This window comes from Delphinapterus leucas, chromosome 11, assembly GCF_059928025.1.
Source record: "Delphinapterus leucas isolate spDelLeu-1000000601 "Yukka" chromosome 11, BTC_Dleu_Yukka2, whole genome shotgun sequence".
Taxonomy (NCBI): domain Eukaryota; kingdom Metazoa; phylum Chordata; class Mammalia; order Artiodactyla; family Monodontidae; genus Delphinapterus; species Delphinapterus leucas.
In genome coordinates this window covers 91,754,411-91,822,911 of record NC_143139.1, presented here as the reverse complement: position 1 = coordinate 91,822,911, position 68,501 = coordinate 91,754,411, and the positions used below count along the sequence as shown (strand labels likewise).

The window sequence follows — 68,501 nt, the reverse complement described above, 5'->3', positions numbered from 1 at the left end:
AGTGCATGACCTCAATTTTGTTCCCTGTATGTACTGTGGGGACAACCCTAGTGCCTCCCTCATAGGACCCTATAGGATGCTGCATGTCACTGCTTAGCCTGGAACCTTAGCTCCGTGACGAAGGCCTGGCAGCACTGTTAGGACCCTATGTGCCCACTGTCCAGACTGCCCCTTGCTTAGTGCCTGGGGTGAGGGCAGGTTGAGGGCTCTCATCAGGCTTGGAGGAGCAGGGAGAAGGTGCTCTGAGCCCGGCCAGCCTGGGGAAGCATCAGGAAGAGCCAGGGCCAAGGGGTTCTTTGCCATTCTTGGCATCACCCCGCCTGGTGCTCAGACCCCTTGGAAGTCCCAGGTATTGGGCAGGGGCACCGGGCACGCTCACCCATCCAGAGGCGTTTGCTCTGAGTTGGGGCGCCTCCCCTTTCCAGGAGCTTCGCATGTGAAATTGGTGTCCGGACAGGGCAGTGGGGACCATAGGTCTCACTGGAGGCATTTCAGGTCCAGTGCTCGGCGGGCAGGAGAACGCTGGAGGAAGGCTCCTCTGAGAGGTTTCCTTCTCCCTTGGGGTTTCTGTAGGGAGAGTCAGGGCAGCCCGCAGCCAAGGGACTGGGGAAGGGGGTGGTCATTTGGAAGGAGGGGAGGAGGTCCCGTCGCAGAGAGGCTCCAGCTTTCAGCCCTGGCCTCTAACTGGGTCTCCGGAGAGCCGGAAAGTCCTGCTGAGGGAGGTTAGCCAGTCCTGGGGCAGGAGGTCTGTCCCAGCAGGGCCTGAATCCCCACTGTCAGCAGTGCGTCCTTCCTCTGCATTAAGATTTGTCCGCCGGGGCTCCTCTGACTCACTCGACGCCGCAAACACTGATGCAGAACTTGCGCTCATGTGAAAGGGACGAGGGAAGCCAGAGCCGAGTACTAGCATCTCCACGCTTGACAGTCAAGTCTAGCAGGGTAGCCAGGAGGAGTCTCAGCTCCTCATAACACACGAGAAGTGTAGTAAGAAGGTGCTCTCAGAGGGAATGGGGACGCTTGTTCCCACTGTGCCACTGGCCAAGCTCTTACTCACGTTTCAAGACCCACTTGAAGTGTCCTCTTCTCGGGGGAGCCCGCCCCACCGGCGCAGGGGGGAGCTGGCTGTTCTCGTCCTTACCCCCAAAGTGTTGTGAATTTCTCCACCATCGGTCAGCCTTTGGGGCAGAAGGGGCCCCAGCCGCCCACCCCCCCAGGTTCACAGCCAATCATCCTTCACAGCCCTGTTCACAGCAGGGCCCTTGTCGCAGTGCAGTGGGATGAGCAGGGCTGAGAGAGTCCTCAAGGGCTTTGATTTCCAGGGGGAAGGGACACCTCTGAGCCTGTGGTTCTTAACTCCATTCAGAATCTGAGGAATCTGATGAAAGCGCTGGGCTCTGCCCAGAAAAAACAAGGATGTATTAACTTTCACCAGAGCTTGGGGGGGTTATGGATCCTCTGAAGTTCATCAAGAGACTTGGGTTCAAGGTTAAGGACCTGTGATATGCAGCAGTGTTTCTCTAGCGTGAGAGCTGAGACCTGTTTGGGGGGTGTCTTAGTCTGTCCAGATTGTTGTAACAGAATACCATAGACTGGGTGGCTTATAAACAACAGAAATTCATTCCTCGCCGTTCTGGAGGCTGGGAAGTCCGAGATCAGTGTGCCGGCAGATTCGGTGTCTGGTGAGGACCTGCTTCCTCGTTCATAGGTGGCTGTTTTCTTGCTGTTTCCTTGCATGGCAGAAGGGACATGGGAGCTCTCTGGGGTTAGAAGGGCACTAATCCCATTCATGAGGGCTCTACCCTCGCGACCGAATCACCCCCCCCAAAGGCCCTCCCATCTAATACCATCACACTGGGGGTTAGGATTTTAACATATCAGTTTGGCGTCGGGGAGGACACATTCAGCCTATCACAGCGGGTGATCCACTTGGGGCTCTGCCAGCAGGTTAATCATACGTAGAAAGGGCAGATTTTGTTTTATGGACCAATATGGCGTCGTCGGGTTGCAAGGTAAAACGCACTGGTGTCAAAAACGTTTGGAAAATGCTGGTGTGGAGGAAAGGGCTTATGTTGTCATCAGCTTATCGAACGATCCCCTTACTGAACATTTGCGGAGCACTTGCCCTGTGTGCAGGTGAAGGGTCACTGGTGTCCAGGTCAGTGCTGGTCCTGATTTTTGGGGCCAGGCAAGCCGGAGTCCCATGCCACACCCCCTCTATGTGGTACAGCGTGGTCACTTCACCTCTTTGAGACTCAGTTTCCTTATGTGAGAAGTGGGGATACCTTGCCCGCCTCCCTTGCTGGCCTGTGCAGAGTGAATGAGCCGTGACACGTCAAACTCTGGCCAGGTGACCAGGAAGTCTCCAAGTTCAGTGTGATGGGGGAGGGGCTGAAGAGACAAAGCCGTGCCCTGCCATGACCAAACTGTGTCCTCCCTCCTCCAGGCTAGTAGCTGACTGCTGACCATCCCCTCTTGGCCATGGACACCCCTGGCTATCCTTCACCGTCGCCCACGCCCTCGGAACCCTGGAACGCCTCTTCCGCTCGGCCCCTGGATGCCATCCTCGGAAACGCGTCCACAGTGCAGAGTGCAGTAGGGCTGGCTGTCAGTGGCATTCTGATCCCACTGGTCTACCTGGCGGTGTGCGTGGTGGGCCTGCTGGGCAACTCACTGGTCATCTACGTGGTCCTGCGACAGACGGCCAGCCCGTCGGTCACCAACATCTACATCCTCAACCTGGCGCTGGCTGATGAGCTTTTCATGCTGGGGCTGCCCTTCCTGGCCGCGCAGAACGCCCTGTCCTACTGGCCCTTCGGGGCCCTCACATGCCGCCTGGTCATGGCTGTGGACGGCATCAACCAATTCACCAGCATCTTCTGTCTCACTGTCATGAGCGTGGACCGCTACTTGGCGGTAGCGCATCCCACCCGCTCCGCCCGCTGGCGCACGGCGCCCGTGGCCCGCACAGTCAGTGCGGCCGTCTGGGTGGCCTCAGCCGTGGTAGTGCTGCCCGTGGTGGTCTTCTCGGGCGTGCCCCGTGGCATGAGCACCTGCCACATGCAGTGGCCCGAGCCGGCAGCGGCCTGGCGGGCTGGCTTCATCATCTACACGGCCGCACTGGGCTTCTTTGGGCCGCTGCTGGTCATCTGCCTCTGCTACCTGCTCATCGTGGTCAAGGTGCGCTCAGCTGGGCGGCGGGTGTGGGCACCCTCGTGCCAGCGGCGGCGGCATTCTGAGCGCAGGGTCACGCGCATGGTGGTGGCCGTGGTGGCACTCTTTGTCCTCTGCTGGACGCCCTTTTATATGCTCAACATCATCAACGTGGTGTGCCCACTGCCCGAGGAACCCGCCTTCTTCGGCCTCTACTTCCTGGTGGTGGCACTGCCCTACACCAACAGCTGTGCCAACCCCATCCTGTACGGCTTCCTCTCCTACCGCTTCAAGCAGGGCTTCCGCAGGGTCCTGCTGCGGCCCTCCCGCCGTGTGCGCAACCAGGAGCCTCCCCTGGGGCCTCCAGAGAAGACAGAGGAAGAAGAGGATGAAGGAGAAGATGGAGGTGGGGAGGCTGGGCAGGAGGGAGCAGGGGAGCATGAGGGGCCGAAGGAGACGAATGGTCGGGTCAACCTCATCACGCAGCCGGGTCCCAGCGGACAGGAGCAGCTGCCCAGCGGCCCCACCAGAAAGGAGCATCAGTTCCTACCCCAAGAGCCCTCAGCTGCGGAGAAGTCAGGCACCCTGCACATCAGCTATCTGTAAGGGCCTGCGGAGGGCCAGGGTAGCCCAAGGACAGGGCAAAGGCTGTGGGTACGCCTAGGGCATGCCACCTGAGGTGCCAGGGGCCCGTGATGGGAAGTTCAGAGGCCTGGGCTCTGATCCCATTGCTGCCGAGACTTGCTGTGTGACCTCAGATCGGTCACTTCCCCTCTCTGGGCCTTGCGTTCTCCTCTGTGACTCAGGGATGGGGGATACGGCCTGGACGAGCTCTATCAGATAAGTCTGGAGGGGCATCACTGCCGGGCTGGGTAGGGTCAGGTTAAGGGGATAGGTACCGACTGGTTTTCCCCTTCCGAAACAGAGCATCCTCAATCTTGGCCCTCAGAGGGATAAACCAAGGCCTGGATTTCCCGGGCTCAGAGTCAGGTTCACAAAAGAGGGAGTGGGGGCCCACATTCACAGGGAGTGGTACTGCATCCCCAAATAGGATAAAGCCTTACCTGGTAGGGAGAAGGGGTATGAGATTGCCCAGGTCCCCATCGGCTCTCCCCGTCTTGCTGCAAGGCTGTGGGCCAGCTCTTCTCCTCTCTGGGCCTCAGGCCTCACCTGCTAAACAACCCAATAACCTCCAGGCCCTCTTGGCCCAGACAGTCAATGCCAGGACTCCTGTATTCCCAGACAAGAGGGGAAGACGTGATTTTCCGGGAAGCTAACTGAGTCGAGCTTCAGGGTCCCTGACTGCTCGGGACCTTCTGAGGCCCTGAGTCTAATTTCGTACTTGTAATTTTGTACCCCTTTTCTTAAAGAGGGACCCCATATTGCATAAGCTTAGGCCACCCAAAGGCTAGCTCAAGCCCCGTTGGGGGCAGCTAATCAATCCTCAAAGCAGCTCACTTTGTGTCCTGTGGCTGGAGGGGGTCTCAGGGTCTTTGAGGGCTCAGGAACCTCCTCATAGGAGAAATCCTCCCTGCTTCTCCCCCGTCGGCGACTAAAGCAGGGACCTGGCCCAGGCAGACTGGAACGGAAAGGCGGAGTGTCTAAACAGAGCTGGGAGGAGAAGGAAGAAGAAGAGGAGGGAGAGGAAGGGGGAAGAGAAAGGCGAAGGAGGAGGAGGTGGAGGACAGGTCTGCTCCATGACCTTGGGGCCGACCTTGGCCCCTCTGGGCTGAGCTCAGTTGCAGCATCAACGAAACATGGTTGCCGGTGCCTGGCCTGATGAAACTCAAGGAAAGGATGCCATCAGGGTGGAAAAGCACATGCTCTGAAAGGTACAGGCTCAGCCCCCTTGAGGGCCTGCAGTGCTGGTAAGAAGGGTTAGGCCTTGGTGGAAGTCTGGGGGCAGAGCTGAGAAGCAAGGCCTGGCTCCCCGGAGAGGTTGGGAGGAGTGGGGCAGCGCTGCAGGCTGGGGATCAGACCTCCCGGTCCTCTACATGCCCCGGGGCAGCACGTCGGAAAGGCCCAAGGAAGACAAGACTAGAGGAGGCTGGAGAGAGGCCACAGGGAGAGGCCACTGTCCAAGGCTGGGCCTGGGGCTGGCCTGGACTCCCTCCCAGAGATGACCCCTTAGAGCCACAGCGAGACTGGTCCCGGGGACGGTGGTACCTCCAGTTAAATCTCCCAGCCCCCTACCCTGCAGAGGGTAGGGGGTCCTCAGGGAAAGCATGGGAACCACAAGTTGGGAGGCCTAGATCTTCAACTCACCTTCAGATCCTGTGTAGCCTTGAGCTCTCTGGGCCTCAGTTTCCCATCATAAAGTGGAAGTGCTTGTCCCAGCTTGCCTGCCTCCTGGGATTTGGGAAGAAAAGGAGTCGTTTGGGGTAAAGTGCCGCGCACACTGCAATGGCTGGGGCTGGGCCTTAACAGATTACACAGTGGAGGCAGCCCCCGCCAGGTGTGGCCTTCAACCCCTTCTCCTTCACCAAGTGGCTTCTCTGTCTCCAGCCCTTGGGGCTGAGGGCACTACAGGACATGAGGAAGGGAAGCTGGGGGTCAGAGACCAAAGATCAGGGAGGCAGGGCTTGGGGGAGAGTGAGGCCCCATCAGGGGGAAAGAAGTTTACAAAACTAGAGCTTGTGTAGAGGTTGGAGGCCCAGTCCTCAGTCTGGTGTCCCCTGAGGCGGATCTGGGGATCTGAGGAAAGAGGGCCCCTGGCATTCCAGCACTTCCTGTTTTCCTGGCCAACCCTACTTTCCTGATTCCTGGGGCAAGTGAGCCTGTTCTACAAGGGTGGGTGGGAGGCCCCTTAGGGAAATTCTGACTCTAACTCTTGTCAATAAAGTCAGTGACACATGACAACTGGCCTGGGCCAATTCCTCTGGCGGGCGCTGTGTTTTTAGACGGGTGTGCATGGGTGGGGGTGGGTATGGGCATCCATCTCTATCGGGATGCTCCTTCTTTCCTGTCTCTCAGCTCTGCGTGCCGAGGCCTCTTTGTGTATAGCCTCCCAGAATCCTGGTCCTCCAGGAGTCATGGAAGACGTTCCTGACAAGCCTCAGCCTGCACCCTTACAGATCTTGATCCAAAGGCAGTAGATATACTCTCTCCCTGTGTCCAAATATGAGATCTCATGCAAGAGAGCTGACTGGTTCTAACTGAGTCACATGATGGCCCCTTGGGCCAATCACCAAAGACAAGGTGATAGAATGCCATGATTGGCCAGATGTGGGTCATGGGTCCATCTTTCCAGCTAGAGAGAAGGTGGGACACTGTGATGGACAGTTTGGCCTGAACAGTGGGGTAGGAGTTGGGTCAGGGACTGACTATCAATGGCAGGGAGAGAAGAGCCAGGCAGCAACAATAATGGGATGGGGGAAGGGTGTGTAAACGGAGTGCAGGGCACATAGTAGGTGCGCAGGGCATCTCAGCCATATCCACGAGTGAATGTGTATTGGGGTGTAACACTGAGGGCCTGCTGTGTGTGTGGCAGGTGTGCACGGGGTGGGAGCAGAGGATCTGCTTGCAGCCCAGGTTGTGTGGGGAGCGGGCCTGGGCCAGGGTCCCCTCTCTGGATCCCACACCCCTCCAGCTTCCCTATCTCACCATATGTCACTACCTGTGCATGCTCTTGTGCGTTTGTGTGTGTGTGTGTGTGTGTGTGTGTGTGTGTGTGTGTGTGGTGTCCCAATAGCTTTGTCCTTCCAGGCAGGGGCTGTGCCTGATGCATCTGTGTTCACAGGGCCTGGCAGTGCTGTGGGCCCCTCATATGACTATTTGGAATAAATGACTGAATGGGGGAAATTCCATTTCTCAATTCCAGGGGGGAATTTTCACACTGTGACTCTAGCCTCCTTTGGATCTGTGCAATGTGGTGACCCTTAATAAATGGGGAGGGGGCATCAGGGGAATGGAAGGAGTTATATGGGGGTTTGGGGCTGGGATCTGTGGGTTATGGGAACTACAGGGGCTGTGGGCTGAGGGCAGGCTGTGGGGCTGTGAGCTCGAGCCGGCAGGAAGGGGTGGCGATGACCCTCTCTGCCTGATTCCGTCTCTCCAGACATCCAAGTTGCTCAGACCCAAGACCTTACCTTGAACTTGTCTCTCCGAGGCTGTTGCCTGGCAACAGCCCATGGCCGCCAGGCTCTGGAACAGGACTTCATATGTCAGCCTCAGCACCAGCAGAAAGGAGTCAGGAGCCTGTAGGCCCTGGGATAGGGGAGGCCAAGGCCCCAGGGCTTCAGGCCCTCCTCACCTCCAAGGGGTGGGGGAGACAGAGGCCACAGTCCCATGGGGAGGTGACAGCCTGGGTGCCACAGGACTCCAGACACAGAAGAAAGCACTCTAAAGGCGGCAAGAACCCCAGGCTGTAATGTGAGGAGATTTCCCTGGAGCTGTGCAAGGCCACGGTCCTGCCAAAACCTCAGGGTGCTCCCCTGTCACTGGCAGGCCCTGGTGAGACTCTTGGTGATTCTACTGGAAGGCCATGGGGCAAACACATCCCCCAAATGTCATGAGACCCAAAGTCAGGAGGCCTGGGACCTAGGCCCACCCTGCCATGAACCTACCACACAGCCTTGGCCATTCACTGACCTCTCTGGGCAAAGTTCATTAAGTTAATACAGACTTTTCTGAGCACTCACTGTGTGCAAGGCCCTGACACCGGGCTGGGGAAACAGACACGGTTCCCGGGCCTTGTGGCGCTCACAAGCAACCGCACAAGTAAATGGACCACTATCCAGTAGGGACGGCAGTGCCCTGTGCTCTGGGGGATCACAGCTGGGGGGAGGGGTCCGTGTTGGGGGCGGCACTGAGAGCAGAGGGTGAACCTGAGTGTGCCCGGCAGGGAGGCTGTATGTGCTAAGGCCCTGGGGTTGAAGGAAGGCAGTGAATGAAAGGGAGAAAAGCAGAGGTGAGGCCCAATTCAGGGACAGAAGCTGTGTCAGACAGGACCGCCTAGGAGGTTTAATTCCAGTTGTGCATTGAATTGTGTACCGCTCCCCCTTCAAATTCATATGAAGCTCTAACCTCTAGTACCTCCGGATGTGACCTTATTTGGAAATAGGGTCCTTGCAGTTATAAGCAGCTAAGATGATGTCACCCTGGAGTCAGGTGGGGTCCTATTCCAATATGACTGGTGTTTTTAAGAAAAGGGAAGATTAGGACACGGACACGAGCATGGGGAAAATGCTGGAGTGATGTTTCCACAAGTTAATGCCAAAGATTGCCAGCAAACCACCAGAAGCCGGGAGAGAGGCCTGGAAGAGGTCCTTCCTCACAGTCCTCAGAAGGAAGCAACGCTGCCTGACACCTTGACCTTGGACTTCTAGCCTGCAGAACTATGAGAAAATACATTTCTGTTCTTTAAACCACCTAGTTTGTGGTACTTTGTTCTGGCAGCAAACTAATACAATTCCCACCTGCAAAACGGAGCCAACAGTCCCTCCTCTCCTGGGTCTCTGGAGGACCTTGGACTAATTCATTCATTCTTTCCTTCAACAAGTGTTTACAGAACAGCCGCCAACGCAAAAAGCTGAAGGCAGAGAATTACAAGGCGTGGCTTCAGGGGTGAAGGAAGCTGCACTGAACATAAGAGATAAAGAGGTGGTTCTTAAGCCCCCGGAACCTGGAACTGTCTGGTTTTGAATCCCGGCTCATCCATTCACTAGCTGTTTGACCTAGAGCCAGTTAATTAAACTTCCTGTGCCTCAGTTTCCTCCTCTTTGAGATGAAGATGAGAGTAGATGTCTACGGTTAGGAAGATTAAATGAACAGAGATTTATAAACAGCTTGGAACAGTGCATCGCAGGTGCTATGTGTTAAATAAACATGAGAAGTGCTTTAGCAGAAGCAAGAATCCAGCCGTGGGCTGGGGAGGACGTCTCCCCGGAAGGGTTATAGCCCAGCCAAGCATCAAGAGGGAACTGGAGTTTGTGCACAAGGAGGAGGCATGCGAGATGTTCAGGGTACTAAGAACAGCTCTGCTACCCATTTTACAGCTGAAAATAGTGAGGCCTGGGATGGTCTTGTGATTTGCCCAGGGTCACAGCACCAGAGGCAGGACCAAGAATCACGTTTTCCTAGTTCCCAGTCCAGTGTCTGTAGCTTTTAGAAACTATGAAATTGAGGGCCAGGGTGGCAGGAGTGATGCTGGGGGTGGAAAGAGCTCTGAGGCCAATGGTGCCAGTTCCTTGGCGGCCACTGGCGGTAACAGATGATGTCCTTGGGCAAGACTCAACAGGCATGAAGGGCAGCCCAGACCAGCAGATCGATGATGTCAGGACAGACAGGGGCAGTGACGTCATCATCCTGCTGGTGGGCAACAAGACCGACCTGGCCGACAAGTGGCAGGCGACCATCCGGGAGGGCGAGCAGCGTGCCAAAGAACTGAGCGCCACGTTCATCGAGACCAGTGCCAAGACCGGCTACAACGTGAAGTAGCTCTTCCAACGTGTGGCCTCGGCTCTGCCTGGAATGGAGAACGTCCAGGAGAAAAGCAAAGAAGGGATGATCGACATCAAGCTGGACCAACCCCAGGGGTCCCTGGCCAGCAAGGGCGGCTGCTCCCGCTAATGCAGTCTGACCGCTGGCTTCCTCTGACACTACTCACTTGTTGCGAGCACCCTCTAGCGAGCCCTGCAGCCTCGGCATAGGCCTGCCTGGCAGGCTAAGGTGGTGTGTACCCAGGAGTGAATGTCAGTGATACACTCATGCACATACGTGCGCACGGAGAGCAAAGCCAGTCTTCACTTTTTCACAGGCTCAAAGAAAGTGCCCGGGGCCACACTTGGCCTCCTCCAGGGTCCCAGACACCCCAGGTCCTGGCTCACACAGCCTAGGGACACAGCCTGTACACAACCAGGATCTCCTGCCCTCTGGCCATCTTGTTAACAGGAAGGGAAAATGAGGCCTGCAGGAGTACGGGGCCTCTCGGTCCTGCTCTCTGCGTTAATGACAGGAAATATGTCAATATTTGCACACAGGAACTGCTGGCCTTGCTGCACTTGGTCAGTGTGCCCAGAGCCTGCTTGGTTTCACCATCTGTAAGAGAGGGGTTGTCTCTGTGCTTGGCGCGGGCCTTCAGCCCGCTCATCAGACAGGGTGGGTCCTTCCTCCTTGCTGACCATGATAAATGGCAGCAATTATGGGGAGAACAAAGCAAACACACAATGCGCATTGACATGGGTCGTGTGGCAGGTGAGCTCACGGCCACACAATCCATTTCGAGCCTCACAGCCACCACATCTTAGCTCTGCGTGCCTTTGGGCCAGCCTCAAAACCTCTTGGAGCCTCAGTTTCCTCATCCATAAAATGGGCTCTGTAGCCCCATCTCACAGGACTGTCGCAGGACCGGGAGGCGGCGGGTTGGCTCCGGCCGACGCCAGCACTGTGCTCTGTGTCAGGCAGGGGGCGCCGCGTAACCTTCCCCTCTCCGCCTGGCGCCCTCAGCCGCTCCGGTCGGCCGGACTCGGCTCTATTCGGCACCAGTCGGATCCACTCGGTCAGACCCGGCGATAATCGGACGGACACGCTGGGCTCGGCCGGACTCGGCTCTGCTCGGCCAAGTTCGGCTTTGCTCGGTTCTGTTCGACTCCGCCGGGAGCTGGACTCGCAAAGGGCCCACCCCGGCGCCGCAGCGGCTCTTTCCTCTCGTCTCGCTGTCTGCTTCCCGGATAGAGGCGCGGTGGCCGGAGCAGAGCCGCTCCCGCCGTCCACAAGCCGGCGGGTTTCTCCGTGGCGGGGGTCTGGTCTGGCTGAGCCCTAGGTGGTGCCAAGAGTGGCTGCAGCTGGCTGCAGTCTTTTCCCAGGGTTTGAGCCCTAAGCGGGTGGGCATGGAGGGGCTTCCCCGGCTTGGGGGTGGGAGTCACTCCCCTTAATTCTGCGGAGAGAAGCGGGGAGGATGGCGCTGGCCTCCCGCGTGCCTTGGCGACCCCATCACCCGGCTCGGCCACTAGTCAGCCGTGGGGAGGGAGCCAGGTGCTTCACCTGTCTCCCTGAGCCTCAGTTTCCCACTCTGTAGCAACAGGGTCCTCGTCAGGGTCCAGGAGGACTGGGATGGGGCTGGCTCTTTCCTTCTCTGGGCCCCCTGGGGATTCTCTTTCCCCTTCTGTAAAATGGGATTAAACTCGCCCATCTCGGATTAACACCCGTAGGAACGGACATGGGTTGCTGAAAAGCCCAGGACGCAGAAACTGAGTCCGGAGAGCGAAGTTCACCCGGGATGACCCAGCTAGTCGAAGGAGGGGTATGCAGAGCCAGGAAGCCGAGTGAGCGAGCTGCTTTGGAGAGGGAGGGTCACATCGGACCCTCTGCCCACTTTGCAGGAAGTGGGGTTTGGAGGAAGAGGTGAGCGAACGGGCGCCGCAGCCAGCCCCTAGCACGTCTTAGTGGGCCCTTCATCTTTCCCCTTCTCCCCTCCTTAGCTCTCTAAGAAGGGGACGGGTGGGGAGCATCACAAACCCGTGGTGGAATGGGGTGGGTGCCAGGCGCATAGCCTCTCCCCACTAGGTGGCGCTCACGGTTTCCTTTGTTTAGTTTCTTTATTACCGTCCTAGAACAATTAGATCATTAGCCAAACACGACTTGCATAGCTGACTCCGGGAATCATGTTTTGGGTTCTGTCTCACTTTATGACAGGCACACATTTTATTTTTTAAAAATGCATGAAGGGTTCTTGGTGCTTTGTAAGCACTGACTAAATGTCACTATTTTTATATCTTCTTCCCAACCTTGGGCTGGAAGGTGGATGTGGCTAGGAGCCTGGTTCTGAGAGTTGGGGAGTGTGTGTCTCATCTGTGTGCATGAGGAGAATGGGCTCATGCCCTCACCATGTTCAGGGTTTAACCCGGGAGAAGCAGTGCTCGGTGGCCGGTGTAGAGTACCCCCACTGGTTATCCCACCAGGTTGCTCAGATGGTCTTGGCCTCCTCATGTGCCTCTGGCCTCGGGTCACCAAGGCTCAGAGGTAGGGAGACATGCCCAAGGACACGAAGCTAGAAGGAGGTGGAGCTGAGACGTAACCCGGTTTTGTCTGCCCCAGGGCTGGGGCTCTGTCTCCACACTGCCTGGCTGGCCTGCTGGGCAGCTCCTCAGAATGGCGGGGGACCAAGGGCTGATGCAAAAATGGGGTAACTTGCGACCTGGTGAAAGAGAGAGGGAGGAAAACTGTTAGAGTAGTGTATAATATTCCTGAGTCCCACTCTCTTGTCTGCCCTGCCCCCAGCCAGCTGCCTTGGACCAAGGGGGATAAGGGACCCTTTTCTGGGGCATTGACGTTGGCTGGGAGTCAAAGGAGCTGGTCCTAGAACCTGATGAGAATCATGTGCTTTTCCAGACCTCACCTGTCAAGTGAGATGAGGCTCCTTCTCTGCAGAGGGGCTGTTGAGCGTGGCAGGGAGCACACAATGGGCCCTGGACCAAACCACTTCTGTGTCCCCACCCTGCTTCTCCACATCCCCCGTCCGTCTTCCCTTCTCTTCGCTTTTTCCTCCGATGCTAGGCTTCCTAAGTCAGATCTCTGTGAGGCAGCCAGGAGCTGTGTCCTGCCCCCGTGGTGCTGAGTCAGCCCTTTTCCCGCTGGAGGCAGCAGTGAGGCGAGGGTGGGGAGGGGGCTCCCTCGCCTCCCTCCCTCTGCAGCCCTGGCTCCGTGCCCTGGGAATGCTGCCTGGGGCAGGGCCACGTAGCGGGCACAGCCAGTGTGGACCTGACAGTTTTCCCAGTGTTCTTAGGCCTTCCATCTGCTTTCCTTTGGGGCCCCTTGAACCCCTAAGTAGGCCTGGGGTGAGGGTGGGGTACTCCAAGTGGGTTGGGAGTGGGAAGCAGCACAAAACTGGAAGCTGGGGGAGTCTGGCCCTCATCCCAACGTGGACTCCAGTCTGCTGTCTGACCTTGAGCCAAAGACTCCCTGCCCTCCCTGGTCACAGTGTCCCTGCTGGACAGATTCAGGAATTGGATTAGATCATCTCTAAGGGTCCTTCCAGGCCTGGATATTCTGCTGTGTGTTTATCCCCCAAAGTAATAAAAAAACAGAAGCTCAGAGATGGGAGATGGTCAAGGACACACAGCCAGGGCTGTTCCATCCTCCACACTTTGCCCAGCTGTGAGTGGGGCCTGGGGGTTAGTGCCCAAAGCCCCAGACTTCAGTAAGTCCCCCTAGGTCGCTGCGTTCCTGTGCCTCCTGAGAGCGATAATGTCACCACCTCTCTCTGCCCAGGGGGCAGGCCCTGAATTGCAACCTTTGCCCGCAACCGTGCCCAGCTGTGCCATCGTGGGAACTCCGGTAGGACGGAGAGCACTTCCATTCTGTAGGGTTGTGGTTCCTCTTCACTAACTGTGTGACCCTGTGAAAGTCACATCAGCTCCCACCACTAGCTCCCTTTCCCAAGAAGAGTAAGAAAATGGATGTAAATACCCTTTGGCTCCCCAAAACCCCTGCAAAGGTGAAGCCTGGCCCAGGCAGTAAGTACTCAACAAATGTAGCATGAGAGGGGGCTAGAGGGCGAGGGATGTTTGAGAGAGTCTTTGCACAGGGGTCTCTGACCCCAGGGAACCAGGACTGCAGCCTTTGCAAAGCCTCCTGCAGCCTAACCAGAAGGAAGCAGAGGCCCAGGGGCATTCTGTACAGGCTGCCCTCCTGTGACCTTCTTGGGGGTCATTTCCACGGGCGGATTGGCTGTAGAAGACCAGGAAGATGGATAATCATGGCAGCATTTCCAGGCAGAGGAGGAGGACTTTGGTGTCCACTGGAGGCGGGGCTGTTGACCCAGCTGCCACCCTTATCTGATACTCTTACCTGATCTCGGAGGAGGTGAGACCTTCACTCAACAAACATTTACTAAACTTCCTCTTGTGACTGGCACGGATGGGGCTGGGGACTGGAGTTCTACAGACAACTAGGGTCTGAGAGGGGAAGGGATTGGCCAGTGGGTGCCAGTGCCAGGATTTGAACCTGAGGCTACTGGGCTGGTGCCCGTGCCCCCTCCGTGCCGCCTGCCTCAGTGACTCAGAACTAACGAGCTCTTCAGCCTAGGCTGGAGCCCCCGGCATGGGGATTCCAGCATTGCCTTGCCTTCCTGAGCAACTTCTGGGGCTCCCTGCCCTTCCGCCTTCCCAGCCTCGAGTTCCCATCAGGGGCCTCAGACCCCTTCCTGCTGGAGCTTTACGGGGTCTCTGAATGAAACAAGACCCTCTAGGACCACCAGAGAGTTAAGCCAAGGAAATCCTCAGCTCCCTTTACCTCCGGAGAACCCAGAGGCTGGAGGGGAGGGAGCAGGGAGCAGGGGAAGTGGGAAGCCAGCTCAGCCCGCCCCCTCCGCCCTCCCTCCCTCCCTCTGCTCTGCCTCCATCCCTTTCTCCCTCCCTCCTTGGCCAGCCCGCAGGGCCTGGGGTTCTGGGCCAGCAACAAGTTATAATTGCAAACATGGACCAAGGAACCAGAGGCGGCCCAGAGGCCCGGGGTCTGTGAGCTGCTGTTTGAGGCTGCAGGACACTGGGTGAGTGACGGGAGGTCCTGCAACTTCCTCCAGCAGGGCAGAGGGGGTTGGGGTCAGAGCCTGGAATTCCTCTCCTTTCTCCTCTCTTCCCGGACACATCTCACATCTCGGAGCCCTGCTCTCTCCTTCTGACCCCAGCCAGCCCCTCTAGGGTCTCCCTTCCCCACTCCCTCCTTTGACTGAGACTTTAGCCCTGGTGAAGGGCTGCCCTCCGATGCTCCTGTCTTGTGCCCACCCCTGCCTGGACAGGCACCAACTCAGCTCAGCAGGGCCTGGCCCTTCCCCCACTCCAAAGAGGCCCCAGCGCCCTCATGGAGGCAGCAGGGACCCCCAAATCACCCCCAATGGCATGGTCCCTCACTCATTTGATCCCTGCGTGACACCTTCCTCCAGGGACAGTCAGTGACCATGGCTGTGGTTATTATTACTTTTGTTAAAGGCTGCTTTGCTTCCTGCTTCCAGCATTCCCCCCTCCCCACCCCCCCACCCCACCAGGTCACAGTTCTGTGTCACAGATTTTTTGACTCTCAGCTGGCTAGGCCAACAGAAATGTCGCCAAACAGTTTTAATCCTCTGGGAACAGTTCTGCTCTTGCTATCCCATGCAGGCCCCGGGGAGAGGTCGTGCTGGGCAGCAGAGAAAGGGACAAACGTTTGATTACGAGTCTTTTACAAGTCAGGCAATTTCCCCACATTTAAATCCTCCCAAATAACCTGGGGAGGAAGGTGGTGTTGTCTCCTCCTTGTAAATGTCAAGGAGCAAGAAGCCCAGAGACGTTAAGCCACTAGCCCTAGGTCACACAGCTTGTAAACTATTCTGGGATCTCAAGTCTGACTCCAAAGCCTCATCTTTTCCCATGAGGTCACATCTATGGGAAGAAAAAGAGGAGATTTTGCTCTTCTCAAAACCACTGGGTTGTGTAATTTACAAATAAAAGCTAAGGGTCATAATCTCGGACAGAAGGGATGTTGATCTCTGAAGATTTGACGTGCCTTATTGAGCAGAACCAGGAAAGCAGAATGGGGGCCGGGGAGGCGGGGGAGGCTTGGGAATGGTCACCTTCAGGAGAGGGGTGATGGCGCTGGAGACTGCCTGCCCACCCCTCTCTTCTCCTGCTACTACCCAGCCCCCAGGGAGCGGGGAGGGGGTTGTTGCGGGGGAGGGCTCCTGCCCCTTTAAAACCCAACTCCTACCTCAGTGTTCAGGTTAGGTTAGAATGGCATTTAAAAAAATAATAATTTTACCTTCTCTACACATATTAACCACAGAAAAATATTTTTAAATTGTACTAAATGTTAAAGGAGAACACAAAGGAAATAAAGAACACCAGAAGTGTAAAAACCAGTCTGGTTTCAAAAGTGTTTCTGATCCTGTGATAACTCAGTGCCAGCCCCCAAAGACTGCCACCACCTCAAAGGCTCTTTGCTTGGCTTCCTGCCCACCCAGCCCCAGCTCGTCTCCAGTCACTGCTGTCCAGGCTGCTTTCTGCCCCTCTCCGTGAACTCTGGATCCCTTCTTGGCCAAGGCCAAAGACAGATTCTCACAAACCGTTGGGCTTCCCTGTTCGTTTTGAATTTTCCAGACCTCCTGGGTCCTGCCCCTTAGTTCCAATTTACCACCTTGGCAGCTGATTGGCAGGTCTATGATGATTGGCACAACCACCTTCCAATGAATTTACTCTCTCCTGCTCCTTTCCCTGCAGGGCTTCTTGTGTGAGGTTGAGTTGGTAGGTTGTTGATTGCGCAAACATGCTGAGAGAGGAGGTGGGCTGAGACCAGCTGCACACCTTCCGCGTGCATTTCTGCAGGGACTTCTTTTGGTTGTTTGTTTCTAATTTGTCCGTCCTGAGGGGCACCTTCTTCTACCTTTGCCCTCCAGTGACGGTGGAGTCTGGGGCAAGAAAACAAGCCAGAGGGAGGTTGGGAGGGTGGGAAAAGCATTTTACAGTCTCATTGGCTATGACACATGGGCAGCAGGGCAACCCCCTCACCCACCCCAGCAAAGGCCTCCCAGGACCCTCGTCTTCAGAGCGGGTCCTCCTTCGTGGGCCCATGTGTGCCAGAGATGCCCAGGGACTGGGTTCCAGGAGACTCAACCTCCAGGCCCTGCACTACCACAAGTCTCTTTGTGACCTTGAGAACCTGCTTCCCTGTGTAGGCCTCTGTCTTCTCATCTGTTAAATGGGGGCACTAATGCCCCCTCCCCGAGTTGTGTCAGGAGCGCACGTGCTGTGGGTGGTGGCGTCCACGCTGGGCATCAACAGAGTGTAGATGTCAAGGTAATATGTTTCTGTCCCTCCTTCCCTGCTCCAGGTCGCCATGGGGATAGCTGCCCTGGGCCTCCTCTGGGCAGTGCTCGTGCCCCCTCTCTCTGTGTTTGGAATCCCCACCGAGGAGCCCACCTCTGGGGAAGCCGTGGCCTCTAGTTCCCCTGGGCTCTGTCGACGGTGCTGTGACTCTGAGGACCCCCTGGTCCTTGATGATGCTGCACACGCGTCCTTGGCCTCTCCGTCTGCCCTCCCGTACATGCTGCCTGAGGTCAGGCCCTACATTAACATCACCATCCTGAAGGGTGAGGACCCACACGTGGCTTGGGCTGGACTGGCCCGGTCGGGGACAGGGAGGGCGTGGGGATCTCTTCCTGGGCTCAGGGAGGTGAGGTGGAAGGAGCAGAAGAAACCAGGACAGAAAACTGTCCCAGACCTTTTGTTTCATTCACACATTTATTAAGTACCTACTGCATACCAGGACCGTTCTGAATTCTGGGATGGAGCGTGTACACATCAGACAGAGATGCCACCGCTGTGGAGCTTCTGTTCTAGTGGGGGAGGCAGACAGTGAGCAGTAAACATATCACCCAAGTTAATGAAATGGATGGTGATAAATGCTATGGAAGTGACGAGGTGGAGCAGGGTAAGGGGTGTCTGGAGTGCAGCTGTGGGGGGCAGTTTGCATATTAAATGGGGGTGGTCAGTGTAGGTCTCACTGAGAAGGTGGGGAGAAGCCACGTGGGTATCTGGGGAAGAGCATTCCAGGCAGAGTGCATAGCAGGTGCAAAGGCCCTGGGGCCAGAGCGGACCTCATGTGTTTAAGGAACAGGGGGCAAGGGGAGGAGCTAGGTTGGAGACAAAACAGATCAGATGTGGGCTCCTCCTCTGAGTGAGATGGGGAGTGGGGGAGGGTTTGAGCAGAGGAGGGACCTGGCCCAGCTTAGGTTTCAAATGGATCACTCTAATTTCTGTGGAGAATAGACAAGGGTAGAATCAGGGAGAGCCGTGGGGGCCACTAGGGCCGCCCAGGTGAGAGCTGGCTGCCTGTCCTCTAAAACCAAATCTCAAGGAGGCTACTTCTGCTGCTGGGGGTTGTGAATGGCTGGTCCTGGGGCCAGACCTTGACATCCTTAACCTCTGTCTTTGCTCACGACAACCCCGCAAGTTCGCTATGTTGTCATTCCTCCCACTTTGCAGATGGGGAAACAGAGCCTCCGAGAGGGCAGAAGCTTTCCTGGGGTCACACGGCTGTTAGGGGCAGAGCTAAGATTTGTCGCTGAGGACTCCAGAGGGTCAGCTGGCACCTGAGACCCTCGGGCCTTCAGATTTTGTGGTTGAGGACCCCTCTTGTGCTCTCCCTACTTTGCCCACCACCTCACACATCACCGCTTCCCCAAGGCCAGCAGAGCCCTCTGTGTGAGGTTGGCGAGGTGCTTGGATGCTGACTGAACTCCCCCCTCACTATCCTCCTTAAAACCCCATGTCACCTCTCCTGGGACAGTCTAGCTGCCTGCTGGGCAGAAGGCGTCTGGCTGGTGTCAGGAGTCCTGGGTCCCAGCCCCAGCTCTTCAGCTCCCTTGCTGTGTGGGGCAGGCTTGTCTCTCCCTCCCTGGGCTTACTGCATCATTTGTAAAAAGGAGAAGGTAACCCCCTCTTATAACTACCCTTCACACGCTCCCTTGGGGCTGGGGCGAAGCAAGCGCTCTGCAAACTGTAAAGTGCAGGGCACATGATGAGGTAGGTAGTTCACCAACGAGGCCAGTGAGGAAGACCTCCACAGAGCCATGGACTCCCTCCTCCCTGCTTCTCTCCAGGCTTCTCCTCCAAGGACCTGTGTCCTCTTTTCTGCCCCTCCTTCCCCTCTTCCCAGCAGCATTGCCATGGTCATAGGGGACCCCGGGACAACACAGGGCTGTCTAGTTCATTCAGAGGGATGTGGCTAAGGGTGTGATTGCAGGCTCTGTGACAAGCAGCAGAGAAATACTTGGAATCTGGTCCCTCAAGAAGTAGGTGGTAAAAATATAAAAAGTAGGTGGTCACCTGCTTTTCTTGCGTTCGAAGTCAGCCTGGAACAAGGGCTGGCCAGAGGCGTGCCTGCCTGGGAACCAGGGGAGATGCTGCCGGAGCCCAGGGCAGGGGGAGGTGGGCTGGGCAGTGCTGGGTGAATCGTCCTGCCTCGTATCTGCAGAGTTCACCCAGGGCTTTCCCAGAGGGCTGGAACATCCCTGTGAGGCAAGCATGATCCTCTTCAAGATACAGACAAAAAAATCCCAAGACACCAACATGAAGGCCCCAGGTCGTGCAGAGGGGCGGTAACGCCCACCAAGGGCCTCCTGGCTCCGACTCTGGACACTTCCTTCCGGGTGATCCCTTCTCTGGGGCAGAAATGCCACGCCCACATCCCCCTGAAGTCCCGCTGGGTGCAGTGACACCTGGGGTCCAGGCCTGGTCTGGCAGAGACCACAGTCAGACCCTCACTGCTGAGGAGGGAGCAGGCTGGCATGGAGACAGACCACAGTTGGGGTCCTGCTCCCAAGCTGTGCCACCGGGAGAGTCCCTTCACCTCTCTGTGAGTGGAGGTGGACGTGGTGTCTCCTTTAGAGGGGCGCTCGGGGTGGCGATGCCTGGCATGCAGTAGGTGCTCAGTAGGTGCTGGCTCTTCTCTGACCTGCCGTCTCTGGGCAGGGGCGAGCCTTCTGCAAACGCTTAGGAGCCCCCTGGGTGCAGGCGTGGGTGCCTGCCCTGACTTTTCTCCTCTTTGTCTCCGCAGGTGACAAAGGGGACCGAGGCCTGCTGGGCTCGCCCGGGAAGCTGGGCAGGGAGGGCCCCCGGGGGGAGCGCGGCCCCCAGGGCACCAAGGGTGCCAAGGGGCAAGCAGGCAGCCCTGGCGGCCCGTGCCAGATGCGCTTCTCAGCCTTCTCGGTGGGCCGCAAGACGGCCCTGCACAGCAGCGAGGGTTTCCAGCCGCTGCTCTTCGACACGGTCTTCGTGAACCCGGACGGGCACTTCAACCTGGCTGCCGGCCACTTCGTCGCCCCCCTGCGCGGCCTCTACTTCTTCAGCCTCAACGTGCACAGCTGGAACTTCAAGGAGACCTACGTGCACGTCGTGCACAACGACGAGGCAGCCGTCATCCTGTACGCGCAGCCCAGCGACCGCAGCATCATGCAGAGCCAGAGTGTGATGCTGGCCCTGGCGCCCGGCGACCGTGTTTGGGCGCGGCTCTTCAAGCGTGAGCGTGAGAACGCCGTCTACAGCGACGACATCGACACCTACATCACCTTCAGCGGCCACCTCATCAAGCCTGAGGACGATTAGTGCCTCCCATGGGGCAACTCTGGCCTGGGGTGGCCACGGGCAGGTCTGTGCCCTGCGGGGCCTCAGTTTGCCTGTCTGTAAAGTTGGCCCTGGGACCTGGCATTCTGGGCAGGCTTCCTCCTCTTTCCTTCCCTCCATCACCCCTCCCAGTCTGTTCCTGCCTCTCTCCTCTCTTGGACATTTTCAGAAACCTCCTAACCTCAATCTTCTAGAACTTTCCCAACCTTTTAGACCAGCACTTTTCAAACTTGAGTGTGCATCTGTATCACCCAGGGATTGTGTGAAAATGCTGGTTCTGATCCAGCAGGCGTGGCGTGGGCCCAGGATTTTGCATTTCTAGGAGGTTCCTGGGTGATGCTGGTCTATGGACCCCACTTGAGTAACCAGGTCCTATAATTTTCACAACATTCTGGAATCTTCCAAACATTCTAGAATCTTCCCAACATGCTTAAATTCTCTCACCCTTCTAGGACACCCCCTCCTCTTGTCTCTTGCGCCTTCTCCCTTCTCTCTGAGCTCCTGTCTGTGCCCCGACTTGTGCAGCCGCAGTTCATTTATTCAGTCATCAAACACTCACTGAGCGCCCGCTCTGTGCCAGGCTGGTGGGAAGGCTGAGGTGAACCAGACACAGGCCCTGCTCTCGGTGAGCACCCAGTCCAGCCAGGGTGGGGAGACACAGATTCTGAAACCAGACCCAGAGAAACACATGGGTCTCTGATCACACAAGTCTGTGTTCTGGGCATTCAGGCACTGTGGCCCCCCATTACCCACCACTCCCCAAGGCTGGCAGGATAGGGTACCCCAGGTGGGGGGTATCCTCTGCCTGTTCCTTTCTTTTTTTCCCAATGCCCATCATTAAAGCAAACCCAGGGGGGCCTTGGTCAGGGGAAAGGTGCTGTGAGGAGAGGACCCAGGGGTTAGGGGGCATTTTGAGGTAAGGGGGCCCAGACCCATAGCCCCCCACACGGCTGGGATGGAAGCCTGTGAGGACTCCTACCCTCCTTAGCACACGCCCTCCCTGCCCCGCTGCTGGGCGGCTGTCAGGGCCGTGCTCAGCCCGCTTTGCCAAAGGTGCCTGGGCCTCAGTTCTCCCAGGCTGCCAGCCACTGTCAGACACTGTCGTCTGTCCCCAGGTGCTCTGACCTCCTTGGTGTCTCTCGCCAGCCCAGTGCCTCCGGCTCTCCAGGTGTTGAGGCCCCGGGTGGGCAGCTCCTGCCCAGCAGAGCCGCCTCTGGCCCGCTGCTGCCTTTACAAATGCTGCCGGGCAATGAGCCAGGACAGAGGGCACCGGGCTTTGGACCCCTCAGCAGGTCTGGGGAACCAAAGCGAGCAACGTTCCAGGTCAATTGGGGGGACCCTCCTCTGAGCCATGATGCCAAGGGAGGCGCTGGGCGAGGCTGAGGCCAAGGGAGGGACATCAGGACTTCTGTCCCTTCCCCCTCTCCCAGGGTGGGACAGCCTGGTGGCCCCCAGCCTTCCCCTCCCGCAACCCCAGGTGGCCCGAATCTCTCCCCAGAGGGAGACGGCCTCCGCCCATTGGTGCTTATGCGGACTCCGGGGCAGAGGTGGCCCCGGTGATGGTCTCTGGTGCTTACTCATAGCCAGGGGCGCCATGGCTGCACGGCTGGGGGATGGCAGCAGGGCCTGACCCGGTGCCGTGAAGGCTGGACCTGTACAACCGCCCCCAGCCCGACTTCACCCCTGCCCTGCTTGTCCAGCATGATTAAAAGTTGTGCGTCTTCTTGGCAGTTCAGCCTGGCTCTTTCTGCTCGGTTTCCTTTGCCCACCTTGGGAGGACAGCCCATCCTGTTCTGCTGGGCCCAGGTTCAGGGTCCCAGAGGGACCAAGGCAGCCCAGGGCTCCATTCCACGTGCTCGCCACCCACAAAAGAACCAGCCTGCCTTGGTCACTCACTCAGCTGCTGTGCCTTGGAGGCAGTGGAACCAGCTCAGGGTCTATTGTGCCGTGCCCTGGCTGTGGCCCTGGGAAAGTCCTCACATCTCAGAGCCTCAGTCTCCTTGTCTGTAAAATGGGAATGGTGATCACCTATCTCATGGTGTGGCCATAAGGATTAGAAGAGAGGTTGCCCGGTGAGCACTGCATTCCTCCTTTTTTAAAAAAAAATTAATTAATTAATTAATTTTTGGCTGCGTTGGGTCTTCGTTGCTGTGTGCCAGCTTTCTCTAGTTGCGGTGAGCGGGGGCTACTCTTCGTTGCGGTGCATGGGCTTCTCTTGTTGCGGAGCATGGGGTCTAGGCGCGTGGGTTTCAGTAGATGTGAAACGTGGGCTCAGTAGTTGTGGCTCGTGGGCTCTAGGGCGCAGGCTTAGTAGCTGTGGCGCACGGGCTTAGTTGTTCCGCAGCATGTGGGATCTTCCTGGACCAGGGCTCGAACTCGTGTCCCCTGCATTGGCAGACAGTTTCTTAACCATGGCACCACCAGGGAAGTCCCTGCGTTCATCCTTTGAACCACAGCTACTGAGCACCTACTGTGTGCTGGGTATGCTGCTAGGCTTGGAGGCTGCAATTGCAGGCACAATCCATCACCTCCCCATGGAGAACACCCATGGAGTTTATGGTCTATTGAGGCACTTGGACGTGCTGAACAAACCGCAGATCCTACTTGGGGCTCCTGTCTCATGTTTTGTGTGTAATATTTGCCAGAGAACAGGTGTATATTCTCTGGTGGAAGATGCTCCACGTCCTACAACGGGCAGTCTTGGTGGGTTCTGACTTCCGAGCTAGCATAGTAGCTACTCACATAAAGATACCGAACGTAATCGGTGGCGACTCCTCTTATTGGCTTGATGGGGGCATCTGCCCTGCCTGCGTGCCTGTGTTTGATGGCTCTCTGGGTACCATGTGGAAGAGGATGCTCTAAAGACAAATCCACCATAACTGCCCCAGGATCCACCTGAGCCTGCAGCCACCCAGGCAGGGGGAGACATAAGTCTTAGTTTCCTTGGAGCCCATCTGGCCCCCGAAGGTTTCCCACCACACCTGAAGCCCTTGCAGCTCTCACGCAAGAGGCCCTAACAGGTCAGAGGCTACTCAGGGGAGCCATCCCACCGCCCACTTTTGGCCCAGGATCTGCTGAAGTGTCATCGGCCTCACCAGCACCCCTGCTCCGACACTGGTGGTAAAGGTCACCTCCAGCGCCAGGCAGGAGCCTTTGGTCATGGACATCATGAGGACTTGCTTTGCTAATTACTGAGGCAGAAAAGCTTTTGACACTACTTGCCAAGCACTTGCAGGAGGACTGAAGCTTGCCCTTTGCAAGCTGAGGCCAAAGGCCCCAGATATTTCCAGGCCACATTAGTTCAGGTCTCCAAAACTGGCAGCCCTCCGTTGTCTGATTGGACCTGCTACAAACACTTCTCCATCCGTTCTTCAGAGGCGACCTCTGGTCTGTCTGGGCCAGTTGTTCCCATGGGATCCCAGTTCCTGACTTGGAGGTATATCGTCAGTGGGGGGGGTAAGAGCCACTAGATCTTTGTTATGGAGACTCTCCCAACAGGTAAGTTCTTGGTGGAGGTCCTTCGGCAAGGGCCCTGGGAAACTGGAGGCCCCCCTCAGCCCGCTGCCAGGTCTGTGGGGACAACGTCCCCCGGGGATCTGCAACGTGTAGTCCTGGTGACTCCAGCGAGCTAGCGAAATGCCTGTGTAGCCGCCTGCCCACCCTGGGGACCATCCCTTTCTTGTCCTGAGTGAGGACCGACTGTAATGGTGTTGGTGCATTAGCAGCAGCTGGCATGTGGGTCCTTGAAGAGCGGAGAGCGTTTGTTGGATGAATGACTTTTACTGAGCATAGGGGGAGAGAAGTAGCGGGAAGCAAGAACCAGGAATCCTGGGCCAGGGGCTAAAATCCTGCGACTCTCCTGTTCCCTCCCCTCCGGCCAGCTCCGTAGGCCTGTCCCAGTAGCTACATGCTGCCACGTGTACATCTGGAGGAAGGGAAAAACACGGGCAGAAACTCAACGAGATCAGAAACAGACGTCAAGAACATCATGGGTGGGGCCGAGCTGGGGAGAGCTGGGGCCAGCGGGTGGCCGCAGGAGCCAGAAAGGAAGGAGGGATTTCCACGACATGAGTCAGGAGGGCACGGAGCTAAGCCAGCGTGGCTGGGAGCAGCTGGTCTGCAAACCCAGGAAGACGGGAGGCTGGGTGGCCAGCAACAAGCCTTGGGGTTGCAGCTCAGGGTCCGGATGAGGTGTGAGGTCGCCTGCAGGTGGTGGCGTGGACAGGAGGAAGTAGTAATTGGGGTGCAGGCACATGGAGGAAACCGGGGACCCTCTGCAGGGAAGCAGCAGTGTTGGTGGTGGTGGGGTCGCTGGTGGCTGACCTGCATCTTGCTGACTGCTCTTCACCACTGCGGGCAATGAGTTGATGCCGCCGACTCAGATGTACACAGAATAGAACTTGCTTTATTTCTCCATGACTAAGCTTAATTTCCATGCTGCTGAAGTTGAAGAAATGCGATTTTGGCCAGCTGGGGTTCTTCTCGTACCACATTTCCTGGGGGGCTGCATCTGAGCGCCACATCCCGGCAGCGAGAGGGGTCACCTGGCAGTGCATGTCCAAAGGACATCTGCTGAGTGTGTCAATGTCCCCTCTGCTCCAGGCTCCCGGTTCCGCCTACATACCTGCTGAACTACGCCCATTCCTGCAGAGCCTCCTGGGTCCTCATTCCTCTTGGGACATCCGGATCCTCTCTGCACGCACGCTTATCTCACAAATTCTGTATCCCTCAGAGGGCCGTCTGAGCCCAGCCCTATCTGTTGGAATGCACTATCTGGCCACCTCCCCGGGGTTCTGCCTGGGAAGAGAGGAACGGCCCCTCTGAGTCTCAGATGCCCCAGACCTGCTGGGGGTCTTCCCTGGAGCCCTTGCCAGGCTCAGCTGGGAAGGAGGGGCCCGGATCCATGTTCACCAGGAACCCCAACACTGACACTCCTTTCTTCCCCTCTGCCTGCCTCTCCCCGGGGCATCTTGGGTGTTTGGGTAGAGGGGACCATGTGTCTACTCAGAGCATCCTCTCCCAAAGCTCTTGGCTGGGAATGCAGCTCTTTCCTTCTTATTTTGAAACGCAAGTACCTGGACAAGACTCCTTTCCTCTCTCTGCTTTTTGTTACATATCCTTGCCGTGTTTGTTAGGATGATCTTGGGTGCAAGGAACACATTGAACAAAGAGCTTCAAAAAAGGAAAATGAACCCTAAATCCCAGGGTGGGGCAGCTCTGGGGCTGGTTAATTCAGCAGCTCAGCAAAATCACTGAGGACCCTGATCTGTCCCATATTTCCACTCGGCCCACTTAGTGCAACAACTTTGTTCTCAAGCCAGCTTCCCTCAGGGCCACAGGATGGCAGCCACAAGGTGGTGACCACAAGATGGCTGTCCAGGTGTCACATCAGACATCACGAGGGGGAGTGAAAGAAGAGCTAGAGATTCTTTCACCCAGCAGCCCCTGCTCGCTTTTCATTGGCCAGAACTGATCATACGACCACAACTAACCCAACCCCTGGGAAGGAGAACAGGACGATGGGAAGCAAGGTTTGCCTGTGAGCCCCAAGGGTCTAGGCTGAGCTCCCGAGTGAGGTCAGAAGTGTTGTTGTGGCCGCGGGGAGAAGTGGTCACGATCACCGCTGGTTCATTTCTCATCAAAGCTCTCCAGCCACATCCTCAGGTGCGGCTGTCTTCCTCGGCCAGGGTATCTCGGTTCTGGGAAGACTTCTCAGACTTGGGGGACAGCCTTGGTCCTGAGCGATCCCTGATCACAGTGCTTATCAGTTATTAGCCTTGCCCACTGGGCTCCGAGGTCTTGGGGCACGGGGGCTATAGCAGCACCAGATGTCATCACCTCTGCAAGCCCTCCCCAACCCTCCCCCAAAAGAGTTGATTTTAACTCCCTGAGTTTAACCGAGGCTGCTGGAGACAGATGCTGCCTGGGTTCAGATCTAACCGGATAAAGGAGAGCAGGTCACCTCCTGACCTCTCTGTGCCTCAGTTTCCTCACCTAGAAAATGGGGATGATAATAACAGCATCTACCCCAGAGAGCTGTCGTGAGGATTAAAGGGGTAAGTATATGAAAATCCTGGCGCAGAGTAGGCTCTTTATAGGTTTAAATATTATCTGAAGGTAGACATTTTATTATACTCATTTTACAGAAGAAGAAACTGTATTTGGATAATTTCCTTCCTGTGTCATATGTTCATTCATTCAACAGTTTGGGGTTCACTACCCATGATGGGCCCTGCTCTGTGCTGGGCAGAGGGGGCAAAGCAGTGAACAGAAGTCCACACGGTCCCTGCCCTCGTGGGGCTTACTGTCTAGTAGGTGAGATGAGTGTTATACAGATCATCACACTAGGGCCTCACATTAGGGTAAGTGCTCTCAAGGTAATAATGGAAGAAGCTAATTTGGAAGGTTGGGGGGTTGGTCAGAGACGGCCTCTCTGAGGAAGAGGTGGTTCAGCTGAGCCCCAGAGAGTGAGACAGAACCACAGGTGGAGGAACCCACGTGGGCAAAGGCCTGGAGATAGGAAACTGCTCAGCACTTCCCAGGAACTGAAAGAAAGGCCGGGAGGCAGGAAGGAGCAGGTATGCAGGACCTGGGATTTTGGATCTATCCGGTGGGCCGCATCTGAAGGAGATTCAGGTCATTGGGTCAGAGGTGGATGCCGGATTCAAACCCATATCCTGAGCTATTATTTCTCGGAGGCTGCAACACCTCCCCAAGTTCTTTGGTCAGTCTCATGACAGGGCAGGACTCCCTTACAGGAGTCTGTGAGGAGCTCGTGCCCTTGCACCTCGCTACCCACAGCCAACGGTGCTCCGGAGCCAGACTGCACATCACAGTGTTAGCTTGAGATCGGCTGAGGTGGCAGGACCTACACCATAGAAATTGGCAAATGTTACAATTTTAATTTTTTCAAAAGAAGGTCTTCTTTAAAAATGCAGCCCCCTGGCTTCCCTGGTGGCGCAGTGGTTGAGAGTCCGCCTGCCGATGCAGGGGACACGGGTTCATGCCCCGGTCCGGGAAGATCCTACATGCCGCGGAGAGGCTGGGCCCGTGAGCCATGGCCGCTGAGCTTGCGCGTCCGGAGCCTGTGCTCCGCAACGGGAGAGGCCACAACAGTGAGAGGCTCGCGTACTGCAAAAAAAAAATAAAAATAAATAAAAATGCAGCCCCTGGTGGTTTGCCAGGCATGTACCTCCATCGCACTGACCATTCAAACTGGGCTGGAGTCCCTGGGCCTCTCACACAAGGTGAAGGGGTGGCCAGACTTGGGTGGAGCAGGGCCCTGTGAGGGAGGTACTTTGGGTGTGGTCCCCAGGCTCAGTTTCCTCTTTCCCTGGGACCCCTCACCACCCCTTTACCCTACCCAGGGCCATTCTCTCTACTTTACCCTGCCCCCTGGTGGCCAGGGTACTTGATAGCTGTAAGGGAGTCCCCAACCCCAGCAGAGCCACTGCTGGAGCTGACCACGGCACCCAGGCATGGTGGTACCAAGGTCCTGGGGCTGCCCTGATTTCTCCCTTCCCGAGATTTGGTTGGGGCTCAAGCTCCTTGCCTTCATTTCCAGTGTTACCTGTTTTCAATGTTAACTAACAGGGGTTGAATTCTAAAAGGACCTCAACTAATGTACCCCAGGTCCGCAGAAATGCAAACCACTTACCTGAGAGGGAGCGCTGAAGGACCATAGGTCATTTCAAGTCTGTCACCACTAATCAAGCATCTCCAGGAGGCTCTAGGTGTCTAAAAACACCTGGGACAAGCCAGATCCTCTCGAGGGCTCCTAGTACATGGGAAAGCCTAGACCTGCGGGCAAACTAGGGAAGTACGGTACACTGGGGACTATAAAAGAAGCTTGTATATGGTGCAAAGTTTGTATAAAGGTGGGTAGCTCAGAAGAGAGAGCAACCAACTCTGTCCATATATGTTTGGGTCTTGAAGGATGAGTAGGAGTTTGCTAGGAGGAAGGTGAAGAAGAAGGTTGCAGGTAGCGTTCCGTTTTGTTCAATCCAATCCACAAATCCCGCAAATACTTTTTGAGAGCAAGTCCACCTCATCCCACGTGGAACTCCTAGGCTGGCACGGGTAAAGTTGTGGACTGGGGATCTTGGGGCACATTTCAGGGAGCTATCAGTTGCTGTGCAAATTTAGGAGACACTCTCTATTTTTTATCCCTTCTCCAGTTCTGCCTGGCTCCGCCCTTCTTTCAGATTTTCACATCACCTTCTCGTGAGGTGTCCTCTACCCCCTCATTTAAACCTGTGCTCCCGATCTCATGTATCCTGCTCTTTCCTTTCCCCGGCGTTTGTCTTCTCCTAACTCCCTACGGAAGTCACCTGGCTGTTGCATTTATGGTCCCTGGTCGCCCACCGCCGCTGCCTCCCCACCTCCCCACCCCCACCAGACTGTAAGCTCTACACTGTTATAGTCCATGAGCCTAGAAGAGAGCTTGCCACATAGTAGGTACTCAGTAAAAATTCGTTGACTGGATAAATACAGGTCCTAGAATATGGGGAGGTTAAGGGTGTATGCGGGGAGGCCTTCCCTGCTTACCTCAGTCAAGCAAGGATCTGTTTTATTTTTCCACGGCATGTGTTTTATTTAAACTAGGCCGACTCTATGTCTTTTTATACTCATTATGACCACATTTTCTTTTTTTTTTTTTTGAATGTAATTTGTTTATTTCCTTAATAATATGTAGTGGGCACTTTTCCATATTAATAGTACAGATGCACATCATCATTCAATGTATTATATTGTATATTCGTACCATATTTATAAAACCAATCTCTTAGTGATAGACATTTGAGACTCCTTACAAATTTTTGCTATCATAATTAAATGCTTCCATAGACATCTTTTTTTTTTAACATCTTTATTGGGGTATAATTGCTTTACAACGGTGTGTTAGTTTCTGCTTTATAACAAAGTGAATCAGTTATACATATACATATGTTCCCATATCTCTTCCCTTTTGCGTCTCCCTCCCTCCCACCCTCCCTATCCCACCCCTCCAGGCGGTCACAAAGCACCGAGATGACCACATTTTCTAAAGACAAAATTGCCTATATAGTCTTAAAAATGATTTATCCTGCCTTGTTGCTTTATTTAGATCAAACCTTGAAAGGTTTAGAATCAAATCACATGAACTTAGTCTTATCATTTGATACTAGGACTGTCCTGAAAATTCAACCTGACAGTCATTGTACTGACACGCTCCCTTAGTTGTAATTATGTGCATATTTGTCCTACTCCCTTACTAAGAGACACTTCTTTGAGTTAGACAGCCTTCAGGTCCCACACGTCCTGTAACTCCCCCAGTGCCCAGCACGGTGCTGCCAGTAGGTGCTCAGTAAATCCCTGTTAGGTTAATGAAGGGATGAATAGACACCTTCTCAACCCAATGCCAAGACCTTCCTTCTTCCATCCTTCCAACCTTCCCTCTATTCATCCCTCCGTCCCTCCCTCCACCCATCTATCCCTCCATCCATCCCTCCATCCACCCATCCTTTCAACAAATACAATTTGAGCACCTACCCTGAGCCACACATGGCTTTAGGTGCCAGAGAAGCCATGGGTCTCCGTGGACTTGACCTGTGACCTTGAGGAGCCATAATCCAGCCAGGAGGACAGACCCCAAACAAATCCTTCACCAGTGCCCAACCAATTATAAACGAGAGCAAATGCCTGACGGAGAAGGGCAGGTGCTGGGACTGAACGGCCCGTGTCTGCTTTAGGCAGGGTGGGGCTGGCCCAGGAAGGCCGCAGCAGGAGCTCAGGGGGAGTGTGGGTGAGGCAGGGGAGAATGCTGAGCCCTCCAGGAGTTGACAGGCAGCCAGCGGCAGGGGCAGCACGGCCGGGTCTTTCAGGGCAAGGAGGTGAGGTTGCATCACAAGTGCAGTGGGAAGCCTTTGGGGGCTTTTAAGCAGGGACAGGACATTATCTGATTTTCATTCTAAGAGGACAGCAGCTGAGGCCAAAAGAATGGCAGCGGTACTTGGGAGGCAGAGGGATGGCTGGATGAGCAGGACAAGGGAGACGGAGGGCCGAGGATGTGGGTGGGGCCAGGAAGTGCAGGACTGGGAGTCCTCGGCACTCAGGGGTGGTTAGGGTTGGAGGTGGAGGTGTTCGCCTTCCCCAGGGCTAAGGGAAGGAGATACAGGAGGAGCAGAGGGCCGGGGCCTGGGGCTGTCTCAGGAACCCATTTCTCGTCTGTTCTGACTAGAGGAAGGTGAGGAGCCACCTGGGTTAAGTTCCCTGCTCTGAATCTGAGCATTAAGTGGGATGAAGGAATCTGGGAGGCTGGAGGCCAGGGTTTAAACTGTACCATGCTGTGTGACCTAAGGCTGATAGCTGTCTCTCTCTGGGCTCAGACTCATCACCTCTACAGGGAGAGGATAGACCTGAGAGTCTCCAAGACCCCTTGCAGGTCACTGCTCTTGGCTTTCCTTGGGCTTCCCTCATGCTGCCTTCCTGGAATCTAGGGGCCCTGTTTGCTTCCCCCTCTTATCCTGTGGGCACCTGGAGCCCCCAGGGAGGAAGCAGTCACTGTCTACTTTGGGCCATTCTCCTTGCCTTCACCCCACCTCCCTCCTGCAGAACAAGCCCGGTGTGGAGGCTGGGGAGGGGCACGCATCGCCCTCTGGTGGCAACTTCTGGGCCCACATGTCACAGTGCCCTGCAGTGTTTTTAACTCAAGTGTTTTTTTGTTTTTGTTTTTTAAAAAATATTTATTTATTTATTTATTTGGTTGCATCCGGTCTTTGTTGTGGCAGTCCGGCTCCTTAGTTGTGGCTTTCTGGCTCCTTAGTTGCGGCATGTGGGCTCCTTAGTTGCGGCATGCAAACCCTTAGTTGCGGTATGCATGTGGGATCTAGTTCCCTGACTGGGGAAGGAACCTGGGCCCCCTGCATTGGGAGCACGGAGTCTTAACCACTGCGCCACCAGGGGAGCCCCAACTGAAGTGTTCTTAAGGCATTTATTAAGCGCCCTTTGTGTGCAGAGTACTGAGGCAGGCGTGGAGGAGGTGGGCAGTGAGGGGGAGGGGGAAGGAATCCTGCGTGGGTGCTCAGAGCTCAACTCTAGAGCCGCCGACCTGCCCTCAGATCCTGATTACGAGGAAGTCCTGCGTGTCCTCATCTCTACGTGGGAGCCATGGTAGAGGGGGCTTCTGTGGTTGCAATGGGTATTAAATGGCATCGTACATGGAGCGCGTATCAGCCTCACTCCTGGCCCAGGACACGCAGGCTGTGTTTATTACACACGCATGCTCGGGGCCTTCAAGAGAGACTGCCGTCAAGAGGGGTGCACTGCTGTGTGCGTGGACGCGCTGGCCTCGGGGTCCCTCCAGGCAGAGTGGCGCTCAGCTGCTGAGAAGCCCCTTCCCAGTGCTGACCAGTGCTCTGGTGGAGGGTCCCCCAAGTAGCTGCTGTGGGAGCAGATCCCCCAGCTGTGCAGGCCCCCTGCAGACACACTCCTGATTAATGGCGGCATCTCCAAGGAGCCACGACTTCAAGGGCCTAAAGGTGCGGGGGCCCGTCTGGTACAGCTGACGCCTTGGGCGTATGAGGCATCTCTCACTCCCCAGGTTGCGGCAGGGCCTGCTGGATCTGCATGGCTCAGGTGTGCTTCAAGGAGACCCACCTGTACACAGGTGTACTGGCTTGAAAAACTACATCTGTGTGCACACCAGAGATGGCCTGGTTTTTCCCCTATGGGAAGGAACGATCTCCTCAACACAGGGGGAATTCAGGGGAGTTTGGGCACTCTGGGTGAGATGCTGTGGAGGGGAGCTTGGCATCAGATGAGGGTTGGACTGGGGGATGCTTAAAACTCCGGGCAGGGAATTCTTGGTGGTCCAGTGGTTAGGACTCCAAGCTTCCACTCCATGGGGTGCAGGTTCGATCCCTAGTTGTGGAACTAAGATCTCACATGCTGTGCGGTGCGGCCCAGCCCAAACAAACAAACAAAAACAAAAACAAGAAAAAGAAATATTTATTAAAAAAAAAAAAGCTCCAGGCATCTGCTTCAGCCACAAGGGCCGCTTTACACCTGTGTCTACTGCCCCCTCTGCCCCTTTGCTCAGGCTGGTCTCTGACCCTTGCCCTGTGTTAGACATTTCAGCCTTCAAGGTCTGGCTCAAAGCTGCCTCCACCACGAGGCCTGCCCTGAAGAGGCAGCTGCACGGGGAGTGTCTGAACACCTCCAGTTAAAGTTATACTCACCCACGTGACCATTTCCTATCTCCCGTCTCCTCAACTAGGCCCTGGACCCCCTGAGGCAGACTTGAACCTTGAGCAGCTTTTGTAGCTACCATAACTCCCAGCCCAGAGCTGGGATGATACAGATGCGCGATGGATGCTCCATGCAGATTATTAGGTGTTCTTACCTCCTGTGCCTGGGAGACTCAGATGTGAGTCTCAGACATGATTCAGACTCTCCCTGGAGAGGCAAGGTGAAATGGTGGGAAGGCTGGAGTGGGTTCTGGAAGGCCAGAGCAGCACACACAGGACAGGCACTGAGTGGCCAGCCGTTCCAAAGGCAGTGGCAGCCCAGCAATTCGGAGAGTATCCTCTGGAGCCAGATGGCCTGGGTTCAGGTCCCAGCCCTGGCACTTACCACCTGTGTGGCCATGGGCAAAATATTTAACCTCTCTGTGCCTTAGTTTCCTCATCTGTAAAATAGGGTCATAAGAGTACCTACCTGAAAGCGCTGTTGTCAGGATTAAATGAGTTAATACGATGCTTCTCAAACTTCCATGTGCACAGAAATCACCCGGGAACCTGGATAAAATGCAGATTCGGACTCAGTCTGGGGTGGGACCTGAGATACTGCATTTCTGACAAGCACCTGGGGATGCCGGTGCTGTCGGACCTCAAACAGCACTTGGCATATTCGGGAATTAATACCTTTAAACTAAGAACAGGGCCTGGAGCATAGTAAGGACTGGGGAAATGTTGTCAGCACTGTTACCTGGTACCTCTCAGGGAAGGCTTCTAGAAGTTTCTGCCCTCTTTCAGCTCACCTTCTTGGTGCTCTGCTCTCTGGAGTCTTGGTGATGCTGGAGCCCCTGCTGTCTGAGGTGGGTTGTTCTGAAACTTCTTGGTGATTTGTGCTCTGGGCACTGAGAAGGGACAGGTGTTGGAGGGCAGGCAAAGGGTGGTTTCAGGACAGAGCTGAGAAGGAGACAGGAAGAGGGCCTGGCGGCAGGGCGGCTCAGCAGGCCCACTCACTCGAGTGTCCGGACTCGCCCCGGAGTGAACTTCACAGCCTAAACCACATACCTTGCAGCTTCCCCTGCCCCCTCTGCTCCTGCCGCCCCCTGCTTCCTGCGAGAAGGGCACAGGTGGCTTCAGCCAGGGGCCAGCAGGACTTCTGGGCTGGAACCACAGACCTGAAGCCCTCAGCCACTTCCTCCCGAAGGAAGTGTCCCTTGGCCTCTTCCTAGGCCTGCTCCCCTGCCTCTGGGCCCTGGTGCACTGGCCAGGCCTGGTTGGTCCTCGAGCCCTGGCACAGGCAGGGGTAACGCTGGGGTTCCTAGGTGCTTCTGAAGAGGCGGAGGTTGGGAGATGGGGGAGTGAAGAGGCCGGGGGCAGGTGGTGTAGAGAGAGAACCCTGTGTTGGGGGCCTGGATGGCCGAGCGTCTGACTCGGCTCTGCCTTTAAGAGCTGCCCCTCCCTGAGCACCCTCATCCCACAGTCTTTGTTTTCTACCTCCCAGGGGTGTTTCCAGGGGTCCCATGTGGCAACCTATGAAAAGTGGGTACACAGATCACCTTCATCAGTCAGGAGTGGGCGAGGGCTTACTGGCGGGTACAGTTGCTTGCTGCCCAAGTTCCAGTTTAGGTCATTTCCCGGAGAGCAGCTCCAGGCCCCGAGGAATGAGCTAGTCACAGCGTTCCTCCGGCCTTGCCCCGAGAGAGGGTGACGCAGCCTGGGGCCCTTGATCCTCTGCTGCTCTCAGGTTGGCTCATGAGCTCCCTGGGGCCCATGAGATCAAGGTCACTGGTTTAAGCCACACGTAGGGGAGGAGGTAAACTTCCCTCCTTTCCACTCCGGAGGCAGCCCTGACCCTGCCTGGTTCTCTCCTAAATGGGGGACTTCAGGGTGGGTGTGCAAAGCATCCTCATGCCAGGAGCCCCTCCTGAGGGCTGAGAAGAGTCTCTCCCACCCCCAGCCTCCCCCCACCCTGCCCACCCCTGCCAGGGAAGGAAGATGCCCAGTTCAGATTCCCCCAATCAGAGGATGCCTTTCCTGGAAGAACTTTCAGGATCACCTGACCTGATCCCATTCCTGTAGGGCTGGGAGGCTAGGAAGCTGGGTCCAAAGAGGGGAAGCCTGGAGCCTTTGGTTCCTGCTTGTTCAGCACCGTCTGGCCCCGTTTCTGGTAGCAGCACCCATTTCTCTTAGGAGATTACCCTCCTGCATTAGGTAAGGCCTTGGTCAAGCTGTGAATCAAAGTACCCCATCCAGCCTCTCCAGACAAGGGGTGGGCAGTTGACCTCATCACAGCCAGTGATACTCTTTGAATTCTAGTGGAATGAGGCCAGGAAACAGCTGGATGTTGGTGCCTTGGAGGCAGATTTGCTGCCAGGCCTCCGCAGCTGATCTGGAGTCTGCTCCCCGAGGGCTGGGTCTTCAGCTGCCTCCAGAGCCTGTGAACCACTCCTTCCAGATCCTTCTATTTCTGTTTCACCCAAGTTAGGCCCAGCCCGTTCCTGTGGTCTGTAGCCCCAGAATAGCGATTACTGCAGGGAAGGACATGCGACTCGGGAGCTGGGGGCACTGCTGGGACGCAGGTCTCTAGACTCCCAGCCAGTGTTCGTGTCCCCTGGGAGGAGCCCCTGGCCTGGGAGAAGCGGCAGGACTGAAATGAAGTGGAATCGAAGAGAAGATAAGCGTGTTCTCAGCTCTGGCCCGGTGGTGTTAGGCGTGGGGGTTTGTGGTTTGACTGCCAGGCAGGATGGGAGGAGGCGCGTGGAGGTGGGAAGGGGTCAGCTGGTGCTTGAGGCTCTCTGCCGCCCTCACACGTGCCCAGCACCCCTGGCACGTGGTAGAAACTCTGCTCCGGGTGGGGATGAGGGGCGCAGGCCCCCCAGGGAAGGAGGATCTGGTAAACAGAGCATGCACTGACCTGCTTCGGGTAAGCCAGGGTGGGTTTGTGCCTCCGGGCAGTGGGAGGACTCACAACGGCCACGTCTAACTCACCCTGAAAGTGAAACCAGACACCCACCAAACACAGACGCCTCTGCTAGCTCTGAAACCTCCGGCAGGCTGTCTCTTTATTAACCAGCACCCAAAGTGGAAACCAGTCAGCGAGAGAGATTCAACGTTAGCCAGCCAGCTGGGGTGTGCATGGGCCTCCCAGGCCTTGGAAGTCAGGCGTTCAATCACCGAGCCAGCGAGGAAGACATCCAGCTGCGACCCCCTCTTTAGAATCACCTACCACTTGAGAACACGAGGCAGGCTTTTGTTTTAGACCCTCCTGTGTTGCTCCCGAGACCCAGTGCGCACGCCTGGCCATCGCACCTGTGTTACAATGAAGACCCTATTCCAAGGGCCCCAGCAGAGAGAAAACCCCGGGCAGACACACTCTCTTGTACCCGCTTACTCTGTTCCCACCTCGCCATCATCCAGGCTGGTCAGCCCTAGCTGAAGGCTGAGGTGGGGAGGCCTGGGGGGCTGGTAATTAAAGACGATGTCGAGTCTTAATCTGCTTGCTAAGTGACTGTTCCTCCCTGCCTGGCTAAAATATCTGTGTCAGTTGGGAATCTCAGGCGCAAACCGTAGAGCCCAAGCTGGCCACTTTCCTTAGAAAAGCATCCGATTCCGGACCTTCTGCAGCTCAGGAATCTCTACAAACCAGGCTTGGAGGGGTGCAGCATCTGAGATGCGATGCTTTGATGTCACCCTCACCAGCGTCCTGGAGTTCTCTGCCTCCTCACAGGTATCCCTGGCTCCCATCCCGAGGTCTGCAGTGGAGACTCCTGATTGGGCGAGCCCAGTGACGTGCTCACTGTCCCGCTGCAAGGGAGGCTGGGAAAGTAAAGCTTGGGCTTGTTGCTTGGGACCCAGGGCTCCTAAAGATGTAAACACCACAAATACAGGAAAGGTGTGCAAAGCTGCCGTGTGACCACGATGAAAAATAAATATCCGGCCGGCACCTGAGAAGAAACCTCCCCGACAGAGGGTCCTTGTCAGCCCTCAGCCTCAGCCCTCCCTCTGGAAGTCCCCTTCCTCATACTTCGTGGTCAGCAGTATGTTCTCTGTGGCAGGCCTGGTGGTGGTGTTTTGCTGTGGGTTGAAGTTAGAATTAAATGACCACTATTTTAAGTGAGAGAATTTCATATTTAAAAAAAAAAAATCACAATTTTCTGCTTTTTTTGAAAAATTGAGAATTTTCTGGCAGTATTGAGCCAACGTTCCCATCTGCCGTCTCCCATATAGATGGAGCCCCCAGTTTGTCATGGTCTCTATCTAACGGCCTCAGGCTTCCGTTCCTGTCTGGCCCCCATGGCATCTGAGTTGCGGTCCCCCACCGAAACCCACGGTGAGGGAGAGACGAGGCTGCCTCCCTCACCCGAAAGTCCTTGATGTTGGGAGGCCAGGAGAGTCAGATGTATGTTACTTGATTGCCGATTCTCCAAAAACTCCACTTGGTCCCTGATGTCTATACAGTCCGGTAGGGGCGGCCCTCGAGTGGGCCTGCGAACCTGGATGAGTAGAAACGATGTCAAAGGAAGCCTGTTTTAAGCTTGGTGGAGCCTCCGTGGGAGCACACAACAGGGGAGGCTTTGAGCTGCAGTTGCAGGGGAATAAGGACAGGGCCTCCCCCTACCACCATGCTTCCCCAAGTGCCACCCAAAGGGGCCCTCTTCCACGAATCCTTGTTGCTGGCCCAGCACCTTCCGAGGCTTTGCACTTGCCTGGAGCTCCCCTTCCTTGGGCTCAGTTTGACCCCTTTGTTCTGAAGGAGACTTGTGGTCTTTCTGCATCCTTATGTTGGCCGTTTCAGGATATGTCAAAATATAGTTGCCTGTCTTCTCTCAGCCCCACCTTATTTAGATTCTTGAGGTGGCAGTGAGACCGACATGCCAGGATGCCAAGAGTCAGGTACCAGGGGAAGATTTCACAGTCTCTCTCTATGGTGCTGGGCCAGGCAGTACCCAGATCTAGCCCACCTTGCACCTGCCCATAGCCTGAAGCAGCATCTTCACTGCTCAGGGGAGTTCAGGGTCCCCATTCTCTGAGGGGGTGGGGGGTCTAGGGTCCCTGGCCCTGGATCCAGGCTTGACCGGGGACATCATTCCAGAGCTGGGGTGAATTTCTGACCCCATTTACTGCTCTCCTCCAAGCAGACACTGTGGGCAGTGCTGACAGCCGGGCACAATCTCTGTAATGGAACATTTAAATTTTTTCCGATTCCTTAATAAAAACATCAAGAAAAAAAAGCAAGCAAGCACAACCTCTAGATAGAGAGGAACTTCTCACAGGCACTTTGCAAACATCACACGTCCTCTTTCCTTGCTGCAACACCTAGATTGTCTTCTGAGAAAGATCACAGATCTTGGTGAAACCTACTTAAGAATAAGAACAAGTGAAAAGATCTTTTTCTACCTGTTTCTCACGGGAAAGGGGGAAACCATTGCAGGTGCTGTCAGAGGGTCTTCGGAGCTTTCCTGACTGTCCCCGTAACAAGACTCTGGCCTGGCAGTCAGGAGATGGGGGCTGGGAGTCAGTGTGGCTGTGGACAAAACGCTTCCCTCCCTGGGTGCCATCGGCACGGGGACGTGGCTCCCGGGCCTGGTGACTCCAGAACTTTTCAGGTTCCTCAGGAGAGCTTGGAAATAATCAGCGGTAGTAGGAAGCCTGGTGTTTGGGGAGCCCTGAGGGGAGCTCCAGCGCCCACCAAGGGTCCCACACATTTACATTTTAGTTTTGGTTCTAATTTTATTTATTTTCTGAAATAGGTATTATGTTCCTGTGAAACAAAGTTCAGAAGGGACAAAACGTTATTCAGGAAATTTCTTTCCCCTCCTCTGCTTCCTGGGTCTCCCAGCTTCCCTCCCGGAAGGAAAATGCTGCTACCAGACCCTAGGAATTCGTTCCAGAGCAACTCGGTGCACGTGCATGCCAGGTCACAGACACGCTCACATACACAACACACGCTCACCTGCACACACATTCTCACAAACACACAATAGGCACACACCCACACTCCCCCTCACACCCGCAGACGCTCTCACACACACACAGGCTCACTTTTACACCCGTCAGGCACTCACACCTACTCACCCCCCCCACACTCACACGCACCCTTACGAATGCACACACACATGCCCATAGGCTTCCCTCACAAACATGCACCCACACCCTGGCACACGCCCTCTCACACTCACACACTCGGTTACCCCTGTCCTTCTACACGAGCGCTGGCCCACTACACACTTTGAACTGAACTTGGCTTCTTCTCACCCGGCTACACATCCTGGGGATTGTTGCACATCAGGAACGGAGAGCTGTCCCTTCCTTTTTGTCACGGTGACCCTGTATTCCACCAGGCAGATGTCTCTAATTTCCTCACCAACAGTCCTCTGGGGCTGCAGGCTTGGGCCACCCCCAGGCTCGTTACCGCGTGAATTCCTTCGCCCACTTTTCCCACGTGGCACCATCTCTCTGTAGGATGAGTCTGAGACGCAGCACTGCTGGGGCATGTGCTGGAGATGTTGGGAGATGTTGTCAGGCTGCCTCTCAGAGAGGAATGCCAGCAAGGCAAAGCACCCTTGTGACTGTTTTTTCCCGGCAAACCTTTTGAAACTTCAAATATTATTCCCCGGGTTGTTTCTAACTTGCTGTTTCTGGATCCTTTAGGCCACTAGAGATTTAGAAACCTTGGTTCTTTTCCTTTTATACTTCCTCCTTTGCATCTTGACACCTCTGTATGTCAGGTCATTTTCTAGGCTCTGGGGCAATCTGGATGCATCAGACATGGTTCATGTTCTCAGGGAACTTCCAGTGTAGACACATGAACAGAAGGTCGTGACATGAGATGAGGTAACTGTCGTGTGCATCGAATCCGACCTGGCTGGGGTGGGGGATCCGGGAAGGGCTGGTTTTGAATCGGGGAGTTGAGATAGTCCAGAAGAGTGGGGTGGGAATGGGGTGACCCACTTTGTCCCAATTTTAGCACTGAGAGTCCCGTGTCCTGGAAACCGCTGCGGCAAAGCAGGACAGCTGGTTCCCTGGAGCCGTGTTGGTGAGGAACCAGAACGGGGAATGACTTTCTATGTGAAGGTCGTGGTTTACATGAGACATGAGTTACTTGAGGCACTGGTGTTGGAGTGGCCAGTGAACCAGGCCACTCACGGAGGAACACGGATGAACACGGGTATTCAGGTCTGGAGTCTGGGAGGCCGGCAAGCAAGTGACGCTGGCAAAGCAGAGACAGCAAGGGTGATAGCTTGGCAGTGGGGGGTGAGAGGGAGGAAGGAGCCACGGAGGAGGGTCACATTCTGGCTCCGGGGACTGGTGGGTGGCGTGTCCCAGGGAAAAGAGATGGTCTGCGGGGGGTTGGCTGGGTGGAGAGCCCTGGGCGCAGTCAGCCAGCAAACTGCTCTTCCGCCTCCTGTCCTGCTCTGATCACTGCAGTTCTGACCTACCTTGTGCTTCCCATCTGATGTGAGGGGCTCCCCACAGTGTGTGGGGTGGGGGGGAACCAGGCTGAGGGCTGGATGCAAAATCATCCACGGCATTGCCTCCTGACCAGGGACTAGGTCCCATATCTGGTTACCAGTGAAGCCTGGCTCTGTGGTGTAGGAATTTCTCCAGCTGAGGACACAGCCACCTGCTGACTTTTGGCCCCGCGAGGGCTGGGGCTCAGGGACTTGAAAGTGGAAGTGGGAGGGTCCACCAGACACACAACTGTGCTGTCAGGGCTGAACAAGGCAGGGAGGGGGGCCGGCGCTGGGGTGGGTGACCCGGAGATACTGGAGGTCTTCATGATGGTAGAGGACAGTCACAGAAGAGAGAGCTAATGGTCCCTCCAAACCTGTTCTCCCCAGCCTGTGTACCCTCCAGGCACATTTCAAAGCCTCCTTTGTAGCTGGGTTTGTCATGTGACTCAGTTATAGCCAGTGGGATGTAAGTTAGAAGTGTCCAGGGCAACTCCGGGGAAGGGTCCTAACAGGTAGAGGATGCCCTTCTTTGCTCCTTCCTCCATCTTCCAGCTGCAGGAATGCACATGTGATGGATGGAGCTTGAACCGCTCCCTTGGTCCACGAGGTAGGAGAAAGGTATTGAGGATGCCCCAGGAGCCAGACAGAGTGAGCTCAGGATCCTGGTGACTGCATAGAGCCCTTCCAGCAGCTGTGGATGGCCTGCCTCTGGACGGCTTTTATGTGAGAGAGAAACTCCTCTCTTACTTTAGGGCACTGTTATCCTCTTCAGTTCGCAGCTGGATTCAATTCTAACTGGGACACTGTTGAAGAGTGGGAGGGGTGGCGGCAGCAAGGGAGATGAGGTGGTAGTTCGGGGGTCTGGGTTGGCACAAGTCAGAGTGATGACAGGGTCCCAGGGTGGGCCTGGGCCTGGGCTGAGATACGGAGTCGGACAGAGGGTCCCTGGGGAGAAGATTTTGCAGGAGTCCTGAAGTCTCCCAGGAGTTGGAGCGCAGAGGAGGGGGAGGGGGCTTTTGGTAGATGTCAGGGCTGAGGAGGGCGTGGGGTCTTGCAGCCTGGCTTGATCCCCCAAAAAATGGCAGCCCCACGATGGGCAGGAGGAAATGTCATGGTCAGGAGGGGACACAGGAGCCAAAAGAGCCCGCATGCACTTGCCCCGTGGCTCCTGTGAAAGTGGGGTCTCTGGGCAGGGGTCGGGGCTAGTCCACAAAAGCTGAGGGTGCAGGAAGTTGGTTCACAATGGGACACAGAGGACACAGTGTGGAGGGTGCTGGACAGGCAGTTACAGGAACGAGGGGTTCATGTGCTTGGTGGTTTGGGTGCTGGGAGGGGAGGGGGCCTGCTGGAGGAGGCTGGGTCCAACCCCCGGAACTCTGGAGACAAAGGTCTGGGCAGGCCTGAGTGGGCTCTGTCGGTCCCCTGCCATCGGAGAAGTTTCTGGATTCCTCTTCAGGTCACCTCAGAAAGAATCTGATGTCCTCCATTCTAATCCTGGCTGGTTCTAGTCCTGGCTCTGCCGCATTCTGGTTGGGTGACCCAGGAGCCTCAGTATCCTTGCCTGTAAAATGGGGAGGAAGACGCTAACTCTGTAGAGAGCAGGGGAGGAGCTAGGTGGGTATCAGGGTGTACACAGTGGGTAGATTTGGGGAGCTTGGCGTGCTTGCTGAGCGGCAGTCATGCCAGAGCTGGAGGGAAGTTCAGAGATGAGCGCAGGGCCAGCTCGTTTGGGATTTCGAGGCCAAGATTAAGAGTCTGGATTTTATTCTAAACGCACTGGAAGCTACTGGAAGGTTGTAAAGGGAGCGGTGCAGTGAAATGAGCTGATTTGAGCTTGGGAAAGATTGGTCTCGCTGCTGAGCGGGGAACAGACTGGAGGGGTCAGCAGGGGGAACCGGGAGGCCAGTAAGGGGGTCACTGTGGACCTGGCTGGGGGGACAGTGGAGGCTGGGGGGACAGCGGAGGCTGGGACTGGGGTGGGGACTGAATAACGCATTTGGTCTCTGTCAGCTTGTTCCCCACCCAAGCCCTGGGGCCTCTCCCTGGCCTGCCCTTCCCAACCCCCTCACCTGGCTTTAACGTCCAGCTCAGGTACCTGTGGGCACTTTCCCTATTAGTCAGGGTAAAGCCCGCTAGCTGCTGAAACAAGAGCCTCCAAATCGCAGAGGTCCAACACAATAAAGGTGTACTTCTTGCTCATGTGACTGTCCGATGTGGATTGTCTGGGGAGTAGGGGGTGAAGGTCTGTCCTTCAGGTGGCTCCCCCCACCCCATCCCGCAGGGCTTCACTCCCTCCAGTGGGTTCTTGCGGGATAGGGGGAGGGGAGGAGAGGGGGAGGGATGGAGGGATGGAGGGAGCAACACCGAAGAGGACCAAAATGAGGTTTTTTAGGCCTGAAAGTAAACTAAATCACTTGCACCCACATCTCACTGGCCAGACTCTTGTCACACGGCCGCATCTAACTGCAGGGAGGCTGGCATATAGAGTCTAGCTGATGCCCAGGGTGGAGGGGCACAGCGAGGTCAGGGGATACATTCCCACACTGTCTGCATGCTGCAACCCCCCACCCCATGCTCCACAACTATGAGGTTTCGGGGTGGGGGGGGATGCAAAGCGTGTGCAATGTTGAACTTTTCCCGGCTCTCCATAGCCCACCACCTGCCTCTCCACCTGAGGCATCCTAGCCTGGGTCCTTGGGCAAAAGCAGAGCCCCCGGGGCCTGAGTTAGAAGATTCTGAGTCTGGGGGCTGCCCCATTCATAACTACACTTGCTGTACCCCGACACCCAGGGCACGTGGCTGCTTAAAGCCGCCTCCACTGTTCCTACCCCAGCCTTCCTGCGTGCTGCTCATAGAAGCAGGGCTGGCGTCAGTCACCTCAGGCTCTTCCGTGCCTGGCTTGGCCACTGGGCATCCTGGGTGCTCAGTAAATGTTTACAGGATGAAGGAGAGAAGGACAGAGGGACAGAGGGATGGAGGATGAGGAGCCTTGGGCAGTACATGCAGGGCAGGCCAAGGCCATCCCCATGGACAAAACTGTCACAAGCTGGGCGCATTTCTGCCTTCACCTGGGGGTGGATTTTTCTTTTTATTTATTTTTTTAATTTTTAAAATTAAAAACAATTTTTTTTTTTTGCGGTACGCGGGCCTCTCACTGTTGTGGCCTCTCCCGCTGCGGAGCACAGGCTCTGGACGCGTAGGCTCAGCGGCCACGGCTCACGGGCCCAGCCGCTCCGCGGCATGTGGGATCTTCCCGGACTGGGGCACGAACCCGCGTCCCCTGCATAGGCAGGCGGACTCTCAACCACTGCGCCACCAGGGAAACCCTCTTTTTATTTTTTACTGAAGTGTAGTTGGTTTACATGTTGTGTTAATTTCTGCTGTGCAGCAAAGTGACTCAGTTATACACATACAAACATTCTTTTTTATATTGTTTTCCATTATGGTTTATCCTGGGATATTGGATATAGTTCCCTGTGCTATACAGTAGGACTTTGTTGTTTATCCGTTCTGTATGTAATAGCTTTTGCGTCTACTGACCCCAGACTCCCAGTCCATCCCTTCCCCTTCCCCCTCCCCCTTGGCAACCACAAGTCTGTTTTCTACGTCTGTGGGTCTGTTTCTGTTTTGCAGATAGGTTCATTTGTACCATATTTTAGATTCCACATATAAGTGATATCACTTGATATTTTTCTATTTGTCTTGGATTTTTTCTTTATATGCATTTTTAAAAGTTTTAACTGAATTCATGAATTTGGGGGTGGGAAATACATGCACGTGGTATAAAAGTGTCTACAGCAAAAAATGGCCTTCCTGCCCCCTCCTTACCTGGCTTTCCTCCCTGGGAGAACCAGCATTCCCCATTTCTTGAGGAGCTTCCAGAACTATTCTAGGCTTAATAAATCTCGGCTATTATTCTCATCTCTGTGGTGCTTCTGTTTATTACCCTCTCCTGCAGCCAGAAAGCCTTGCTCTAGGGGAGAGAAGTGGGCTTATTGCGAGCCTACTACGCGTGGTCAGCAGGTGAGGTGCTTTACGCTCTCCTGCTGTTTGGTTCTCCTGACACCCCTGCAGGAACTGTTACCCCTCATTCTACAGGTGTGGACATTGAAACACAGGGAAGCAGGTCACTCAGCTTCCAAGCAGCCTCAAATCGGGTCCTGCTTCCCGCTTGGAAGGGAGTCAGCCTGATTCTCTCCCCAAGGTCTTCAATGCTGTTTTCTCACTTCTCTGCAGACAGAAACTTCTGCAGAGCTGTTCTTTCTACTCTCCCTCCTGCTCTCCCCATTCCCTTTTCTGAGAGAGACAGCAGCTCACAGGAAAACCCCCGGAGGCAGAGTTTAAAATCAGGAGACAGCAGAGCTGCTTCTTCTGACACTGGATGGAACTTCACGGGATCCCTGGGCCTGTGACACTGCACATAGATAGACATGCACCTTTCCAAAGAGGGGTCTGTCACTTTTCATCATTAAAAAAAAAAAAAAGCCCTGAACTGATCCCTCCACCCCAAAAAGGAGGAAAAAGGGATTATAAACCATGACTTGAGAAGAAGAGGAAGGTTCTAGAAGGTTCAATAAGTAGCCATCAAATTGTTCGCAAAGCCTCCCAAAATAGTCACCTCTGAATACTAAACTGAGTAAGGGGCTTCCTGGAAGGCTGGGTGAAAAGGGAAGTCTCAGCAAGTCGGGGTGTCTTATCCCATGGCTGGGGTACACCTAAAGGGACATGTTTGTGTGAGGTCTGGGTGTTACTGTGTGTGACTGGAGGAAGGTGTCAGAGGCTTGAGGTGGCCTGTGAGATGGGGTGGGAGGGAAAAGAAGGGGCCTTGCCCCAAGGGCTCCTGTATGCAGCAAGGCATCTATCTGAGAGTGAGAGACAGCATGTGTGTGAGGGTGTACACTCACGCCTCCTGCTGCAATACGCAGGGTGCCCCCCCAACCCCCCCATTCCCTCACCGCCCCCAGCGGAGGAGGGAGATCTTTATCTGGCCCCTGGTGCTACAGGAGTTTCAGGCTTTCTAACCAGCCAGATCTCCCCCGCCTCCCCACCCCAGGCCTTGCCCCCTCCATCCTCTGCACAGGAAGTGGGCTGGCCTTGGGGTTTTAGTCTTTGGTGGCTGGCCCCATCAGCCGTCTAGTACCTGGGCCGAGGGAGCCAGAGCTGGGCCCTGGGGAGATGGCTACAGTCCCAGCAGTGGAGAGAAGCAGAGACAGCACGCCGCAGCCCCATGTCCCAGCTAGGTAAAGTCTCACCTTGCCCTTACCCTGCCCCTGCCCAGTCCCCAGGTACCCGGGGCTCCCTCCTGGCCCCTGCCACCAGCCAGGGGGCTGGAGGTGAAGGTCATGGGGATGACTTTCAGCTCTGACTCAGATCCTCCAGAAGTTTCTGCCTGAACTCCCATCTGCCAGCCCTCACCCGCAACCTTATCTTAGAATCCCCCAGTGACAAGGCAGGCCCTGCTCTCATGGCTCAGGCTTGAAGAAAAGCTGGTCCCTGGTCCTAGGCTTTCCCTCCCTCCCAGCTCTCCCCATGGGAGGCCGGGGGCTACTTTGGGATGAGGGGCTTCCCCAGGCCCTGTGCTGGGCCCCCCAACCCAGAGGGGTGGGGAAGGAGGTGGGAGTCCTGGGAGGGGCAAGGCCAGCTGAGACTCAGATGTGCTGGGTGCCCAGAGGCGGTGTGGGATGTGGGTGGGAGAGGTGCGGCCTACACCAGGGAGGTGCCCCTGTGTAAAGGATACCTTAGGAGGCTGTGGGGCGAGGGGAAAAGAGAGGGACGCCTCTGAGACCTGGCTATGAAGTGAGTGTGCTGCGAGGTTTCTGGGAGCCCTGGGCTGGAGGCCGGACCCCTGGGTTCAAGTTCAGCTTTGTCCCTTACTTGGCTGTGTGACCGGTCAGGACAGTAGGCTCTCCAGGTGCTTCTGGAGTGGATGGGACTCCATCTCTGGGGCTCCCTGAGGGTCAGGCTCTCCCTCCACTCCTGGGGGCCGAGACCTCCCACCCTTAACTGTGTTTGGAACACCTGAGAGGCGGAGCCATCCCCAAGGGTCCCCCTGCTTCCCCCACAGCCAGCATCCCACGCCCAGCTGGGGAGGCGCCCCCAGACTTAAACAGCAAGAGGGAGCCCTGTGGTGGGGGGTTTGGCCAGAGAGGATGAGGGGAGACGGGGTCCGTCAAGGTCAGAGGTCAGGTAGGATGTGTCTCCGGCTACCGAGCTTGTGCTTCATGTCCTCCCCCAGCCGCCCTGTACCCTACATCCCATGATGTCAGCCCTGGCAGAGCCTCGGACTGCAACTGACTGAGTTCAAATCCCAGCTTTACCCCAAGAGGCTTAACAAGTACCTCAGTCTTCTCATCTGATAAAAGGAGTCATAATGGTACCTACTCATGGGGTTGCTGTGAACTTTAAATGAGTTAGTATCTGCAAGGTGCTAACGGCAGTGCCGGGCAGCGTGAGGGCCGAGTATTAGTCATTATCACCACTATCGTCATGATCACCGTCACCACCGTATCGTTACCATCACCATTACCACCGTCATCACCATTGTTGTCCTCTTCTTCTAACTTGACATCAGACGACCTGGGTTTGAGTCCCATCCCTTGGGCAGCTCTGAGCATTAGTCTTGGTGTCTGTCAAATAAGGATGACAACAGACACTCTCAGGGCTGCGCTGGGGGCCTAATGAGTCAGTAAGTGTGATCGGCTTTGCAGTCACGAAGGGCAGGGCACATGTGCGTGGGTGTGCGTGAGAATCCAGGACGGAAGGCACTGGGGACTCAGAGGTCCCACTTGCCCTCCCTGAGGCTGGGCCTCTTCCTTGCTCTGTGACCTTGAGCAGGTTCCTTAACCTACCTGAGACTCGGTTTCCTCCTCTGCAGGAGGGTCAGCCTTGGGGACTGCTAGAAGCCCTCCTCACCCTGCCGCCTGCATCCTCCTTGCGCTTTGCCCTCTTGGGGTTCACTGCTGCACCCTTTCGGCTATAGGTGGAGGGCAGCTCATTCTAGATGATGCTACTTCTGCCCAACTCGCTTTGGCTGGGGCTGTGGTTTGGCCCTGACCTTCCTGTGATCCTGCACACCTTTGCCTCCACCCTTCTCCTCTCACCCTGAGGCTCTGTGCCAGATCCTGTCCTGGTCCTGGCTGGCCCTACTGGCGAGGGTCTGGCCCCAGGTGACACCCTCCAGGGGATCCCCAGGGCCCTTGCCCAGGGCCATGATCGATGAGTAAGGGGCACAGGGATCTTGCTGGAGCCCCTTGCCTGGGATCTGTGCCCTACGGGGTCCCAACCCTGCGCCCTTTGCTATAGGGGGTTGGAGGGTCCAAAGAAAGAGGCAACCAGGTCCGCTCCGGGAGTGTTGCCCTGTGGGGATAGTGGGACGGGCAAGGAGGTGCCCCCGGGTACTTCTCTGGGCTCCTTTCCACACACAGGCCAGATGCCCACTGGTCGGCCATGCCCCTGCCGGTCCCTGACTCCCCAGTGTGTGGATGGATATTGTGGGCCTTACCTCTGGGGCCAGCGCCTGGGACACGGTCTGGGCAGGGCAGAACCATGTGAGGGAATGGACTTTGGGGTGGAGCACGGGGACGGAATCCCAGCTCTGCCTCTTCTGCGATGTGACCTTGGGCTGGTTAATGGCTTGGAGCCTTGGTCTCCTCATCTGTGTAAGGGGACGATGCACGCACCCACCCCCTGTTGCTGGGCAGATTAGATAAGCTGGTGTACGGGAAGCGCCTGGCACAGGGTGGGTGTTCAGCCCCTACCCGCCACCCCACTCCCTCCACAAGTATTGCTGTGAGGTATTGTTGTGAGGTAGTCAGCACACGTTTATTGGGCTCCAGGCAGTCTACCCTGGCTCAGATTCCACAGCTGCCTCTTATCTGCTGTGTGACCTTGGGTAATCTGCTTCACCTCTCTGTGCCTCAGTTTCTCATCTGAAAATGGGGATAATGAGTGTATCTCCAGTAGATGCTCTTATTGCCGCAATTAAAGAGTTTAAAATAGAGCCCAGCATAGAGGAACCTCTTGACAAATAGTTTTGGTGTGGTTAAGGGAGCAGCCGGGTAGAGAGGAGGTGGGTTCTAATTCCAGCTCTGAGCTGGCCTCCCTATGTGGACGTAAGCAAATCTTTCCTCTTTCTGGGCCTCAGTGTCCCCAACTTTTGAACAAGGGCTTGGGCCTGCTCTGAGAGTCCTTTCAGCAATGACAACATGGGTCCCAGAATCTCAAAAGGGAAGGAAAGAACATGTGTGGGATAGAGGGATCAACAGATACGAAGGCCCTGAGGCTGGCATGGTGCGGAGCAGAGGGGTGCACCTTGAGAGGACAGGGCCCAGCCGGTCTCTTGGGCAGGGGAGGACGTGGCTGGGTGCTCACTCGTGCCCTCTCCCCTGCTTCCTCCATCCAGGGCTCCCTTCCCCAGCTCCCACCCGTGGCTGTGATGGCGGCTCCTGCTCTGTCCTGGTGTCTGTGCCTCCTTGTCCTCTGGCCCCTGGCCATCCCTCGGGCATCTACATCGGTGAACGGTGAGGACCCTGGCATCTGGACTTCTGTGCTTTCCCTCAGGGAGGAGGCCAAGGCCCTTCTAGAACTTCTTCCAGGACCCCTGCTTCTTGGTAGAAGCTCCATCCGCTGGGGCAGGAGGCGGGGGGGAGGGGGGCAGTGGGGCCAGAGACCAGGTGTCTGCCTTCTCCCTCAGCCCTCCACCTGCCCGCACCGCACCCATGTGCCCCTCCAAGCCGCAGGAAGACACCGTCTTCTTGTCCCTGCCCTGTCTCGACCTGTCTGGGGGTCACTGCAGGCTATGGGGCTCAGTTTTGTCCTCTCTCAGATGGATTCACGAACCCCTTCTCTGCCTACCAGGATTGACTACTTCCTCACCTGGTAGGTACAGGAGCGGCGGGCGAACCCCAGAGGGCCATGGGCACCCTGCAGCCAGCCACGCACGCCTCATCTTACCAGCAGATCATTCCAAGCTCACGTGCTTCTACAACTCGAGAGCCAATATCTCCTGTGCCTGGAGCCGGGATGGGGGACTGCAGGTCACGACGTGCCACATCCATGCCCAGCCGGATAAAAGGTGTGTGTGGGGTCGACAGACAAATGTACAGAATCTCAGGGAGGTGAGATCTGATAGTCACTGACTTTTAGACTATTGAAATCCTAGCTCTCAGACCCCAAGAACTCTGCACTTTGAGAATCGTGGAATAATAGGACCCACAGACTCTTGGTGTCACAGAAGTCTGGAAGAACTTGGGGGTCGGATATTTAGACTCCTGGACCCTGAGTGGCAGTGGGGCGTGCAGCCCAGGCTGCAGTGGAGGGGCTGGGCATGAGCCAGACAAGGTAGTTTGGGGACATTGGGCTGCTCACCTGCTATGCTGAGGCTGGACTCAGTGTTAGAGGCGAAGCGGGCAGAAGGGGGATCCCCAAACTTTTTGAGTAACCTGGGATTTTGACAGATGCCTAGGGCAGCTGTGGGGACAGGGAACTGGGGAGTGGCTGGGGAAACTGGAGACTGGGAAGGAGGTGGTGAAGTGTCACCGTGATCCAAACACCCTGGTGGCAGCCAGCAGAGGTGGCTTTGGGGTTTGACCTTGGCTCCCAGGTGGATGGTGAGTCCAAGGGGCTCTGAAGGCCCCATCAAGGATCATCTTCACCCTGAACCTGATGGGGAGACTTTGGAGGGCTTTAGGCAGGGAAGGCTGTGTGTCCTGAACTGGTTTGTTTCTAGATCACTTTAGCCGCTGTGAGGCCTGGCTGGGATGAAGAGGCAGGAAAAGACGCTCACGAAGGGAGGTGGGCACGTGGGGGTTGGCATAGAGCCCGGGCACAGACCAGCAACACTGCATGGGGACTCTCCCAAGGGCCAGCTCTGGGAGGGGGGGTCCGTCTTTTTCTTCTAAGAGGGTTCTTTTGTCTTGAAAGGCAGTGGAACGAATCCTGTGAGCTGCTCCCAGTGAAGCCGGGATCCTGGGCATGTAACCTCATCCTAGGACCCCCAGATGTGAGTAGCCGTAGCTGAGGGGAGAGGCCAGGGGGCCGGTGGGTGCAGAGGGGCGTCCTTCCGGGGGAGGAGCTGGGGCCCAGCAAGCCCAGTGGCCAGGGCCTGCGACAGAGCAGGCTTCTGGGGCTGAGGAGGCGGAAGGAGGGAGGTGGCATCCAAGGAGAAGAGAGGCCTGACCTGGGGGTCGAGGGATCTGAGGTACGTGAGGCATTGGCCACTCTGCCTCTGCTCCTGCTGTGTCCCCCATGCTTTGTGGAGGCTGTGACACTCCTGTGTCCTTTATCAAGTGGGGAGAGCACCTACTAGTCATAATAACCTCCATATCCGACTCCTCCCGAGGTCTGGGCAAGTACAGGGCGGGGTGGGGTTAACAGTGTGGATCGCACAGCTGGACGGTCCGGGTTCCAGCCCTGGCTCCATCGTATACCAGCTGGGTGACGTTGAGCATCTTCTGAGTCCCAGGTACCCCTTCTCTAAAGGGGAATAATAACAATCCTTACCCTGTAGGGTTGTTCTGAGAATCAAGCGAATGCCACCCAGAACAGAACATGCACTTGACCCGATTGCCAGGGGATCCTTACGACTGTGCGTGGGTACCAGCACTGTCCCCTTCTTACCAATGAGGAAACTGAGGCTCAGAGAGGTGAGGTCCCTGCCCAAGTCACATAGCCAGGGAGAGACAGAGCTGGGATTGAACCCAGGTCTGTGAGACCCCCAGCCTGGGTCTTTCAACCTTGCACTAGGCTGCCTCTCAAAGAGCAGGAGGCTGTGTGCATCAAATTATTGTCTGGCAAACCCTTCTTGGCAGCGGTGGGCACCAGGGATGCCCAGACCACATTTTCCAACCCTTATCAGGTTCTACACATTCTCCAGGAGCAGGAGGATGTGGAGATGAGCTCACATGACACAGTGTAGCTGATAAAGGGAGAGCCCCTCGAACCAGATTGCTGTGCCCGTCCCCTGCAGCTCTGCAGATGGTCTGGCTTCAGATCCTGGCCCCATCTAGCTGTGTGGCCTTAGGCAAGTCCCTCGACCTCTCCGTGCTTCAGTCTCCTCACCTGTAGGATGAGAATAGTAACTGTGCCCGCCTCATTGGGTACTGAGAGAATTAAATGAGATAATATACGTGAGGGGCTTAGCAGAATGCCTGGCACAGGGTCAGTACTCAGCAGAATGTGTTATTGGCATCTTTGCAACAACGACAATTACATTAATAATAACACAGTAAGTCCCCTACATACGAACCTTCAAGCTGCAAACTTTCAAAGGTGCGTGTGTGCGTTTGCATGTCCAATCGTGTAAGTTAGTTCACGTGTCTGGCGTCCATCGTCACGTGCGTGCATCCTCTACAAGTGGTTGTGCTTTTGTGTACTTCACTGGACAGTACTGTATAGAGTACGGTAGTACAGTATCTTTCTTTCAAGCCCGGGATGCCTGGTGGAAGCAAGTGTAAAAGCAGTGGTATGTAGCCGATTGTGTTAGTTGGGTACCTAGGCTAACTTCGTTGGACTTAACGAACAAATTGGACTTACGGACGTGCTCTCGGAACGGAACTCGTTCATATGTAGGGGACTTCCTGTAATAATGTGATGATACTATTATTATCTGGGAGCATCTGGTCCCCACAGCAGCTGGTAGACGGCTGGGGCAGGGTCCTCGGGGTGGAGACGAAGCAATTGTTCTCCGCTCCAGGAACTCTGATGATCAAGTTCAAGGTTTGCTCACAGTGGGCCCTGCGGCAGGTCAGAGGGGCTGTGCCCGGGGTCCTGGGCCTGGAAACACCATCCCGGACCCCGGAATGCAGATACTAACAGAGCCTGCACCAGACCCTCCTCCTTCAGGGCTACAGAGCTGCCCTCCACACAGGGAGGAGGCCGCCGTAAGCTGTTCACTTGGCCAGGGCTACAGTCTCTGTGGGGCTCTGGACGCAGAGGCCTGAGCTTGCATCCAGGCTCCCCTGCTGACCGGTTGCGTGATTTGGGGCAAGGTCCTTAACCAGTCCCAGCCTCAGGTTCTTACCTGCAATGTGTGGATGGACAGCTGTGAGCTTCAACCAGAGAAGTGCCTAAGGTACCTGAACAGGGCCTGCCCACAGGAGATGCTCGGTTCCTGGCCATTTCCTTCCAGAAAAGTGAAGGTGCGGGGCTGGAGAGAGATGCGGAGAGGAAGCTTTCACACTCAGAGCTATAATGCAAGGATAGGTCCGGACCTGCACCTTCTTGGGGGCTCATCCTGCTTGCACACCTCTTGTGACGGGGAACTCCCTCCCTCCCAAGGCAGCTCACTTCACTTGGATCAGGGATTGACAAATTACTATGGCCCATGGGCCAAAACCAGCCTGCTGCCTGTTTTTATAAATAAAATTTTATTGGCACACAGCCAAGCACATCTGCTCTCATGTTTTTTCACGGCTGTTTTCACACGACAACGGCAAAGTTGAATAGTTGTGACAGAGACCACATGACCTGCAAAGTCAAAAATATTAACTAACTGACCCTTTTCAGAAAGCTTGCTGAGCCCTGCCTTAGGCGGAGGGGCTCAGGGAGGGGGTCCTGTTTGTCGCAGTCGCGGTCTCCCCTCCTGTCTTCCCCCGTCCTCATCCCAGCAGCCTCCCCCTCCCCGCACCAGCTGCCGGCAGCTACATCCCTGGCCTCCTTCCCTTGCAGTCTCAGAAACTGACCATAGTTGACGTCATCAACTTGACCGTGATGTGCCGCGAAGGGGAGAGATGGAGGAGGATGATGACCCACAATTTCAAGCCCTTTGACAACAGTGAGAGAGGACTCCAGGGTGGGGCTGGGAGGGGGTTGGAGGGGTGGGCACCTCCCTCCCTGTCTCCCCCTCTGGGGTCACCCTGCTCCAGTCTCTCCCCATCAGCTTCCATGCCCACATCTGACCAACCCACTGCTCGCTGAACTTGGCATGAAGTCCCGGGCTGCTACCCTGGTGTTCAAGACCACTTGGCCTGGCTTCCCTCTCCAGCACGCCTCCTCTCGTGGCCTATATTCCTGCCACACCAAAGCCCAGCTCCCCAGATTCAACTTGCCCATCCATGCCTCTGAGTCCTTGCACGCGCCGGCCCTACTGCTTGGAAGGCTCTTCCCACCCGGAAAATTCCCACTCACCCTTCAAGGCTCAGTGAAGAGCCACCTCCTCCAGGAGTCCTTCCCAGACTCCCCCACCTCTTTCAGGGTGTTTATGTCCTGGGTCTTTGCTGCCTGGTTATGGGTCTGTCTCCCTCATTGGGCTGTGAACTCCCCTGAGGGTAGAGCCTCTGCCATCCCTGTGTTTCCATTCTGAATAGTCAACATCAGGCTCGATCTGGGCAGTGCTCTGGGAAGGTTTGTTGAACGACTGAGTGCTCTGCCCCACCCCCAGCTTTCACCCCCCCTCCCTTCCCGAACTTGGAGGTCATCTCTAGGGAAGAGACGGGGGCAGAGGGTGAGATCCAGGGTTCTACATGCAGCCCTGCCTTAATTGAGTGTAATCTGACTGGCAGACCATTTAACATGTCTGAGCCTCAGTTTCCTCATCTGTAAAGTGGGGATAACCAATTACCTGCTGCCAGTGGTTGCTGTAAGGAGTCTATAAGCCAAGACACAGAAACTACTTAGCACGTGCTCAGTAAACATTTGCTTATTATTATTTGTGTGGTTCTACAGAGTCTCAGAAGCATAAAAATTTAGAACAATCGAACTTCAGAATCATACAATCTTACAATCATATAAGGTTGATGAGATAGAATTAAATAAAATAAATGAGATGATCCAGGTAAAACTCTCTGATCAATTCTGAGTGCAGAGAAAGGCTGCCTTGATTCATTCATTCAGCAGGTATTTAATCAAGAGCCTACCATGTGCCAGGTAATGTTCCAGGCACCAAGGATACCCGAAAGAATCAAGTCGTTGCCACCAATGAGCTCAGAGTCTGGTGGGGGAGACAGAAAATGAATAAAGGACCAGAAGTAGATATTTAATACGTTGGGTGTTGATAGGAAGAGAAGTGAAACAGGTGAGGGGCACAGAGAGTGGTGGGTGGTTGGGGAAGGCTTCTCTGAACATGTGCTATTTGAGCAGGGACCTGCCAGTCTCTGGGGAAAGGGAACGCAGGGAGGGAGAAGCAGCATGTGCAAAGGTGGAGGTGGGAGCCCGGCACGGTTTCTCATCTCAGCATTAGCCTCCGGTGTCCCCCAAGCTTTTTCTCTCTCCTTTTTTCTCTTCCCGTCTCCAGTTCGTCTGATGCCCCCCCACTCCCTCCAAGTCGTCCACATAGAGACCCGCAGATGCAACATAACCTGGAATGTTTCCCAGTTCTCCCACTACATTCAAAGCAATGTGGAGTTTGAGGCCCGGACAAGGTCCCCGGGCCACAGCTGGGAGGTGAGTACCTAGCTCCATCCCGACCTGCCCTGATTCCTTCCTGTCCTCGTCACCCTGTCCATCCTTCATCTCAGCAAAGCCACAGAAGCCCCTAAACAACCCCTGCCGCTCCTCTGTACTGCCTGCCCTGCTTCCCCCTCCCTCCGTGTGTCCCCTGACACCCCAGGGGTCCAGCTGGTGGTGGATTCCAGGCAAGACTTACAAAGCCAAGAGGCAGGCGACTGCCCTCTCTGGAGATTTCAGAGGCCCTGAGCAGCCACCCTTCCCTCTTTAAATCCAGTGTGGTCCAAGTCCACGGGAGTTGGGACTTCCTGACGGTCCAGTGGTTAAGACTACGCCCTTCCCTTGTAGGGGGCGTGGGTTCGATCCCTGGTCAGGGAAATAAGGTCCCACATGCCAAGGGGTGCTGCCAAAAACAAACAAACAAACAAAAAAAAAACAAGTCCACAGGGGTTGGTTGCTTACTCATTCATTTATCCATTCCTTTATTCGCTCGCTCACTCACTCACTCACTCACTCACTCACTCAACAAACATTCACTGAGTACCTACTACGTGCTAGATGCGGGGAGAGAGTGGAGGGCAGGCCTGATGAGCTGCCTGCTCTCAGGGAACTCACATGGTGGATGGGGGCAGACAGCTGGTGCCCAGAAACAGGAGACTATGGGATGTCGATACATACTATCATGAAAATTAAATGTGATAACACAGTTGAGAAGGGCTGGGCCAGGCTACTTCAGATTCAGGTGACCAGGGAAGGCCTTTCTGAGATCTGGGGCTCAAGCAGGAGCTGACCTTTTGAGGATCTGGGGAGGGTCTTCCAAGCAGAAGGAAGAGCCATTGCAAAGGCAAGACATGGCCTGTGTGTCTAGGGCACCAGAAGAAAAGCAAAAAGGGTGATGCAGAGGTGGGAGAAGTGTTTGGGAAATCCCTCTTTCTGGTTGAGTGGAGAATAGACTATAGCAGAGCACGGGGTGGGGGGGGGTAGGGGAAGCAGGGCGACCTTGTATGGTGCCCAGAGGTGGTGGGAGCTCAGACCTGGAGGAGAAAGGAGTGGAGAGAAGGCGGAAGGGTGCAGAAATAGTTTCCAGAGGTGGAACCAGGCTCTGGACGTGGAACCAGCTGATTGGCAGATGGCTTTGGATGTGGGAGGCGTTTAGGATGACCCCGGAGTTTTGGGGCCCAGCAACTGGGTAGTCAGGCAGCCTTTCTGTAGGATGAGGGGACAGTGGAGGGCAGGTGGCTGGAGGGAAGAAAGGAAGGTGTTGTTCTGCTCGGCGTCTCGGCCAGCCCTGCCACAGGAGGTGAGGTGGGCAGTGGGGACCCCTCTGGTCTGACAGCCCTGTTTATGCCCCAGGACACCCCGCTGCTGACCCTCAGGCAGAACCAGCAATGGATCTCCCTGGAGACGCTGGCTCCAGACACGCTGTATGAGCTTCAGGTGCGGGCCAGGCCCCAGCTAGGCAACCACGAGGCCTGGAGCCCCTGGAGCCAGCCTCTGGTCTTCAGGACGAGGCCTGCAGGTACTGAAGGGGAGCTGGGGTGGGGATGCAGCTCTGGCGGGAGGCAGTGGCTGGTGCGGGAGGCTTGGGGTGTAGGTATAGAGCCCTTTGGCCATCATTAGCTCACTTGATGTGACCCACAGGGTGGGCAACATGGGCGTGTTTTACAGATGGGAACAGGGGATCAGTGAGGGGGTGGGACTTGCCATTGGCCTCGTGAGTTAGTGGGGAGGCGGGTGAGGCTCCTTCCACTCTCTCCACCCTGAAACTTCAAACTCTTGGTTTCTGCCGAGGTCAGGGGTGGGTTGTTTTCACCTGTTAGCCTGTTTCCTCATCTGTAAAGTGGGTACCATGGTGCCGAGGCAGGGATGCTGTGACGAATCATGTCGGCCGTGATGCCCCATGTTGGCTGGGCACACAGCAGCTCTGCTGGACCAGCTGGGACCCTGTAAAGGCCTTGGGTCAGAGGTCGGCCTGTCCCTCAGCACCAGGTCATGGGTGGGGGATGCTGGATTGAGCCAGGGTGGGTGGCGGCACTTCTCTAACCCCTCCCCTTCTCCTCCCCCCCCCGCTCCGGCAGCAACCAGGAGGAAGACCGTGCCCCTTCCTTCGATGGGCCACATCGTGTTGGGCCTCTGCTGCACTTTTGGTTTCGTCCTCTTGGTTTACTTGCTGACCAGCTTTCGGTACAACGGGCTGTGGTAAGAGCGTTCCCTTCCCTGTCTTTCATCCTCCTGTGTGACACGACCCCCTCCCCGCCAGGTCAGGCTCTGGGCTGAGCCCCCTGCTCTCACTCTCCAGTGCCCCCTCTGCCCTCCCAAGAGCCCCCCCTGCCTAACACCTGGCATTTCCGCCAAAGATGGAAGCCCATGGAACCAGCCCGAGGGGAGTGGGGCAGGGAGAGCCCCATGGGAGCCCTGCCCAGAGCATCATGCCCAGGGCTTGAGTATGTGTGTGCGCACGTTCCAGCTGCCTGTGTGTTGGGGGCGGTCCTCATGCGTCTGGGCACTCATTTGTTTATTCCTTTATTTACTGAGTCCTTGCTCTGGGCTGGGTACGGTGCTGAGTGCTGGGAACGCAAGGGCAACCACAGGCACGTCGTCCCATCTTCATGCACCCACAGTCCCATGGGGGAAGGCAGATACATCTTAATCATGCACGTTTATAACGACACACGTGATTAGGCTGGTGAAGGAAGGAAGGTACCATATGTACTGGAAGCAGACAACAGGGAAAGGAACCTCAGCTAAGGGGTGGCCAGGGGTTGGGGGGGTGCTTCCCTGAGGAAGTAATGATTCCACTGAAATCTGGAGGAGAAGTGAACCAGGCAGGGAAGGGTCGGGGAACACATCTCAGGAGGAGGAAATAGCTTGTGCAAAGATCCTGGGTGGGAACAAGGCAGGAGCATTCCAGGAACTGAAAATGCAGGGAGGTGGGTGTGGCCAGAGACCAGAAAGGAGTTTGGGACCCGAGCCTAGACCTCTGGGTGACAGCCAGGTTTTCTGGGGTCTTGGGGCTGTGGCATACAACTTGAGGCAGATGCACACAGATACTGGGGCACTCAGCTTGGCAAGCAGAGCATGGGCTGGAATTCAGTCTCCATTCACCACTGCCCCCCCACCCCCCAAAAATCCCCAGGTGCCCTTGGGCAGTGCACAGCTTGAACCACCGTCCATGGCAGCCTTGACTAGGTGGCCCGCCATCTACCTCCTACCTCTCTCCTACCTCCCTCCTACCTCCCTCCTCTTGGTTCACTCTGCTCCAGTCTTCTTTGTCCCCTACCGCTCTGGCTTGCGTGGTGCCCCACCCTCACATCCTTCTCTTGCACGGCAACCTGCCCTCTGTCTCCACATTACAATGAATGGTAAACTTGCACACTTGCTTCACTGTCTGGCCCCCCCCATTAGAATGTCAGTTCCTTAAGAGCAGGGACCTTCTCTGTTGGCTATTCTTGTGTCCCCAGTGCCCAGCACAATACCCTCCCTTACTGGGCACACGATCAATACCGACAAAATAAATGAACAGCTGTGTGCCCTGCCCTCAGAGCTGCGGGGCTGATGGCAGGACACTGCGGTCCCCTTCCCTTCTCACCCTCCTTCCCTCCCTTCCTCTCCCCTGTCCAGGCTGAAGAAGGTTCTGAAGTGTCACATCCCAGACCCCTCGGAGTTCTTTTCCCAGCTGAGCTCCGAGCATGGAGGAGATTTCCAGGTAGGCGTCTGGAGGTGGAGGGTAGAGTAGGCAGGTGGCACGGGCTGGCCAGAGGGTGGGCGGGGGTGTGGAATGGGTGGGGAGGAGGTGCAGGAACAGAGGGTTTTTGCCTTTTTTGGAAGAAGAAATGTAAAGTGAGCTGCCTCGCGTGTGGGCACGGGCCCCTTTCTCCAGTGTTCTCAGGCTGAATGGCAGCTCCCGTCTGAGCCAGACTGCCTGGGCTCTAACCCTGGCTCCACCACTTCCTGGCTGTGTGGCCTTGGGCAAGTTCTAGAACCTCTCGGTGTCTCAGTTTCCTCACCTGTAAACTGATGGGTGGTGGGCGGATAATGTTACTATGTGTATGGTCCCAAGGACATTGCCTGGCACACAGCAAGTGCTCACGAAGCTCTAGCCAGAATGACTGGCACCAGGTTGCTGATGGAGCAGGATTTGCCAGGTGCAAGTTTTCTCCACCCCGCTCCCTGTGCAGACCTGCTCCGTGGGGCTAGTGCTTTCCCTGCTCTTGCAGAAACTCCCTGGCCAGGCTCCGTGACTTATCACAGATGTTAGCAAGGCCTCTAGGTATTTCTAGTTACAAAACACAGATTCATTTTAAAAGTGCACGCCCACATGTCAGAACACTCAGCGCCATTTAAAGTTTAGTCGTCTCCCCTCCCTCAGCCCACACGTGCTTCAGGAAGGAAGTTTCAAGGGGGTAGGGGGATGTGGTGGGCTGCTTCTACCACCCCACCCCCACTCTAGGCTCCCTGGATTGGTGTTGGTGGAGGAGGAGTGAGGTGGGGGCGGAGAGAAGCCAGGAGGAAAGTTGAGGGGCTGGAAAGCCATGCTGGACCAGAGCTGTCAGGAGCCGACTTTGGTGTTCTCTATCAGGGCTGATCAGAGCCCCTTCTGGAATTCTTCGGAAAACTCCCATGACTGGGGGTAGCTTACCTACAGCACTCTTGATATGGGGGAATGTATCTCCTTAAAATCCCTCCTTCAGCCCTAAATGTAGTGAGCTCCCCATCAACAGAGGTATTCAAGTCATCTGGCTGGAGGCAGGACTAGATGCATCCTCAGACCTCTTCTGCCTTGAAGTCCTTCTCATTCTATGGGCTTAGGACATTTTGTGGTGGGGCTGGGGTCCTTTCTTGAGAGTTGCAAGCCACTTCATCTTCCCACGAGGTCATCCCCAGGTCTAGATGCCTGGCCCAGGCCTGCTGTGTGGAGGGGGTATCCCGAGGAGGCCCTGGGGATGCATGACGTGACTGGGGGCTGGCCAAGAGGGACCCCACCCCCTCCTTTGCATGTGGGTGACAGGCCAGCTGCTGTCTCTCTCTCTGCCCCAGAACCCCTGGCTCCATGACCGCAAGGCCCACTGCCCTGCCTGTGGGACCTGCGAGTGCGTGTGCCAGTGTATGTGAAGGGGGATGAGTTTCTTCCTGTGCCCCCCGCCCACCTGCGCTTCAGGGCATTGTGGTGGAGGCCTAGGCCCAGGAAGTGCCTGACCACACACACCTCTGAGGGCGGCCCAGCGAGGCCCAGCACATCAATGCCGGCCCCAGGCCTGCCCGCTTCTTCTGGCCACTGCTCAGCACTGCTGCCTGGCCCTGCCTCCGCGGCTTCTCCTAGCGTTGGAGCCACACCTGACCTGGCTCTTGCCCTGCCTCCCTAGCCTGCTATTCCTCTTTGCCATCCTTAGTTTGTCCTCGCTGTCCCTCTCTCTCGGCCTTTTCTCTGTAACATAAACTCCTGGTTTGGGGGAGGGGGTTAGATTTTGTCGAGTGGCTCAGCCCCGGGAACTCACTCCGGGGATGGAGAAGCAGGATGTTTCTCTTCTGGTCCATTAATTCATCTGCAGAACATCAACTGGGCCCCTAGGCCCTGTGCTGGGCACAAGAGTGCAGGGGGCCTGGTCCCATCAGGCCTGGTCCCTGTGCTGGGGGGACCACAGTCCAGCTGCAGAGGGCTCCCAGGACAGAAGGCTGCTGGGGGTTCTCAAGTGCACCCTCTTGAGGCCCCATCACCCTGCCCTGAGGGGTGAACACTCCCCTACACTTCTGCTGGGTAGTCTGCGTTTTACCTGTGCCAGGTGTTTCCACCTTCATTGTCTTTGACATCTCTCTGCTGGCTCATAGTGAGGAAGTCAGGAAAGGGGCAGCTAAATGTTGTGGAATTGAGGCTCAGAGAGGTGCAGTGACCTGCCCAGGGTCACACAGCTAGAGAGTGCCAGCGCCAGGGCTGGAAGCCGGGTCTCCCTGTTCCTTGCCAGGCCTCTGTGGACTCCAGAGCAACTGAGAAGTGCTCTGATGGGTGCTTTCCTCTCTGTGGATGGAGGGCGTGGGGGGTGGAGGGCTGCAGGGCACCAGGAGGGAGTGGTCAACTGGGGGACAATTAGCTCCCCACTGGAGATGGTTCCACGGCAGTGTGAGTGGGGAACCTGGGACCCAGCTCTTCCACCTGCTGGCTGTGTGATCAGGGCCAGGGCACAGGCCCTCTCTGGGCATCTGTATGGCGACCGTGATGTGCTTTCGGGACGCTTTCTGCCTCAGCAGTGGTTGGTTGGTTTACACACTCACACTGGTCCCCACCAGACACTCTGAGGATTCTACCCATTGCTATGTTCCCGGGACCAAGAGCGGCACCAGTCTCACAGGAGCTGCTCGATAAACAGTCACACGCTGAACCAAGACATCCCCTGGGCACCTGCAGAGAGCCAGGAAGGCCTGTGCTGGGGCTGGGAAACAGCCACACCCCCTGGGCTGGTGCAGAGGGTTCCCCAAACCAGTGGGCAGGGTTTGTGTGTGTGTGTTTGTGTTTGGGAGGTGGGGGCTACAGTCAAGGAGGGCTTCCCGGAGGGGGCAGCCCTGAGCAGACTGCTGAAGGAGGATGAGATACGGGATGTTGCTGAGTCTGGAAGAGGTGGCCACTCACCCTCCCTCTGCTCTTTCTCCTTGCAGAAGTGGCTCTCCTCTCCCTTCCCCTCGTCCTCCTTCAGCCCCAGCGGCCCAGTGCCCGAGATCTCCCCACTGGAGGTGCTGGACAGGGACGCCAAGGCCACGCAGCTGCTCCTTCTGCAGCAGCAGGACAAGGGCTCGTCGTCCTCAACCGAGACCAGCGGCCACTCGGTGACCAGCTGCTTCACCAACCAGGGCTACTTCTTCTTCCACCTCCCAGACGCGCTGGAGATCGAGGCCTGCCAGGTGTACTTTGCCTATGACCCCTTCATGGAGGAGCCCGATGAGGGTGGGCCCAGGGTGCCAGAGGGGGCTCTCCTCCCACCCCTGCCACCTCCGCCAGGGGAGGAAGACGCCTACTGCACCTTCCCCTCTGGGGACGACCTGCTGCTCTTCTCCCCCAGTCTCCTCGGTGGCCCAGGCCCCCCGAACACTGCCCTGGGGGGCATTGGGGCTGGTGAAGAGAGGCTGCCCCCCACCCCGCAGGAGGGAGTCCCTGGAGACTGGGCCCCCCAGCCCCTGGCGCCTCCCACCCCGGAAGCCCCTGACCCGGTGGATTTGCAGTCACCCCCGGAGCATGCGCTGGGAGAAGCAGGAGAGGAGGTGCCTGTCCCCAGCCCGAGGGAGGGGGCCGGCTTCCCCTGGGCCAGCTCTTCTGGGCAAGGCCAGGTCTGGGCCCCCACCTCCTGCCTGACCCTGAACACCGATGCCTACCTGTCCCTCCAAGAGCTCCAGGATCAGGACCCGGCTCACACAGTGTAGACAGACGGCCAGGGCTGGGAGGCAGGTGGCCTTCCGCTGTTGCACCAGGCCCAGCTGAGGACTCTCTGTCTGTGAGGCTTGTCCACTGTTGACACTTGGTGTCCGGCTGCCCCTGGTCATCTCTGGCCAGAGGACCCTCACCCAGCCCTGCACCCTCGGCTGTTCACTTCCACTCCTCATTTGCTGCTCCCCGGTCCTACGGCCCAAGCCAAGAACTTCGGGGGAGAGGCACTTTGACTCCACACTCCCGCATCAGTCGTGGAGTCCTGCGGGTTTTGCCTCTGAAGCGTCCCTCCTCTCCAGCCCAGCAGCTCCTCTTCAGGGAGAATTTGGGGTTCTCCACGGGCCTTCACCCTGCGCTCCTCACAGGGCTTCCTGCCCCAGTCACACCCCCTCGCACCCACCCACCGCAGGACAACCAGAGTGCTCTTTCCAGAACACAAAGAGGGCTGTGCTGCTCCGGGTTTAAAACCCTGCCGTGGCTCCCCACTGCCCTCAGCACCACTTCTCGGCCCTCCCCTTGCCTCTCCAGCATCGTGTTGGGACATTCCCTTCTGGTAGCCTCCCAAGGGTCCTACTGAGCCACTTGGAGCTCCCCCATTCCCCCACACCTTTACACATGCTCTTCCCTGTGCCTGGGGTGCCCTCGCCTCCCTCATCTAGGTGACAAGCTCCCTTTAGCCTTCAAGTGTCAGTTCTGCTTCCCTGGGAGGGAAACACCACCTCCTTCAATGTGTGCAAACTTTGAGATTCGGTGCTGGAGGGACAGACTCTCAGGGTCACAGGCTGGCTGAAGAAAGTGGCCCTGTCACTTCCCATTTGGGATCTCTTGTGACCTTTGAATGCTTGGCTACAGCATCCTTAACGCTGTGGCCCAAGTATGGACACAAATGCCCCGGCAAAGCGGACACCGGCTGGATCTTTCCACAATGGCTTCGCGTAGCCTGCTGCTGGAAAGTCAACCCCTCCTAGTGGCAGGTCCTGATGCCGTCACAGGGAGCCCTCCCTTGGGCCCCTCCCGCTCCAGCCTCCACTGGTCTTTTCTGCAGCTCAGGGGCTGGCACGCCGCCTCCAGATGGCAGCTCCACTCACTACGCTTGGCACAGTGCACTTGGCACTCCATCATATTCCCTGGGTGAACTGATGAACTATCTGGCATCATCTTGCCTGGGCTCCCTGCGCCCAGCTGCCTTCATGCAGGGGGTACCATCCACCTCACAGGAGCACCCCTGGCGCCTTGACATTTCTGAGGTCAAGATTTGGAGAGGCGGCGATCCAGGCCCATTAGATTCCAGCATGCCCGCTTCAGTGAGAGGCTCATCCCCTCACGTGGCAGTCGCCCCCGCCACACACAGCTAACCCCTTCCTTCTCGGTGCTCCCCACCACCCGTCCAGTTCTCTTCCCTCTGTCCCTGGCACTGATCACACCTGTGATGCCTATCACAACCTCCCTTCTTGACTAGAGTTCTTTGGAAGGCAGGGACCCCAGCAGGTCCCAGCTAACCCCAAGGTGTGAAAACACAGTGCCTGCATTTATAGGCCATGCTTGCAGCTGATTGGGCACCTGACACAAGCCCACCCATAGGTTCATCAGCAGCCTATGGGATGACTTAGAACAGAAGCTGTGTCCAATCAGGGAGGCCGGGCCTGAACTGGCCAATCAGGTTTCTCTCAGTCTTGGGCGTTTGAATACAGGGCAGGAGGGTGGCCCCAAGGAGCAGGTGCATGTGGAAAAGAGCCCCAAAAGGCTAGAGAGGAGTTAGCAGAGGGGCCTGGGCTCCTATTACTAATACTGCTGCTCCCCAGGGGGTTACTGCATTTCACTCAGGATTCCTGTTTCTTCTATGCCCAAAATAAACTCCCTTTTCCTGAGGTTGTCTGAGTCTTGGATCCTTACCATGGAATAGCTTAATAACCGGGCCATCGCACTTCCCACCTCCTGCCATATGGTGCTGTGTGTTCTGGGCCGTAAGTCTCCTCAGTCCTGAGGAGAGCATCAGACCCAAGCTCAGTGCCCACAGCTTTGCTGTGTGTCCTCGGGCAAACCAGGAAATCTCTCTGCAAATGAATTTCCACTTTGCAGAATTCTTGGGAGGGTTACATTTCTCAGGCTTTGGTCCTGTGTGTGTGTATATATATATATATATATATATATATATTTTATTAATGATCTGTGTGTACCATCTTTGTTATTGTTTACTTAATATTTTTCTTTAAATCAATTCACTTTTTGTTTAATACCTTTATTTAAAGAAAAAATTTTATATTGGTTCTGTAAATGGGAAAACTGATATTCACTATAAATAAAAGGTAATGGTACAACGTAAGTACAATAAAACAAAATGTTTCAATTTATTGCCTGCTGGAAATCTGCTCTCTTAGTTTAAAGGGGAGATAAGCAAGTGTTGGGAAGCTGATGAAGACATGCCAGAACCAGAGACTTCTTCCTTGAGAAAATGCAGAAGGATTGTAAGGGAAATATCTTTTTCACTAAAAGGAGTCAGATTTACCTTATTCGGTGTCCAGGCACCATCTGATATGGTCTCATGGGAAAATATTGCTCTTGATTTTACATCTATCTATCTCAAGTATCCTTGACTCTGAAAAGTTGGACCAGATCATGAATAGCATTCATATCTGGCATTCATAAGGCTGCACTCATGGCAGACATTGCTAATCAATTGCAGTGGTGCCTGGCAGACATTACTAATTGACCATACTCCTCCTTTCTCTGGAGCTTGGATGCAGCCTTAGATTCTGTAGACAGGCCGGATTGATCATAGCTGGTACCTGGTGACATGTCTAGGCCAGATAATCCCTCAGGTTCCTTCCACAACAGAAACTATCGTTCCTGGGCTTCTCTGGTGGTGCAGTGGTTGAGAGTCCGCCTGCCAATGCAGGGGACACGGGTTCGAGCCCTGGTCTGGGAAGATTCCCACATGCCGCGGAGCAACTAGGCCTGTGTGCCACAACTACTGAGCCTGTGCGTCTGGAGCCTGTGCTCCGCAACAAGAGAGGCTGCGACAGTGAGAGGCCCGTGTACAGCGATGAAGAGTGACCCCTGCTCGCCGCAACTAGAGAAAGACCTCGCACAGAAACGACGACCCAACACAGCCAAAAATAATAAATAAATAAATAAGATAAGAAACTATTGTTCCTGACTCCGATTTTCTAGGCAGGGAAAATTGAGGCTGTTATGGTGGAGACTGGAAAGTTGAGAGGGCCCTATGAGCAAGTACACCCAGGGAACACAGCTGTCCTTACTATGTCTGATGGGAGACCTGAGGTGGTAGTGCGTGGCATAAGGGACCGCCTTACACCAAGTGGAGATGGACTGATGGGCTAGAAGCCACAGTGTGAATGTCCAGTGTGGATTAGAGTATAGGTCTTGGGAGATGGAGCAAGGAGGGAGCAGCTGGCAGGGGTGGAAGGAATGAAGGAGAGACAGCCTTGCCTGGGTCAGATTCCAGGAGAGAGGAGTGGCACCAGCTGGGGACCAGGCAGCCTAGGGCCTTGGAGAGCTGTCAGATGCAGAGCAGGAAGCAGGAGGCAGCCAGGGCAGATTGGCGTATAAAAGAAAAGGGAGGAGAGGTGGGAGGGCCTTCCAGCCCCTCAGGTCTCCAATTTCTTGAGCTGTATTTGTTCCTTCACTTCCTCAATCCCCCACTGTCTCTGCTCTCCCCCTGCCTCTCAATTCCCACTCTAAGCAGCTTTCAATGTCTGCAGTTACCAAGCAAGTTACGGTGAACCAGTTCATAGCTAGGGTGAATAACTTACCAGTGTCCTCCTAATTACTGGGGACAACGAGGACAATTTCAAGAATCATCAAGAAGCACATTTTAAAAGTGGGAAGAAGGCTAATATTTATGTTGCAGACACGGGGCCAGACGCTTTTCAAGCATCCTTTCATCACCTGACAGGGACCTTGTGAGGCAGGTGTTATGCTCCCCATTTTGCAGATTAGGAAACTGAGGCTCAGGGAAGTTAAGAAATGCAGCTGATTGTTGGCGGATCCAGGATTCAAGATATGGTCACATCTGGCCATGCCACACCCTTGCCTAAATCCCCAGGGAAACCCCCGGTGACTCCCTAAACCCTCAGGACCCTGGCTGACGTCCTTAATGTAATAGTCAATGCCGCGGGGACCTCAGGCAGGTCTCATGTGCTTTCATGCCTCAGTCGCTCCATCAGTGAATGGGGTAGTCAGACTGGGTGATTTCTAAGTGCTCTCCTAGCCCCGATAGTCTGTGGTTTCAGGTGCCACACGGAATGTGGCTTGTGGCTGGGACTACATATATTTCTCTTCAAGAGTGGGAGGCTGGGCCTGCGGGGGGTGGGCATGAGAGCAGGGACCGCAACTGCCTCATTTGCTTTGGCACATGCTGGTCCCTGGGTTTGAAACAGTCCCGCCATCCAAACAATCCACTCCCGGACTCCTACACATCCCTCAAGACCTTCAAGCATCCCCACTTGTCGGAGGCCCTCTAATTCATTCCAATCGGGGTTAATTACTTCCTTCTACTGTCTCCTCCTGAGACCGCTCTTTTCGAACCGTCTTTTGTGCTATGGGCCAGATCCTGTGCTAGATTCTGGGGATACAGGGGTGATGATAACGGTTCTGGAAGAAAATCAGCCAGAGTCCCATTAGCACAAGCTTTATTTGGGAATACCAGGCGTGAGGAGACTCTGAAGGAGCTTCTAACTTGGGGAAGGAAGACAAAATTTTGTGCAGGGCTGTAGTAAGGGGCAGCCAGAGGCCAGCTTGTATTGGAAATAATTGTTTGAGGATGGTTCTTGGAAGAGAGAGAAATTGTTCTCACAGATCAGCAGCCACCGTTTGGCAATTTGGATTTTATCAACAGGCAGTGGGGGAGGGACAGCTATGGGGACGAGGACCTGTGAGGGCCACAGTAGAATGTTCTCCATCCTACAGCGTCTCTTCAAGAGGGGCGTTTGAGCACTTAGCAGGCGTCAGGCTCTGCTCTAAATGCATTGTATTATCAACTTACTTGATCCTTACAACAATGCCACAAGGGAGGGACTCTTCTTACCCATTTTACAGATGAGAAGACTAAGGCACAGAGTGGTCAATGACTTGCCCGAGGCCGCACAGATGGAACACAGTGGAGCAAGGATTTGAACCCAGGCAGTCTTTAGCACTCACACGGGCAAGCTCTTTACTGCTGTAAAGTGTGGTCGTTCAAGGATCTCATACAATCTCTCAGAGACCTGGCAAGGCAGGAATGACCAAAATTCTGGGTTCTGCGTCACAGACCTGGACAGGCAGCCCTGAGAGGATGGCGCCCTCTACCAGGCCACTCAGTAAGTGTGGGTGGAGGGATGACTAGAAACTTGGGGTCTCATCCCTACATCTTGCTGTCTCATGGCCACTGTCTTTGGGGGCAGGGAGGGGGGGTTGGGTTGTTGATTAAACTTGAGCTCAGCACCAGCAGCCTGGGGTTGGCCCCTGAGACAGCCCCGGGACATCCCCTTGGCTGGCTCTGAGACATTTTCCACCACTGCAGGTATGACACACATCCCATCGCAGCGCCCAGGCGGGAGGGTGTCGGACAAAGCTGTGAGAAAGCAAGGGCGGAAGTGCTGAGTGGGGGGAGTGTTGCTTGTGGGGATAAAAGGTACCCAGTCTACAATTCCAGGAAGTCAGGATGCAGAGGGGAGGGAGGAGCTGGCGGGAGAGGCATCATCTTTCATTCCTCTGTGCACCTGGCTACACGCCAAGCCCTGGCCACAGAGAGGAGGCTGGCTGCTGTCTGGTCTGCAAAGAGGCCCCAGCCCTGTGGGGGAGGGCATGACCACGGAGGACACAGATAAGTCAACTGACAGTCACAGCCTCCCGCTGTGGAAGGCGGTCAATCAGAGCCTCTATTGAAAATGCCCGACCTGGGAAGGCTCTGGAGTCTCCTAACTCGGGCATGGAGGGTGGAACGTTGTATGGGGCTTTAGCAAGAGGGGCTCAGCCGCATTCCACCAGTTTCAGATACACACAAAGTAGTAGTCCCTGCTTATCCGAGAGAAACACAGTCCAGACCCCTAATGGATGCCTGCAACCGAGAATGGTACTGAATCCCATACATACTATGTTTTTCTCCTATACCTACATATCTATGGTAGATTTTAATTTATAAATGAGGCACAGTAAGAGAATATCTGAACTGCCAGCGTCACTAGTCTTGAGTTTTGGGGCCATTACTAAGTAATATAAGGGTTACTTGACCACAGCTCTGAGATACCACGACAGTCCATCTGATAACCAAGGTGGCTACAAAGTGACTAACAGGCAGGATATGCTGGACAAAGGAATAATTCACAGCCTGGGTGGGGCAGAGCACAGTTTGAAATTTAGGAATTGTTTATTTCTGGTATTTCCCGTTTCATGTTTTCGGACTGAGGTTGACCGCAGGTAACTGAAACCTCAGATAAGGGGGGATTTCTGAAGTTGGCCGAGGTTGGCTCTTGGAAGAGGGAGGAATTGTTCTGAGATTCATTCATTCACTCACTGTGCGTTTACTGAGAGCTTATTATGTGCAGGGCATGGTGCCAGTTGCCAGGGATGCAGCAGTGGAAGAAACACCGTCCTGCCTGCCCTGAGGCCCCTGCAGCCCCTTTGGGACAACTTGGGTGATGGTTAAAGCACTAACTCTAGACCTAGTGGCCTGGATTAAATCCTGTTTCTGCCACCTACCAGCTGTGACCTTGGACAAGTGCCTAAACTTCTCTGTGCCTCAGTTTTCTCATCTGTAAAAAGGGAGGAGTACCAGGACTATTGTGAGGATTAAAGAAGT

The 68,501-nt window shown here is 55.7% G+C and overlaps 3 protein-coding genes across 7 annotated transcripts; all 3 read left to right on the top strand.

Moving 5' to 3' along the window:
- Positions 1–1,443: 1,443 nt before the first annotated feature.
- Positions 1,444–6,253, top strand: SSTR3 (somatostatin receptor 3). The gene has a single exon (XM_022597060.2). It carries the CDS (start codon positions 2,479–2,481, stop codon positions 3,754–3,756), a length of 1,278 nt encoding a protein of 425 aa, XP_022452768.1. The 5' UTR covers positions 1,444–2,478; the 3' UTR covers positions 3,757–6,253.
- A 4,510-nt stretch (positions 6,254–10,763) lies between these two features.
- C1QTNF6 (C1q and TNF related 6) lies at positions 10,764–23,844 on the top strand. 3 transcript variants are annotated; one of them, XM_022596921.3, is made up of 4 exons: positions 10,764–10,912; positions 11,301–11,493; positions 16,951–17,209; positions 19,678–23,843. In XM_022596921.3, the coding sequence occupies exons 3-4, from the start codon at positions 16,957–16,959 to the stop codon at positions 20,223–20,225; spliced, it is 801 nt and encodes a 266-aa protein (XP_022452629.1). In that variant the 5' UTR covers positions 10,764–10,912; positions 11,301–11,493; positions 16,951–16,956; the 3' UTR covers positions 20,226–23,843. The 3 variants fall into 3 exon arrangements, with proteins under 3 accessions (XP_022452629.1, XP_022452628.1, XP_022452632.1); XM_022596920.3 differs by having other exon boundaries at positions 10,764–10,973; XM_022596924.3 differs by lacking the exons at positions 10,764–10,912; positions 11,301–11,493 and adding an exon at positions 14,515–14,638 and having other exon boundaries at positions 19,678–23,844.
- Positions 23,845–45,029: 21,185 nt separating this feature from the next.
- Positions 45,030–63,570, top strand: IL2RB (interleukin 2 receptor subunit beta). Of its 3 annotated transcripts, XM_022596859.2 has the most exons (11): positions 45,030–45,149; positions 48,311–48,428; positions 48,766–48,786; positions 48,868–48,982; positions 49,831–49,909; positions 52,576–52,681; positions 54,140–54,288; positions 55,645–55,810; positions 56,370–56,490; positions 57,913–57,997; positions 60,940–63,570. In XM_022596859.2, exons 2-11 carry the CDS (start codon positions 48,344–48,346, stop codon positions 61,696–61,698), a joined length of 1,686 nt encoding a protein of 561 aa, XP_022452567.1. In that variant the 5' UTR covers positions 45,030–45,149; positions 48,311–48,343; the 3' UTR covers positions 61,699–63,570. The 3 variants fall into 3 exon arrangements, with proteins under 3 accessions (XP_022452567.1, XP_022452565.1, XP_022452566.1); XM_022596857.2 differs by lacking the exon at positions 48,766–48,786 and having other exon boundaries at positions 48,791–48,982; XM_022596858.2 differs by having other exon boundaries at positions 48,766–48,982.
- Positions 63,571–68,501: the final 4,931 nt, after the last annotated feature.

Coding starts and splice junctions, on each gene's coding strand:
- SSTR3 (XM_022597060.2), top strand. CDS start 2,479: ATGGACACCCCTGGCTATCCTTCACCGTCGCCCACGCCCTCGGAACCC.
- C1QTNF6 (XM_022596924.3), top strand. CDS start 16,957: ATGGGGATAGCTGCCCTGGGCCTCCTCTGGGCAGTGCTCGTGCCCCCT. Junction 17,210..19,677: donor TAACATCACCATCCTGAAGG/GTGAGGACCCAC, acceptor TTGTCTCCGCAG/GTGACAAAGGGGACCGAGGC.
- IL2RB (XM_022596857.2), top strand. Junction 48,983..49,830: donor CATGCCCAGCCGGATAAAAG/GTGTGTGTGGGG, acceptor TTGTCTTGAAAG/GCAGTGGAACGAATCCTGTG. Junction 54,289..55,644: donor CCCCGGGCCACAGCTGGGAG/GTGAGTACCTAG, acceptor TTTATGCCCCAG/GACACCCCGCTGCTGACCCT.